We start from the raw sequence: 72,089 nt of genomic DNA, 5'->3' as shown, positions 1-72,089 counted from the left end.
CTTTGAGTCAGTGTTTGTGTGTTTGTTCTTGGCGATTTGTATATGTTTAGCACCGCTATATTTTTGTTGTCTTTTGTTAAAAAAACTAGAAGCAGGCATTCACAACCTTTCTCAAATGAATCTATCTGTTGTACTAACTATAGCTCTTTCTTGTAAAATGTTGCTAGCCCCAGTCCTTTTGATGTTGTGATGTTGTTGAAGAAGGGCAAGTCAGTTACCAATTGTGTTTGTATGTGTGTCTCTTGCAAACACAAGATGGTCGTAGTGAGAATGCTTGTTGTAATTTTAATATCAAGTTCGTGAAGTCGATATGACCTTGTGTTTAAGCTTTGCAATGTTGCTTCATTCTTATTGTTCTCTCCAAAGTCCATTTGTTTGAATATTGATCTGGATTCTGTTCTTAATATAAAATCATTGTTGTTTGGTTGTCTTGCTATGAATTCTTCATTCAATTTGAGATTGTAGGAGCCCGATTTCATTGTGGAGTCCATTGACAAAGTTTAAAAATGTCCAAATTATGTTATTGAAAAATTGAGTGCTTGCGCCAAATCCATTTCATAAAAACAAGTAATTGGAGAACATGCAAGGCAAAACAGTCAATCATGAAAGGGTACAGGCATGTCAAAAGGAGGTGAGAAATTTATCACATACGATTTGCACATGGATTCCGATACTTGGAAATACTTACAATGGAAATATTTACAATGGATTCTCATAGCTAGAAATATTTACAATGGAAATATTCAAAGTGCAAGTAAGCCTTAGGGCTTGGTATCGATTGCACATCATAACATGAAGATCAAAGATATGCACAAAAGCAAGAAAATAAGTACAACTGGCAGGCTATCGACAAAGTATATAGGTATGAAATCCAAGCTGCGCAGTCTCCATGAACAATGCACAAATCTTGAGCTATTGATGGTGGTAAATTTGCATGTGGGCCCCTCTTCAAGAAGCATGGAACGTGTTGCAACTACACTTTGACTGTGGAACTCTAGAAATAGATAGTGAAGACCAATGACCTCGTCAACATGGGGTCCACGAAGTTGGATAGCAATCTGGGATTTGGGAGCCATCACGTAAATCAACACATCCTTTAAGAGAAGGGACTTGGGAGATGCTCTGGACACCATCACAACTGTAGTAGTATGGGTGTGTTGGATCTCATCTCACTCGAGTGCCTCCACATGACTCACAATGGTACTTAATGAGAGGATTATTTAGGCTAATAAAGTGCAAGACACTGACTATCTGCAAGAAGTCCAAATGCATCTATTATGTATGAAGGAGGCAATGACAATGGATCTAGAATGGATACAATGAAGATGTACCTTCTTGCCATAATCCAGTTGAGAGACTTGGTGGGTAAGCGCTCTTGCAAAGTGTTTTGAAGGTTTCCTTTTGGCACTACTCCTACAATGGTGAAATCAAATACCCCTATTGCATGTCTTGCGTGCATATAAGAAACATTTTTGGCAATGTATATGCTCCACCAGGTGAGAGAGAGTGTCTCCTATTAGCAATAATAGATAGTTAGCAAGCAAAAAAATAACAAGTTGGAGGACATGAGCGCAATGCAATCTATAGTGAGAAAACTCTATGTAATACAAACTAATTTGTTTCTTACTATTGCATGGTCCTCTGAGTATGGACCATCGGCAATGATGACTTGGTCGGTTGGTGGGCCATCAAGATCCACTTTGACAATCGATAACGGAGGTGAAAGTCACTCTCATGTTCTCCATTTGGTTGGCCGCCCACATTGCATAGCATCTTATCACATTATCCAGAACAAATGAAATTAACCCATTAAAAGGCTCACTCTTTAGATCTATGGTTGTAGCATCTACGCACAAAGAGAAAGAGGATGTCCCTTCACCAAAAGCTCACTTTCTAATGGTGGGGCCCTCCAATCTGACAAAATCATCAACTTGGAAAACTTCTTTGAGATCTATAACATATGCGCGTGGAACATGCAAGGTGATTGCCTCCAAGCACACAGAACTAATCAAGTCAATTTGCATGTACACAGGGTATGGGACATCCTGTGCTTTGAAAGTACCATACTTCGCCAAGACTTTTCCCTCAAAAGCAAAGCGATAAGAAATAAATTCCAAAATGCACTTATAAATAGTATTGGTAGAGCACTCCGATTTTGAGGGTTTGAGTTTGGCACATTTGGCATGCTAGGCCATGTGCCATCACCTACTCCATGTCCACGTTGTGTTGGATTGAGAAGCCCCATATTGGCATTCGCGAAGCTTTTCACTACTTCGGGGGCAGCATTTGAACTTGCTCGAAAATGGCATGGTGAGAAGTTGTAACATTTCATTTCATTCAATGATTTATTAAAAATTATAAGCCTCTTGGCATTTTACTTTTCTTATCACATATGCCTTTCCATAGTGTACACACCATGAACTATGTTCAAATAGATTTGAGCCAAGGTGATTATAATTTTCTCATTCCAAAGATCCATTCCTTTTCAAATTAGCTACATGAGAGGAAGTTAAGATATGATAGTCATTGCTTCGAATATTTTTTCCCAAGGAGAAGCATTCTATGCTCTCGCATCTTTCCCCAAAAAAAACCAAAGCGCTTACATTCATTTGATGAATGTTCCTTTGAAGAATAGGGTTGACAAAAATTGGATTCTGAAGCGAGACTATTACAATCTCAAATGATATACTTAGAGGATATAGATAGGGTTTAACCTAGTGACATTCAACTTTTTAAAAAAATGGATTAGACTAGTGCACGAGCAAGCGTGGCAATAAGTTTAGCCTCCACAACTTCCAATGTACCATCATTCGCTAGAATTGGGACCTGATATTAATAGTTATTTGGCACTTCAACTTAATATTGCATACTTTGTCGCAGATTGTTTGCCAAACTAAACAAGTGAGGTCAGCAATGAATGTCTGCAAGGCAATTTGAATGGTCAAAAGTACATAGGAAAATAAAATGGGGCTATACCTTGAGTGCGTGCTTGCTTGGCAACATCATAGAATGTGGTTTTCAAAATTTTCTTTGGATTCTTTTGGATACCACCTTCTTTTGATGGGGCCAACACCAAAGAGAAATTCTTGGTTGAAGAAGGGGGGGAACAGAGGTCCTTATCAAACATCCACCCGAAGATGAAATCATGCCATGTTGAGCGAGTGACCATACCACTTCTCTCATTAGTGGTCCGAGGCCTTTTTCTAAAGCAATTAAAAAAAAACAATCACATATAAGGATGGCTACTACAATTGTGCCGAAAAACTGCTAATGTTTTTCAATTCTACATTCCATCGGATTGAAAGGTTCAATTATTAGTCTCACAGTTCCAAGCAAAGTTGTTGAGGCACCGGTGTGCATATTGATATCTCACGTGATACTCAATCAATAAAAAACATAGAGCATTTCTTTAAGGCCAGAAACAAAGTTACACGATAACAATCGAATAAGCAAGGACAAAACTACGTACCACCGGTTCCCTTACAAATTTTTGGAAGTTGGTCCTTTGTCACACATTCTCTTCTGCTAGATGGGAACCTTCATTATGTTCTCAATTCTAGGGCTCTTCAAGTTAGATTCATCGACTACTTCTGCGAAGAACAAAGCATGCAAAGTTGATGATGAGAGAGACTGGTTCAATCTTCTAACAGAGACTATAGAATCAAGACACCCTTTTAGACATAAGCACAGACTAGATTGCATTGCACCCCACTGTTACCCATAATGAATCAAGTATTGCATTTAGAAAACAAGGATGCCACAGCAAAGTACGGACAACATTATTGTACAAGGTAGCCTAAAGATACAAGGTCTACAGAAGATTATGCATTGATCTATGATGCCTCTATCGGCTAGTTCTTTCGTTCTTGGTAGGGTGAAGAAGGATTTTATTGATGTTTTCAATCTAGGACCCTCCCACCAGCCTTAGAAGATGTGAGGGAAATAGAAGCCATAACGTCAGTAGTGCTTCTCTGAGATGAGTGTAAGTACCCCTAGGGGAATTTCAATCCCCATCTCCTCCTTAAAAGAGAGATGTGCTACACCTCTAGATGATCGGAGCCCAATCGATGGATGTACAATTGAAAAACCTTTATGAATCTTAATCGCTAAATCCCGCTCGCTTCATACATGTATGCCAAGTCGATTGGTTTCTAGACGTGTAGGAACTCAATCAAGGAAATCGAACATGACAAACATCTAAGGCCTAGACTTAAACCTTGCGATTCTCCCAATTGACGTGAGGTAGCTTTTCAAGTCTCTTAGTAGAAAACTATGCCAACAAGATATCCCAAGCATGTATACAATGGAAGGGGACAACTTCAACACATCTGATTACAGAAGACATGCAATCATGATCTACGAACCGAGAGCAGATTTGAGAATACATAGTTGAGTGCGAAAATCTTCGTGAACTGAGACAAAAGTTTGGCTTACCTCAAATATGCAATTTTGCGTCATCTATATAGGCCTTCTTGGATTCCTCCATACTCATCATACCTTCATGTGTGAATAACAAATAAAAGTATATAGGTTAAACAAAAACATCGAAAGGAATCACAAAATACTCCACACCTCTCTCAAACTCTCCGCTGCTAGTGTCCATGGAGTCTCCACACGTCTCCAGTTCATCTTCAGAAACAACATTGTGTGATCCAAAAATCTTTAAGAATAGCTCTATACAAAAGAAACTATCGCTAAAAAGAGAGATGCAAGAAATAGCACATGCAAATTTCTAGAGAACCAACATGTAGCTAAAAAACGTTTTATTTAACACACACTAGTCCACTTTCGAATACCGCCTAATGTGCCCATCCCTATGGATTTGTGCACCTCATTTCCCTCCATAACTTGCCTTGTAAAGGATTCTTGGTAAGATTATCCTTCTCTGCCATGACCGTGTCCAACCATGCTTCAATCACCCTCCAAAGTGGGTGCAAGAAAATCACAAGCAGTATGGCTTCCTTGTCTCTTTGCAATAGCCCATGCAAAGAGATAGAGGAGAGTAACTTGATCCATTATGTATGGGATCTGCACGTGAATACAATTGAAGCATCCCACATGGCCCAAACGTGGCATGCCTCATGCACAATTCGGGCAAGCAGGAGTGCAAGCTACACTTGGCTTTGAACCATGCAATGACAATGGGCCAACGAGGGGAGGTCGCATGGAAAAATAGGGCAAACCATTTAGTGGCATCAGGCCAACGAGGGGAGGCTGCATGGAAAATTCGAGCAGGGGAGGAAAAGGGCCTTGGAAAATTATTTTTCTTCTCCAAGTTGGGAGGCCTTCACTTAGGCTTTCCCATGGCACGTGGTAGGCCAAAAAGGTAAATGCTAATTTTACTTCTCAAAAGCCAAAATCTGGCATCGCCAATCAATTGTATCAATCATGCATCTCCATATCCTCAAAATTCAATTTACTTTGAGGTTTTGAGGAAGATGGAGGATGATGATGGTGATGAAGGTGATGTTGATGGGATGTCCCATCTGCATCAAATCCTCATGCATCTAGGATCTAAAATTTGTGAGAAGCTTGTATGAGACCTAGGGCTAAAGAGAAGGTATGCCAAACATGGTAACTAAAAATAGGTTTTTTTACTTTAAAAAAAGTATTTGTGGATCATAAAACACACTCTCCCCTCTCGTCCCCTCTCCTTCCTCTTTTCCCTCTTCTTTCTCTAGAGCTCCTCTCCCTCTCTCTTCCCTTTCGCTCCCCTCTCCCTCTCTCTTCTTCCCCTCTCCCTCTCTTTTCTTCCTCCCCTCTCCCTCTTCTTCCTCTCCCCTCTCCCTCTCTTCTCTTCCCCTCCCCACTCCCTCTCTCTTCTCCCTCCCCTCTCTCTTTTCTTCACTCCTCCCCCTTCGAATACATGCTCTGGGGGCTCACAAATACATGCTCTAGTGGCCACGGCTGCCAAGCCCCTCCGCTTTTTTTTTTTTGTGTGCAGTTGCTTGGCGGTCGCAACCACGGTTGCCAGAGCATGTATTTGTTAGCCCTCTCCCCTCTCCTTCCTTTCCTCACCCCTCTTGCATTAGGCCTTGGTGGCCACAGCTGCCAAAGCATGCATTAGGGAGTCCCCTCCCCACTCCTTCCCCTCCTCACACCTCCCCTCCCCTCCCCTTATCCCTTGCATCCCCTATAAATTGCAAGGGTTGACTCTCGGTTTTGCATTCATTGGTTGGGATTTTGGAGTTGTGGCAGAAGAGAGATATTCGTAGATTTCCTCGTTGCTAAGTCTGATTATGCAATGATGCCCATTTTTTAGGCATCCCAAGCTCTATTTTCACTAGCGATCATTGTCGAGGGGCCATGATCTTTTGGATATACCCTATGCAGATCACTCTGGCTGTAGTCTGAGCTATGTGCACTCATTCATGGTTTGCAGTGGGTCTAGCCATCAATTATATCACTAGTTTGGTGTATTAAATTTTTTATTCTCTATAGTTTTCTATTTTGTACTTTCATTTCATTGTTATCTTTTGCTACATCTGTTTTCTTTCATGCGTGTGCAAATGCATCTTGTACTCCAAAGAATTTTTGGTACACTAAATCTATCTAGTTGACAAATAAATTATACTAGTCTACAAGCTTTAGTGCAAAGGTTCATCTTTTTAGTCAACCACATGGCTAGCTTCCCATCATAACCAAACAGCCTACTTTGTTTGAGCAACTATGCTCACAAAGTTTCATAAAGGTTGGACATATTTATAATGTGGGGCATGTAGATTTTCTCATTTTTTACCATGCATGGTACGTGTAAAGAGATTGCACATCGGTATGTGTATACCATATTTGTATGTGTTTGATGGTCATGAACCTCTATATCTATATACTAACAAAGTTTCATATGTGTCCAACATAGCTTTTCTAGTCATGCATGTATACTTGTGGTAATTTTTAACAATGCATTGTCCAAAAACTTGTGCATTGGTATGCTTATGCCATATATCTATGTGTCCGATGGTCGCAAAATATTGTATAGAGAATTCTTTGAGTAACTTCCATATAGTCACAAAGTTTCATAAAGATTACAAAATGGTGGGACATGCACATTTTCTCATTATAGATTAGGCATGGTACTTGTCCTAAGAAATTGTGCATCATTATGCTTATATAGAATATGTATGCCTAATGGTCATGAAACTTATAGATCATTTTCTCATTATATATCCAGCATGGTACTCTTGTTAAAAAATTGTTCATCAATATTCTTTTATAGTACATGTATGTGTCTGATGGTCATACACACCTTTGGGGATAAGTCCCATGTACTCTAAAAAGTTTCATAAGGATATGAAAATTTGTAAGGTGGTATATGAACATTTTCTCATTTTTCACCATGCATGAAAACATGTCAAGAAATTGTGAATGCTTATATAATATGTGTAGTATGTTTTGAATGGTCATGAAAATTTGCATAGAACTTTGATTGATGAGGTTATATATGCTTGCAAAGTTATATAAGGGTTGGACTTAGTTTGTATGTTGGGTCTTGCACATTTTCTCATTCTTAGCCATGCTTGGTGTACAAGTCTAAAAAATATGCACCCCATCATGCGTATACCATATGTGAATGTGTCTAATGTGTCTAATGTTCATCAAAATATATATGGGATGAATTACCATTTTTACTGAGAGTAGTGGAGCACCTGGAGAACTTCAAGGACCACCTCCACAAGAACCATCTCTTCAATTTTATTTAGAATCTTAGCTTCTTGTTACACCTCTCCATAAACATGTACAAGCTCCTCAAAGTAGTGAAAATCCTTGATCACCAGCTCCAAAGTCTACGGGAAAGTGAAGGAGAATTTTGAGTCAGTTGGTTGTATGGCAGCCACACCTATACCCAAAAGAGTGGCGAAAAAGACCTCACATTCCACGAGCTAACCAAAATGTCACACAATTAAGAGAAGGCAAGGAGTTGGACGATGAAGAGGATCAAGATAAGGATCTAAAGAAGATGAAAATTATAGATTCTCTTATATCCAAGTTTTTTGTAACCATGCTAAACTTACACGCTCCTAAGGATAAGGAGTGCCAATGAGGAGCTAATTAGTTTTTGATGCCAACAATGCACATTGGTTGAGCTCCATTGCTCATTAATTTAAAAAAAGCTAAGTGAGCAATGTGTAAAAAGACTTTACAAGGATGCAAGTAAAATAGGAACACCACTTACAAAAGAAACATCACTTTACATCCTATGTAAGTTTAGATCTCACCCACTACTATCCAATGTCACTTTTAAAAGCATGTAGACTTATTCCAAGCATTTTAAGACTTCAAATAGGTTGACATAGTTCATGAAGCTATACTATATGAGAGTACATATGAGGATGACGTGACAAAGAAGTGCCATATTTCTCAATAAGGGTTCCTATAAAAATGTAGGTTGGAGCCCAATGATGAAAACAATTTTGTGAACAATGTAGAGCTACATCTAAGAATTGCAAAAGGATCAATTTCCATCAAAAGAATACATAACAAGACTTGCAAGTATTATTTCTTTTCTTTGCCTAATTCAAGATGACTCAAAGTACATTCTAGAATCTAAGAGGGTAAATTGTATGAAGAAAATATTGGAAAGATCACTTCCCCATCTATCATGGGGGAGGGAGACCTAGGGCAAGATCTACCCAAAGAAAAGAGAGAGAGGGGGCTGCCACATGGGTGACACCTCAAAGCAAAATAGGGTAGGGTCATCCCAAGAAAGAGGTGATTGGTGAGGTTTGTGGGTAGGCTTATGACCTACAATAGGACCAGTAGATGGTCACTAGGTGTGGCAAGTTTATGGCCTGCAACTTTAGCCCAATAAGTCAATGGCATATGCATTTCATCCATCATGGTCTAGATATGTCTCCAATCACTCTATTTTTCCTTCTACAATAGCATTTTGTTGAGGAGGATATATGCATGCAACCCATCTCTTTATGCCTTGACTATATAAGAACTCATCAAAATTGTAAGACATGCACTCTCCACCATTATCCATGTGAAAGCAATTTTTTTGACACCCAAGCTCCTTCTCAACCATTCTTTTGTATTGGCAAAACACTTTCAAAAAGTATATCCATATCATGTGGCTTAAATCACCTATAAAGGTAAAGTACTAACTCGCTCCTCCTAGGGTTACATTGATCCCAAATATCATAGTGCCACTATTTCAAAAGGATATTTACTTACTCTCCCCCTTTTTAGAAATGGCAACCGAGTTTTGAGTTGACATGCTGGACACACATGGATGAAATATACTATGTCTATCATCCAATGAAATATTTCCAATGTGAGCGATTTTATGCATAGTATCATCACTTGTAGCCACAATCACCATCTAGCATCTTATCGTTATGAGTAAACTACTCACCATCATAGGTCATATCATTGGTGGTACTCGAGTCAACAAACCAATCATTACTTTTTGATGGGGCTAACATGCTGCCCATGACATGCTCCATGCTAAATAAATGAGCTCCTTGCCTATGCTCATAATCATACTTTATTTGGCCTACATAATTATTATATTGTCATCTTCCACCATGGCCTCTATCATTCAAATTTTGTTTGGCATAGCAATCTCTTTCATAGTGACCATATTTTCCACAAAAATGGCAATTCCCAGCTTGTTGCACATGGTTGGCCCTTCCTCTACCACTGTTCAAGGCTATCTCTCTTCCTCTTTGCATGTAACCATGTCCTCTTGGCATATAATCATTTCTGTCCATATTGTGTGAGCATATGAAGATCTCACATGGCCTCTTGATGGTCCATTTCGCCCTCTCAAATCATTTCTACCTCCCCTATGGTAAAATAGATTATCTCTTCCACTACTACTCTTTTAGTCCAAGCTTCACCTGTTTTGTCATGTATAAAGCGACTAGCTCTTCAAAATCAGCATAGTATCTCTCACGGAGATAGATGTGTCCAAAGACTTATATTGAGTTCCCAAGCCATTCAAGGTAATGGACACCAAGTCATCACCCTGCACATTGCAATTAATGGAAGCCAAATCCTCCATGATTTGTCTAATTTCTACAACATAATCTGTAATGCTTCTATTACCTCTCCACATTCCTTGTGTTAGAAATGATGTATGCATGCAATAATCAGAGAAGTTAAAACACGAAAGGTGGCAATACTTTATTCCAATCTTCTTGATACAAAAGCACTCCACTCACTCTAATAGAGGCTCATCCCTATGAGGCTTGTTGCATCTATGTACAATCAATTCTCACAAGAGAAAACTATGAGCTCCTAGCACTATAAGCTCATCCACACATAGCGAGAGACAACTGCTCCAAGGTCGCTATAAATATAGAAGCGTGGAGATCTACATGCAGTCATGAAGAGGTAGACTCGTGCCGGCATTTCCATCTAGTAGCATGAAGAGGTGTGACACCTTGGCCGCCCTTAGAGTCTCGTGAAGGTTGACTCGCGTGAGAGCTAAAGGGCTCACAACCCTTCCATGCTTGCATACGCCTCAGAGAAGATGACCATCACCTTCTTATGGAACCACACAAAAGGTCCTTTCAGATTGTGCCATGTGGCACAATTCCTCCATCCCTTTAACAACCTTAGCAAAGACCACTACCCCTTAGAGGTTTACTAATTCATCATAAAAGGTAACATAACCCCCATAAACTGAGAAGGGGTGAAACATAGAATACTATGAACTATTACACACACAATTGCCACCTATAGCAAAAGAAATGCTCTCAATCAAAAAGTAAAACTATTGTTGTGCTCCAAATCGATCACTGGTGTTGTAGATGTACTTCCTTCATTTCTTCTACCAAACACACTTGTTTGCTCGTCCCTTGCTTTAGATCAAAAGCTTTCTTGCGATAATTTTTCTCAGCGTGTCCTTCTCGTCCACAGTGGTTGCATGTAAAGTCCTTCTTCTTACCTTTGGCCTTGTCTTTCACTGAGAAGGCTTGATCTCCTGTAGCTTGTTGAATCATTTCTACCCACCTTTCCTTGCTCAATAGCAAAGCAACAAATATCATGAAAGGTAAGCGAATCTGAATTGAGCTTGAGAATTGTGACAACCTCTGAATATCTTGATGGAAGACTTATGAGTAAAATAGCCTTAACACCATCATCCTCAATACGTACATTGAGTGCCTACAGTTGCTTCATAATGGCCTGCATTATATTCAGATGAGTAGCCAGAGAATCTTCATCACCCATTTGTAATGCAAACAATTTAGCATTATCTTCAAATTGCGCACTCTAGCTCCGAATAGCGTCTCAAGCATGCTCCAATTTTGAGCAGCAGTCTTGGTAATATCAACACGATGAAAGAAATCCATCCCAAGTGCTCGACCCAGTAGACCTAACGCTTTTTCATTCTTTAGATCCCAGGCTTGCATTTTTTTGAGCCCTTGATTGTTTGCAGGCTTCTTCTCTGACCCAGACACGACCCCCCACAAGCCCTTCTCCATGAATAGTAAGCGAACAAACAATTGCCAAGAGGGAAAATTTATACCCTCAAACTTTACCACTAAAGTATCGGGAAGACCAGACTTGGTGGGCTTTGACCATGCATCCATTATTGTAATAATAGTTGTCCACACAGATCAGCAAGTATGTCAATTGCAGGAACCTTTCTCCTCTGATTGCTTTGAGGTCTCTTGAGATGTCTTGGAACTCTAATAATCTCAAAACGCGGTGACCTTCTGAGAATTGTTTTCTTCACATGTAGATGCTGACTTCTCAAACACATGAGGCCTACTCTTGACTACTTAGAGAATCCTCAACACTCTCCCTACAAGTCGTCCTGCTCTGATACGATATGTTAGAATGATGCATGCATGCAATAATCAAAGAAGGCGAAACATGAAAGGGGGCAATCCTTTATTCCAATCTTCTTGATACAAAAGCACTCCACTCACTATAATAGATGCTCATCCCTAGGTGGCTTGTTGCATCTGTGTACAATCAATTCTCCTATCACAAGAGAAAACTATGAGCTTCTAGCACTACAAGCTCATCCACACAAACCGAGAGACGACTGCTCCAAGGTTGCTATATATATAGAAGCATGGAGATTTGCATGCAGTTGTGAAGAGGCAGAGACTTGCACCCATGTTTCCATCCAGTAGCATGAAGAGGTGCGACACCTTAGCCACCCTTAAAGTCTCGTGAAGATCGACTTCCATGAGAGCTGAAGGGCTCACGACCCTTCCATGCTTGCATATGCTTCAGAGAAGATGACCGTCACTTTCTTATGGAATCACATAGAAGGTCCTTTTAGATTGTGCCACATGGTGCAATTCCTCCATCCCTTTAACAACCTTAGCAAAGACCACTACTCCTTAGAGGTTTACTAATTCATTACAAAAGCTAACACCTTGGAGTATTTGCTTAAGATTATATCCCAAACTTCTTTTGGAGTGTTGGCCTTCTTGATATGGAATGAGAGTTTATGAAATGCATATTGATATCCAATGCAATACGTTCCTTGACTTCTCAACCCAAGTCCTATATGCCAATTTATCCTCATCCTATGGTCCTCCCATGGCAATTTGGGGACTCATCTTCACCCATAATCAAACCCTATAATCCTTTGCCCATGAGAAAATTTTGCATGCGATAGGACCAAACACTGAAGTTGTCTTTGGTGACTTTCTCACCCATAATTTGTGTAACTTGAGAGGTTTAGCCATTCTTGATTCCCAAGCTTTATGCATATAATTGCTTCCAAATGCAATTCAACAATGCCCAAAGTTTGGACAAGTTTTTGAATTTTATGCACACTAATTTCCACTCACTTCATGCAAGGCATATAGCATCCAAATCTGAGATTTGCCCTTTGCCACAAGTGCTTAAACTTGCTCTATTTTTTAGCATTCAAGAGCATCAATTTCGGGCATCCAACAAGCCACTTTTGGGCATCAACTCATGCTTTTAGCATTGCATTCATTGCATATTCCACTTTCTGTAAATGCATATATCATGGCTTCAAAACGGCCCTCAAGCATCCCAAACTTGCACTTGCAATAGTTTGCAAAACAAAAAGTTACCCTTATTTTTGTAGCATCAACCAAAATGGGCATTCACACCTTCATAGGCATCTTCCAAACATGCATTAGCAATATCCAATCATCTATCCGGCATTCACGCTTTTGGTATCATGCACTTTCTTGCCCCAAGGCATTTTTTTTTAACTTTTTAATGTAAATTCTAGCAAACAAGTTCTACTCCCAATGGCAAATTTTTCCATCGTGCTACTCATGGGAGCTATGATAATTTTTGCAAAGCAAGATGACAATAAATGACCAAGAGAGGGAACAATGAATGCTTACTTGACCTTTAATTGAATAGACATCAAGCTTGTCAAATAGTCTCAAATCTGCTTGCAAGCATCATAAACGCTTCTTTATCCTATATTGAAGATGTAGCAACTGTCTTTGAATCCAATTTGAACAACTCAACAACCTTTGTGTGAAAAAGGAAAACACCTTAATGTAAAAAGAAGGGTGGTTACTTGGCCAACACTAGAGTGGCACATTCTCAATCGTTAGATCAACTGCCCTGTTATTAGCTACTTACAATATACTTATTAGCAGCAGCCAAGCATTCTAGTTATTTAGTCAAAGGATTTAAAAATCTAATTACACCCACTTTTTCTTATCCAAGGTCTTTAAGGAACCTTGGAAATATTAGATAAAAAGTTCCATCTTTTGCAAAATGGCTTCTAGAGATACAACGAAGTGGGAGAGCTTTTACATCCCCATGGCTGGAAAATGGTATTTTGCCTGGCAGTGGATCGCTAGTATGGCCTCTGCCACCCCACATTCCTTCACATCTCCGCCTCCACCCATAGCGGGTGCTCGAAGTCGAAGACCCTGTGGATAGTTAAGAGCATTGCACTGCTGGATTGGTGGAAGCTGTTGGCCTAGGGATTTATCTCGGAACTGCCTAAGATGCCTCCACTGCAGCCTCCATTGTTGCAGGCTCTTTGAAGCCGGAAACGACCTCGCCCTCTGGGGCGCCTAGGCGAAGCAATAGAGGCACGAGGCGGGGAGGAGGGTGTGAAGGGGCCCGTCCTTAAAAAGTCCTTGTAAAACATATAATGATGAAAGAGAATGTAATAGTTGCAAGCATCATCAGGATTGAGCAAGCAAGCAAGCAGAGTTGCCTTGTGTGTGCAGCCAGAGCTGCTTTGTGGCCTGCTACACAGTTGCTTCTATCATGGTGCCTCCTCTTTCATCGCCATCATCTTCTTCCCCTTCTCTTGGCCTCGCCTCCTCTCGCACCCTTCTCCTTTCCTCCTCCATTGTCTCCCCTTCATTCCGATTCTCCATCTTTGGCTCCCTTCTGCGTTCCCTCTTCTCCCCCATCCGTTTCCACCCCTTGCTTACCCGCCCCCCCCCCTTTCCTCCCCTCCCCTCCTCCCCTCTCCTCCTCCACTTCTCTGCCTCTCGGAACCTTGGAAAACGATTTCTAGGCTGCTTGTCCTCCACCTTTGCTGTTGCGGAGACGGGCGGCTATGTAAACAGGTTCGATGAGCTCATAATTATGAACATATCTACAATTTGGATGTGCGTTTGGAACACTGGTCTGATTATATGAACTCTTGCGTGTATTCGGTTTCACGAAACTGTGCATTTTGCATTTGAGGAGTTTTTACAAACGACGAAGATGATATTGCCATTTTGTCCTCAATGGGTACATGACACAATATTGGAAGACATCTTGCTCCTCAGTTACCCTGCTCAAAGCTTGCGCTTAGCTTGTGTGCCTCACTATGAAACATTTTATCTCAATCAATGGACATTTCAGCCATCCAATCGTCTTACGCATTTCATGTTTAGCTATCAAGTTATGACCCAACGTGGTATTGGGAAATCAGATTTACACTCTTTTTCTCCTCTTCTTTATCCGCGTTTCAAGAATACGATGCTGGTAGGAGAAGATGAGGAAATCAAAAACCACGATCGAATACTGAAAATTTGATGATAAGGTTGGAGGGACTTATTAAAAGAGGCAGATCACAATCAAGCTTGATTTTAAAGGACTCCTTAGGAGTGATTCCTATTGTAAAATTTTTGAATTCATCTTGAAGCATTCAAGAAAATTCTCCTTCAAACCTATGATTTTACTATGATTTATACAAAGATCGAGTTGGAAGATCTGAAGTTTAGAAAAAAAAAGCTAATGGCTGAAGTATTTAAGCTGAGATTTGACAAAGATAGATGCAAAGTGCTAAAAGTTGAGAAAACATAAATTGATTCTAAAAAGAAAAGATACGCAGAGGTCGTAAGTGTTGAAGACATTTGCTTTTGGATAGATATTCTTTTAGATAATTTTTACATCACAATAAGCGATTCTTTGTTTCAACAAATTATAGGAATCCCCATGGCACTAAGTGCTCTATCTTTTTAGCGAACTTTTATCTCTTCACTTCTGAACTTGAGTTAATGCAACGTCTTTTCTCTATCACTACTTGCTCACTTGCTCTATCATTTTACATATGATTAGCCAAGTTAGGCATTTTATAGATGATTTATTTGTACCAGACGTTCTTGACTTTCAAGACTTTATATACAAAAAATGCTCGTACTTTTGGACAAGGAATTAACTGCACTTCGAGAGGAGATTCTTGTGGTTTCTTAGATCTTAGACTCTCTCAATCTGCCAACCATAGGATTAGAGGTCGATATATATGATAAACGTGAACAACCACTATACATAAAAATGCCTCACATTGACTCAAACATTTCTGATTTGGCAAAATATATAGCCATTTCTTTCCAATTTCATAGATTTTCCCGCCTTCTTTTTACTCAATGTAGTAATATGATTACTTTGCTAATACACAAGAAGTATATCCAAGAAAAAAAATGGAAAAAGTATGCACAATCTTAGATATGAAGTCGTTTATCTACGGTGTATGGCCTTAGGCATGCTTAGAATTATTGAACAGAAGCTGAAAACAAAAAGCGGGAAAGGGAACAGCTCATTTTCTTTTAGTCTCGAAGAAGAATTAAATTGAGAACCTACATTGGTTGGGCACAATGGGATAGTGGACCAGCTCGATCTTTTGGGGCTTGTTGGCAGCTTCCCACAGAGAGAGAGGCTCGTAGTCAGGCTCTTTCTCACCTACGAGGGGCATATAGCAGGATGATAGAGATTGAGGCGACAATCCCGGATTCGTGGTGGGATGGTTTACGGAGTCCTTGGACCCCATTGTTGGTTAGGATAGTTCTTGTGGATAGGAGTACCGCTCAGGATACGCTTCTTTCGTGAGACCCTTAGATCTTATTAGTCCCATTTTTATAGGGTGGGACTAGGAGGCTCTGCAGGCAGAGACTGAGTTAGAGGATGAGCCAGGGGTGGACTTGGAGGATCTAGAGTGGCAGAGGATCATGGTAGTGGGTCGCGTGGGTAGGACTTGGTATATTGATCCCATCATAGTTATATCAATGTCGGAGGGATTAGTGTGGCGTTTGCGGCTTTGGGAGGGCAGACTCTTATGCAACATTCAATGGGATCCAAGAGAGTGGGTCTGCCCAGCCCGCATAGGGCAATCGGACCGGGTGGAGTAGTTCTCCTTCTTTTCTTCCCCCTTAAGGGAACGGCATTGGCTTGAGCATGATGTCCTGAGAGAGGTTATTTCCCCTTTTTGGCCTCGCCTCTGGATGAGCTTGCGCCCGCGCAACTTCACTTGGGGGATGGTGGCCTAGCTCACGGAGGGCGGGCACGCCTTCTCAATTGATCTCGTCTCACCGGCATACATGATACATGGACTACAGGTCTCCCGGATAGTGATCCATGACGCATCTCATCCTGCATGTTCACGCCCACCCCCTCTGTAGGAGGATGTTGTGTGGGAGACAGTATCCAGCATCATTGCCTGGAACATTTGGGTTGCTCGGTGTAGTCGGGTGATGGGAGGCTAGCTGGTTTCTCTGACGGCTATTCTAATAACCATCTGGTAGGATATCATCTTCACTTTGCGCGCCAGTTGGGAGCACGGTTCGAGAGCGACTGCCGAAAGACGGGAGCATTTCTGCCAGGCATGGCCGGCAGGGACCTTCTACGCCCTTTTTGCAAGTGGTATTCGTTGGATGTATAGACCACCACCTTGGTTGCTAGCTCCTATTTCGGAATCTCTCTAGGTGGTGAGCTGTGAGATCTGGAAATAGGGGGCTATAGTTGGCAACGTGTCCCTCTTTGATCTTCAGCTCCTTTTGGAAGCTGTTTGTATGATTTTTCCGAGCATTAATAGAAATTACTTTTTTTTGAAAAAAAAGAAGGAAGATTGAGTATCCATGTGCTTTCTAAGTAAGGAATTTAATATTGCGTCATTGTAGGAAGTACATAAGTGTGAGTGCAGCACACACATGGCATGTAAAGTCAAGGTACGCCCAGTGACGGGCTAGGTAGTGTAGACAAGAAGCCCGTGATAGATCATTGTCTATGTCTGGAGGAGTGGTAGTCTATCGTGCCCTCCTGGCAGCTGCTCTACATTTGACAAGTGCCACAGTAACCCATGTCGGCTGTATCCCAGGTCTGAACATAGATGAGATGTCAGCTAGCGTGATGTGTGCATTTGTCCTCTGTCGAATGTGTCGTGTCTCAGTCTCAAGGTGTTTGCCTCTCCTACTATCTGTGATTAGGGGGGAAGCATGCTCTGGCTGGAAGAACTTTGTGATCACACTCTGAGATGGGTTAGATAAGGCCTCTTGTCCTCGTCTCTTCTGTTTCTTGATTTGTTTGTTTATTTTTGCTTAGTCACCTTCTTCCTTTCTTCTTTATTTCTTGTTATCTTTTGACGTATTTTAGTGAGCACTGAATTTGTCGAAGAGATCCACATGTCTTTAGAAACATAGTATAGCTGCTTATGCTTGGGCACTAATGACAACATAAGCATTGCTTTGCTTGCAAGGTATGTCTACCTTTTGTTTTTCAAAATTTTGTTGTTAGCTCATTTTTCTTCTCTTTCGTTTTTCATTGTACAACAAAAATCCGAATTTTACGATTGGACATATTCTAGTCTTAAAAAGGTACTGATGACAACATAAGCATTGCTTTGCTTGTTAGGTATGTCTACCTTTTGTTTTTCAAAATTTTGTTGTAAGCTTATTTTTCTTCTCTTTCGTTTTCTATTTGATTATCATTCTACAACAAAATTTTGAATTGTACGATTGGACATATTCTAGTCTTACAAAGGTATATCTAGATGTCTTTAAATGGTCAGTTGAAAGTTACGATTGGAAAGCCATTGTCTACAAAAAGACGAGTGTACGAATACGCCCAATGATGGAAAGAGCACAATTGTCTTGTATGCATTTTATAGATATATACTAGTAGTAATGTCTTATCCTAGTGTTTTTGGATGAAGAGGTGTGTGTTGTCAGATTGGACATGACCTTTTGATGGGGTTGCACTCTTTGGGAGGACAACCTTTTTTTTGCTCCCTTTAGGTAAGACTATTCAAAAGTACGACTTCCATAGGTCCATTATTGAAGCACGATGTCCATAACTCCGCAATGGTTGACATTGTCTACTGATGCTAGGTTATTATTCTTTTGAATTTTTAATTTATCATACTCCTGTTTAAACCGCCTTCTTCCGTTGTCTCATTTTCACTCTTCTTGTTCTTAGCTTGTTTGACAAAAAATTGGCTTTGTAAGATTGGATAAATTCTAGTCTTATAAACATTTATAAATATATATATATCTCTCTCTATATATATGTGTGTGTGTGTGTGAGAGAGAGAGAGAGAGAAGAAGAAGAATGTATTACCGTCCTCTGGGGGCCGAAATACCGACCCATGAGAGAGAGAGAGAGAGAGAGAGAGAGAGAGAGAGGTATAAACATACATTTCCACCTTAATATCTTTAAAACAACATTTTGAGAACAATAAGCTTTATGGAGTGTAATGGCTTTGTTAGGTCCAAAGTCGGGGCCATATGAAATACGACAAGTTTTGCCTTGAAAGGATGGTAGGGGATTGAAGGTGTTTGACTTAAGCTGATGCATTGTCTGACTTAAAGTTGATAAATATAATAATTGTCATCCGTGATAACTTGATCGTTGATTTGGCAATCCATTTGAGATGAGGCGGTCCTTACAGTAAATTTGATTTTATCTGTCTTGAAAAGTTTGAAGAATCTGGATGAACTTCTTTCTACATTATCATCACTCTAGTGCTCTTGAATCATGGTGATACGTTCACAGACTTAGCACAAAGGCGAGAACTGAGGGCCCTTATGAAACAAAACCTGCAATAGTTCTACAGAAGGGAGTCCTGGTGGAATTTCAGAAGGACTCCGGCAAGATCATGGTTGGAGTCACTCAAAGTCGTGAAGGCAAGAGGAACTGGAACGTGATCGATCAGGTTTGTGCCTATAATGACCTTACAACCTGGGAATCTCTGCCATGAACGTTCCATTGATGTTTTGTTCTTGTGTCTGTTGATCTTTCTCGAATGTAGGTTCTTACATTTTCTTACGACTCATGACCTGCGTGATATAATTTTTGTAAATTCCAGAACGCAGATACATGCATTGTGCGTCCAAAGCAAATAAAACTGGTTGTGCCGGGGACAGAGGATTTCAATCCTGAGGATGTAGGCCACCTGTTACATGAAACCGAACTCTTACAGGTAATCAATTATTCCAGGTACTTGAAGTCTGTGGGTGGGAATTTAATGAGTTGGACTTGCAATTGACCTTTTTGCTAGTCTGGGTGTTTTATTCCGTACAGGACCCCACCCTTTTGGAGATAGCCTGGGAAGAAATGGTTACAAGGAGCAAAACAGCTGATATAGAGGAGCTGGCATTGGTGAGTGGCAACGACATCTGCCGATTGCCTTTTGGAATGGTTTTAGAAGAGCTTTCTAATGTGCTATATTGTTGCAGATCCTTTATGGTAGCACAACACCTGTGAAATGCTACAGTGCTTACCGCCTGCTGTCATCGAATCCAGTCTATTTCAGATGTAAAGATGATGGGTATTCACCAATTTTTGAAGCACGGCCTTTGGCACAGGTTAGAAATTGAAAGGAGTTCAATTAGTGGATTGATTTTGGACTATGATTCTGAGGAATGCAATGTTGTGAGCTAACATTATGAGATGATCACATTGAGGAAAATCTAGAGTGATATTTTTTGCCAATCTTAGAAAAGGTCTAGAGGTTCTTGGAGGTAATGTGTCAGGCCCTGATCCTCCACACTCAGCAACCCATTTTGTATAGGTTCAGCCAGAAGAGTACTTGCTTGAGAGCTTAGTGAGAGTTTGTGGTCCAGGTTTGAGATATTCTTGGGATTTCATTTCTTGAGATGATTCTTTTGTTGCGGACCTTGCCAAAGGAAGGACGGGTTGAAACAGACCCTCAGAGCATGGTGCTTGGAAGACTGTAGGTTGTTCACTCATTGAAGGCGGGAACGCGACTAAAGGTGGTGGTGCCATCAGGTGCTACCTTGGATGGACCTGTGTACCAGGATGGTTTGCTTGTGAAGACCGGACTTGGAGGAAGAAGAGCCACTGGTTGAAAAGCCAGGAACTAGAATTGACGCCGGATTGTTCCAGAGGGTTCCATCATGGGAGCTGCTGGGGCAACACCAGCGATGTGTTGGCATTGGGCCAAGATGTGTTGGTGAGAGGGGTTGTTGGAAAGGTTACCTCCCCATTTGTAAGCCCCCAAATGAGGAGAGCATGGAGGAGGGAGACCTAGGGCAGGATATGCCCAAAGAAGAGGGAGAGGGGGGCTGTCACATGGGCACAGGAGAAGAAGTATCTGGAGGGACCATTATGGCTGCAACAGATGGAGCCTGTGGAAGAAGCAGATGGTGGGGACATAAGGCCCTGGATCTGGCCAGACTAAAGGCAAATCATGAACAGCAGCATGGGAGGGTTAACCCGGAACAAAGTCGCCTACATGGAGGGGTCTTTGGCAAGGTATATGGGCAGGGCAATGACCTGCAGCAGGACCAGCACATGGTACAAATAGATGGCAGGGAAGCCTGCAGGAGAAGCCAGCCAGTAGGGTGACTGGTAGGGCTGGTCAGAGCCAGCCTACCAGGTCAGCTACAGGGCTGGACTATGGGGGCTGGGCCCCGCAATATATAGAAGGATATCTGCCCTAGTTTTGGGATCCCAGCAAGGGTCAGTTCAGTCGGCCTGTCGGCCAGAGGGGGCTGAGTTGACTGACCAGCAGTCAGCCACTATGGGCCTGCTGGGTTGGTAGGTTTGCCAGCCCTTGGGGCCTATATGAGTAGAGGCTGGAGGCCTCATTATCTCATCTACTTGAAGAAACAGTTGGGGAGCAGACAAGAAGCAGGAAGCCCTCCCTTGGACCTACACACAGGAGGAGGAGGAGGCTGAGATAGGGCTGCAGACTGAGCTCAAGGTGCTGCGCACCTAGGCTGGCTTCTGGACAGCAAGGTGGAAGGGATCTGGATGGAGAGTCTATATACGCTCGACGAGGAGCACGCGGGCTCAGTGTTCTAGAGATATTCAGCAGATAGTAGAAGTACCTTGTGGTAAGATCAAAGGAGCATGCTCTGGTGGGACTTTGTATCTATCTCTTTTGTATTGTGTCCATACCTTTGGATGGAAATATATTGTTTTGGTGGTTTCTATATCTGGCTGGATCATTGTCTTTTTACTACTTTGCACATCTAATTGAAGCACATAAGTTAAGAAGTTTGTGATTCCACCCACAGACACATATTGTGTGAGCTCCTGGGCTATTCTATCGGTCTTCCACTGTGCGTACCCCCTGTTTGTCGATTTCTAACAGATCATGCTTGTGGAGGATGAGTGGATGACTACAATATTACAAAGATAGCTGGGAGGATTCCTACCAATGAGGAGCAATATCGAGCAGCCACAAGGATCTCTCTGACGGGAATCAAGGACCAGGACATGGATGGTGCGGGGTGATGTTCATGTTGAAACAGACCTAGGATCTGTGGTACTTCGTAAGATTTGGTCTGTACCTATCTTTTGAGGTGTGCCAATGGATGAATATCTTGGTCGCTTGGGATTTTGAAGGCTCCGGAGTATTGGTGGCTTGGACTAGTATTTGTACCAGCATTCCACTGTGGCAGTGCCTAGAGATATTGAAGATGCGGGTTTGTGGACCTGATGATGAAGACATCCTCGACTTGTTCATGAAAGTTTCTGCAAGGGAGCTGATGGAGCGGTTCTTTGACAGAGTGGGTATTGGATCATGATGTGCCATTGAGAGGGGGTGTTGAATGAATAGGGTCAGTGCGGGGCTTGATACCTGTAGCAATATGGGAAATCATGGTGCCATATGGGCACATGAAGAGGGAGGGAGCCAGACTGCTACATGGGGAGCAGACAGGCTGCCACGTGGGCAGCAGCAACAGACCATCCTTCTTGGTTTGGCTTTGAGGCAGCCAATGAGGCCACCCTGTTCAGCAGATATGCTGACAGTGAGCCCAAAGTCTGGGCCGCTTATGGGGCTGGTATATAGCCCAGTCAAGTGTCCGTCGATGGGGCTATTGGGCTGGGCCAGGACAGCACAGTAAGTGCCTGGGTTGGGGCTAGTAATAGCCCCTGGTACTGATTGGCAGAGACTGGAGAGGACGAAGGTGATGGTACAGATTTGACAAGATTTTGTACTTGGATCTGATATCTGTACTCTGTGTGTACTGTCTCTTTATCTGAAGTGTTCTGTCTCTACACACACACACACACACACGCACGAAGTGAGTTGGCATTTGAAGTTTCGTTGTGAGATCTCAAGATGTTGTGTGTTCCACTGCGTAGGAGTTGGCTTCAGCAAGTGACTTCTTCTCTCTAATAGAGCCATGCAGTTGTCTTTATTTTGTTTCGTTCATAGTTTGTGTTTAACTTAATCTGGTTGCTGCTCTCCTGTCTGAATTTTTGTTATTAGTGTTGCCGCACTAGCTTGGACACAAGATTCATGTATGACATGTACATAATTAGTGTATGTTAGACAGAACTTACAACCAGCAAACTGTTTTACAATTGACTTGGATATTTTGAGTCCACTGTTTAACGATTACTTTTTTGCAGCTGCTTTCTACTACAATTTGTGTCAAGACTCTTGTCTTCGTCATTTCTCTGTTGTATGTTGCATGTGGAATGTTTCATGTAGTTTCTTCTTCATTTTACTTACTGTTTTAGTGTTTTCTGAAACAGGTGAGAGAGCTGCAGCATCAACAGTTGCGAGAAGAACTTGCTCACAAGAAGCTTACTGATTTTGTGGCCTACATAAAATCTGCAATGGAGTTGCCCTGTGATGAAAGGCCAACCCAGGCTTTGTGGAATTTGAAAGATGAGTTTAGAAGTCAACTGGAATCCTTAAAAGCATTTGCTCTAGAGACCTGCAATTCATCTGAACAAAAAGAGACTGCAATGCAGGTGTCTTTTCTTGGCATATTTTGAAACATATGGCGGCTTTTGAAGAGAAAACAAGCTCTAAAAAAGATCAATTTCCCACTGCTTCTGGACGTTACGTGTTTTAGCGAAAAAAAGCTAGGCATTTGCCATTGACAGCTCTTTGTGTGGAAGGTGCTGGAAATATTGGGAGTCGCTAAGAACCCTCCAACTGCAATAAATGTGATGATTCGAATGGGTTACTTCTCCATGCATGAGAACTTTGATCTTCTCAAGTTAGATTTACCAATTGGATTCTCTACCGAGGCTCGTGTGACAGCAGAGGCCATAAAAGCTCAACATCCGTATGACTTGGACAAGGTATATTAAATGTGCATGTAATGATAGGTCATTGAGCTTCAAAGAAGTGGCTCTGCTTAAGCATGTATTAATTGGATTTGGGTTTCCAGGATAGGCGAGTGGATCTCACTGCTTTGAAGGTATACGCAATTGATTCTGATAATCCAGATGAGGTGAGTTAGAGCCTTCCTCAGACCATTTTTGGTTTCATTTTGCTCTTGTGAAATGGATGAACAACCTACGGCAAGGTGATCTTGCTTTGTGTTGGTCTTGATGACAATAGATAGATGATGGCCTGAGTGCAGTTCAACTACCAGATGGCCGCTTGAAGGTCTGGATACATGTAGCTGACCCAGCACGATGGGTTGATTGGAACAATATCTTACGAAAGTCGGTGCTTTAGACTTCCGGTTCAAGTGATTCTTTCTTGCTATAGTCTTGTAAATGTTGCATGAAATATAAAAGATTCGTGTGCTGGATAGGGAAGCAAGCCACAGATGCACCTCTATTTATTTACCAACTATGACAATCCCGATGTTTCCCATGGAGCTTGCCATAGACTTAATGAGCCTTAAGCAGGGCCGCTGCTGTTCAGCTGTCAGTATTTCTGTGACATTATCACATGATGGGAGGTACTACTGCTTGCCTTTACTTTTTCTCGTTTGGACATTTTGGTGGTTCATATTGTGTTGTTGATTGTGGAACTTTCTTCGCACGTACATGAACTGCAATGAGGTGGGCGTTACTTTTCTGAGCCAAATATAATTTTTGTTTGTATGTGCTTGTCACAGTTCTGTTTGATGGCACAACTTTGTCTGACTTTTACCTCTGTTTGTCATCTTTCTGAATAGCCATAAGATACTGGGAAATCTCTAGGTTGGTACTAATGAACTTAGACAGTGATAAAAGTATGCGAAACTTTTATCTTTGATGTCTATTCGACATGTTTGTTAATTACCATAAAATACACGAGATTCCTCTGGTTGGAACAAACTTGGTGATAAGTTGTTTGCCCTGAATCGTATTACTTCAATGTTTATCTTTTGGAAATCACATATTAGCGGTTTCCAGCTTGAACATTGACCTTGAGCTGTCATGCTGTTTGTTTGCATATATCTGCATCGTACCTCATCGATGGCAATGTTTCTATTGAAACCTCTGCATATATCTGCATTGTACCTCATTGATGGCAGTGTTTCTATTGAAAGTTCTGCTTTATTGGTTGCCCCTTGTCTTTTGACTCTTCTATCTGACCTGGCTTTAGCTCTCCCCTGTTGCTGCACTCCCTTCGTCCCTCTTGGTTTCCCCGTCTGTGCCCGGCCTGCCCTCGCCACCCCTCCTAGCTCAGTCTCTTGTCCGCTTGGCCATCTGCTCTTTGCCCGCCCCCGCCCCCCCCCTCCCCTCCTCCCTTCTTTTCCCTTCTCCTCTTCTAGCTGCTCCACCCTTTGCCTCATCTGCTTCTGCTGCTCTCCCCTCTGCTTCTGCTGCAATCCCCTTCTTGTCTTCCCTCTTCTGTCTACTCCTCACATCCTTGCCTGCTGCTCCTCCCCTGTGCTCCTCCTCCTCTCCTCTCTGTTGCTGCCCTGCCCCTGTAAGGTTGCTTCCCCACTCTGTGTTCCTAGGGTGGCTGCAGGAAACATGCCTCCCGATTCCTCAGCCCTTTGTTGTCCCCTTCAAGTCCCCCCCTCCATGCAAAGATGGTTTATATCTCAGCCAATGAAAACAGTAACATACCTGAACATGCCGATGCTCACATGTGGGAAGCACACAAACCCTCGACTGTGGAGGGACATAATATTTAAGAGTGTCATTAAGCTTTGCAACTAAGAAATGAAGGCTCACACAAATTCTCAACAATATTAAAGCTAAGCAAATCCCGAAACTGTTAGAAATGACCCAACAGAGGGTACACGTAGCGGAAGACTTATAGTAATGCCCAGGAGCTCACACAGTGTGCGGTGTGGGTGTGGAATCACAGACTTCTTTACTTACGTGCATTCAATAGGTGTGCAGACTCATTAATAGACAATGAACCAATCAGATAGAGAAACCACCAAATAATATATTTCCGTCCACAACTATGGACACAATAAAAGAGACAGATCCAGAGTCCCACCAATGGTGTGGTCCTCTGATCTTACCACAAAAGTCCTTCTCCTATCTGCTGGCTATCTCTAGACTAGAGTCCGCGTGCTCCACCTCGAGCGTGAGTAGACTTTCCGTCCAGAATGATCTTCTCCACCTTGCTGTCTGGAAACCAGTCTAGGTGGGCAGCTTCCTGCAAGCTAAGTCTGCAGCACAAGGGACTTCTTTCTCCTCCTGACTGTAGGCCCAAAGATAGCCCTGCTGCTGCTCCTTCTGCTGGTGGAATTGCTGCTCCAGATGATGATGAAATGAGGCCTGAATGGCCTCCTTATATAGGCCCCAAGGCCTGCACCAAAAAAACCGACCAGTCTGTAAAAACTGACTGTCTGTAAAAACCGACTCAGTCTGTAAAAACCGCCCTTAAAGGGCTCACAAGTCAGGCCTTTTATGGCCCAAACTTCCAGGGCTTTTGGCCCTCCATTCAAGGCAAATATGCAGCCTACAAAAGGCCTGCCACCTCCCCACTGCCAGTCACATTCCTTGCTGCAGATCTGAGCCTGTACTCCCTGCCATGTCTGCGCCTCTGCAAACAGTGCGCCTCCATGTCCTAGATCCTCCGCAATCTGTCCCAGACTGTCTTGCTTTTGCTCCGTACTTTCCTGGCCCTGTGTCCTGCCCTTAACAGTCCTAGGTGTGCTGCCCTCATGCCAGCCATGATGCTGTCTATGTCGCAGCCCCTCTCTCATTTCCTGTTGGGTACTGCCCTAGGTCTCCCTCCCCCATGCTCTCCTCATATGGGGGCTTACAGATGGGGAGGTGACCTTTCCAACAGAAACTGTGCTTATACTATAAAGAATGACTAAACTAATGTTGATACTATTATGAGCTGCATGCACAAGGAAAGTAGCAAATCGATATGAGCAGGCAGAATGAGCTTGATACCAGACACACGAAAGGGTCTTGGTTTGTAGATTACTATGCGTGATGGAGTTCATGGTTTTCAACCTTATGAGTGACTATCATGAGATTGAAACTGCACTATGTTGTGTTTTTAGAGGATGAGTTTGTGGATGTTCTGGATTCATCTAGATATATGAGGTTCAGCTCCACAAGGACTCCTTCAACCCTAGAAGGCTTGATTCACTCGGACTCCAAGGAGGTCTTGAAATGATCATAGCAATCCTTTTTGGCGGAGCACTGGAGGCAGTCACCCTAGAGGTGGAGGTGAAAAGGAGAGAGTTGTGGGCTTACATGTCCTCGGTAGTCATGTTAACAATGATGTGAAGCAAGAAGGCTTCATAGATTGCTGCCAAGAACGACAAAGCCTATGCTATCATATTGCTCGGCCTTGGAGATGATTACATTCATCACATCTCCGACATACAGTCTGCTCCTCAAGCATGGATCACTTTGGACACTCTTTTTGGAGCCCGATCTAAAAACTCTAAGATTGCACTTATGATCTCATTCTTTGATCTACATATGCAGGAAGGAGCTACTATAGCCTCTCATGTCAATTATCTTCGCAGTCTTATGGTTCAGCTTGCGTTAGTCAAGTCTCCCATCTCCGAAGATATTGCTATTGCTGTGCTTCTCAAAAGCTTACCTGACTCCTATGCTACTCTTGTCACTACCTTCAAGTATCATAATAATCCTTCTCTTGAGGGTATCATCAATGCTCTCCAAGAGGAAGAAAGAACTCAACAACGCAAGGTAACTGACACTGCATTTTTAGCAAAGAAAGGCAGTTCTAAGGTAAGAAAGCCTTGCACCCATTGTGGCAAGACTAATCATGTGGAGAAGGACTGTTTCAAGGCTCATCCATGCACCATTTGTGGCCGTGATAATCACCGGGAGAGGGACTGCTACTCCAAAACCTCTACATCAGCTCCTGCATCTACCTCAGCCCATGTTGCTGCAACATCTCCATCAGCTGATCCTGCTATTCCTTCCTTACATGATGAAAAGTGGGCTTTCTGATTACTTCTATGTTTTGTCTACCACCTTGACCACCGATGATGTAGGTCAAGGGGTTCTAGTGTCTTGGTCTTTCTATTTGTCTACAGTCAGTCTTCTGTCTATCTAGTCTTGTCTGTCTGTCTATTAAGCAGCAATCAGAAGCACATGAAGGTGATGATTTGCTAGCTAGGCGTAGGGCAGCTTTGTTGCAAGCCTCGAACCCTAGTAACCACAATATTAGGACAGCACACTGTCACGACACGATTTTGTAGTCTAGAATGTATTAGGCTAGCATGATCAAATGTATTAATTAGAAGGTAGGCTAGGTAGGTCTAAATGGCTAAATGCCATATGGATAATGTATTGGATATGTTAATTGATTAATATAAATGGTGCACTCACACATGTAGGTCCTAGGATAGGAATGGGTAGGAATGCATAGGTGCATTAATAAATGGTAGACATAAAAGTGACATAGGCTAAGGGTAGAATAATGGGGTATGCCCAAGGGATGGATCCCAAGAGGCATGAGGATGTGACCTCTCGTATGCATGGAATGTGTGTATGAGGCATTATGCATTCATATGTGGTTTGTGGATTGCATGAGCATTGTAGAGTTGTTGTCAATAGCAAAAGTACACTCACGTGGGCACTCTTTCCACCCCATTTGGAGGGCCAATGCTTCTCAATTCTTGCATCATTCTTTCATACAAGTGCATCCTCCAATTGGTACGTGACACACACAATGCCTGAGTGAGCTGTGGGCTACGTGTACGATTGGAGGAAGCTGGAAAATCAGAACAGAAAAAAATGGCGCTAGTTGGCTTTTAGCAATTTTGGGCTAAGAAAAGGTGATTTTCTGGGAGTGTTTGCCAACTTTTGGAGGATTCTTTGTGAGGAAAGCAAGCCCTGCTTTTTTATAGGCTATAGCAGGCTTTAATCAAGTTTGGATATGGGCCTATGAAGCGGCAAGACAACCATAGCCCTGAAAAGGGCTGATTTTTACTTAAGGCACTTTTCTGGATTCCTCAACTTATTATAAGCAAGGGGGTGGGAGGAGATGATTCTGTTGGAATATGGAAAAAGAACTAGAACTAGAAACTGGAAATGGAAACTAAATGACAAGACTAAAAGACAAGAAATACCTTGAGAAGAGTGTAGACAAGACATAAGCTAGACTGATTGATTAGAATGATGTGACCCATTGAATATATGGGCCAAAGTACAAGACATAATGCAAGAGTGTTTATGGGATAATTGTAGAAGTGCCACATGGCACACACTCAAGACATAAAGACTAGACTTAGACTTAGACTAGGAAATAGTACACTTAGTGTGCACTCATCTCCAACACCCTCCTTAAGTGGACACTAGGAGTAAGACAGAAAGACAAGACTAGAGGACAGACATAAAGACTGATAGACTGAGAGACAAGATAGAAGACATGACAGACAAAAGATCCTGAGACACCCCTCCTCAAGTGATATCCTCATATGGGTCCACAAGGGTAGGGACAAGATGGATCTAAAACATAGTCAGATTGATAGACAAATAGACAAACCATGCAGTTACTTCAAGCAAGAAATCGGCTAGAGAATTGAAGTAAGAGTATTCCCTTGTAGACATGCAGTAAGTACTTTCATATTTTACTGATTTATTCATTGATGTGCCTCATCAGCTGCCTCCTAAGAGATATGTAGACCATACAATAGCTCTCAAACTTGGAAGCAAGGCAATTAATAAAGCTCTATAAGCTCTCTCTAGGATGGAAAGAGAGGAAGTAGCAGAACATGGGAAGGAGCTGCTTAGGAAGAAATTTGTTTGTTACAGTGCATCACATCAAGAACAGGTTTGCCATCCCTAGGTTCCTGCTTTGTTGGATGAACTCAAGGGTGCTTAGGATTTTATAAAGATAGAGCTGAGGTCGGGGTAACAAGATTAAAGTAAGAGAGAGTGATTAGAATCAGACAACCTTTCTTCGAAAAGAGGCTTGTATGAGTTCAAAGCAATGCCCTTTAAAGCAAGTAATGAACCATCTACTTTTGAATCATTGATGAGACCAATATTGCAACCAATTGTTTGTCGATTTTGCTGGAATTTTTTGACAGTATTCTCAAAGTAAGAGCACACCATGCATGTCAAGCAGATGCTAAAGTTATCGAGGATGGAGAATCTTTATGCTAAGGTCAGCAAATGCACTTTTTGTTAGAGGTGGCATCTCTTGATCATAGTCACAAGAAACGTTTCGTCTGTTTCGCCGTTTCGCTGTTTCGACAGGTTTTGTTTCGTTTCGTTTCGTGCTGTCAGACGAAACGGATAGGTTTCGAATTGATACTTAATATATACCCTTATAGGTACAAAAAGATATGTTATATTTAAGTTAGAGTGAACAAAGAGAAATATAAAGTCAAGACACTAAAAGGAAATTCAAAACATAAACACCTTGGATTCTAGAAAAAACGGGGCAAAAACGTTTCTTTTGATTTGGGCGAAACAAAGGTTTCGTTGAGAGTGTTTCGTCCTATTTCGAAACGTTTCGTCTGTTTCGCGTTTCGAAGTTTCGAAGAGGACGAAACGGGTTTTCATGTGACTATGTTCCTGATGTATCATATGTAGCATATGTGTGAGGAATTCTTTGTGGGTGTGCCCACCCTAGGGTAGGAGGGGTGATGGCATGTGTCCCCGCCAGGATTTAGTGTAAGTTCCAGCCTGTTCCAGGTGCTCGTAGGCTGCACCAGTTGTACATGATGCAGGGACTCTTGCGGGTCTGTACGGCACTGTTCAGGGTTCTTTGGACTTGTGTTGCTGCCTCATAGAGTCGCCCTTGGCTGCATCTGATCTGGACTCAGCATGGGGGTCCAACCAAGCCACCCCCTGGACAGTAGACCCGACCTAGCTGGTCGGGTTACCAGATGCCTTCCCATGGTCTAATGAAGCACAATTCAACTTAAAGATGTCAAATTTGTATTGACACATGGCCCAAAGTTGATGCGCCAAGATCTTTCCATACCATTCATGTGAAGGGAAATCGCAGTATCAGAGGAATAGGAGCCCTTTTAGGGCAAGAGAGTGGATGATAAAGAGCAAGAGAGCAATAAATTTTTTAGGAAAGCGTTCACTTATCACATGTAAGACAAAAGATCGTTGGCAATCCTACATGCATTTATATTGGAGCAAACTCAAATTCAAATATGGACCGTCCAACTGGTAGATGAGCATCACAAGGGACCAGGAATACCTAATATCGGGTTACAATTGGTCTTGCTGGTCAGCAGGATATCTTTCAGAGGTATCTGACAAAGGCTGAGGATTGGTCGGACCCTGATTGTGATTCACCTAGGCAGGTCATGGATGGCTGATGCGCTGGATGCAAGGGAGCTATGGAGACGCTTCCAAGAGCAGCATGACACTGTACATCTATCAAATGCTCCCTATGCTTGGAATGATAGGGAGCATGTACAGTCTAGACTAGCATGGCTGCAATGGACGGAACCTGTGGAAGGAGCAGATGGCGGGGACAGCAAGTCCTGCATCTAACCTGGCAGGAGGTCAATCACGAGCAGCAGACATGGCGCAGAATTGCACAGATAAAGGCGCCTATGTGGAGGGCATCTATGCGCAGATGGACAGCTTGCAACAGAGCCTACAGGTGGTGCAACTATGGAAGGGAGAAGCAAGACCTGGGTCGGCCATTGGCTGAGGCTGGTGGGTCTGGTTGGAACCAGCAAATCAGGCCTGGAGATAGGCTGGCCAGGGGGGGCTGAATCCCTGGAACAAAGGCTGCAAAAGGGCCTAGAGAAGACCCTTATATAGGGCCGTGGTTGTTAGCACCTATGTGTTGGGAGTGTAGGGTGACACCTTAGGTGTAGGCCCGGGGCACTTTTTACTCCAACTAGTGGAGGTTTTTTTCCCCCGAGCTTGGCAGGCACACTTCCATGTGACCTGCAGGGTGTGCTTAGCAAGCACAACCTTATCCATGTATATGATGTGACTTTAGTCACATCTTCTGCATCAATCATTCGAGCTTTGTGTGCTTGCTCTCTCCTCATGTGTCTCGTCTCTGCACCAACAAATGGTATCAGAGCATTGCCTTTGACCGACGCTACGTGAAACTTCCAGCTGCCATCCCCCATCACCTTGCTCGTGGTGCTGCTCTCTGCTGGGCGACCTTATGTTGTCCGCACAGAAGTGTGTGCGTGGAGCTGTTGCTTCAGAACCATCGCGTGGAAGAGAGACTTGCTGCCTATCAGCTGCTCGTGGAGCTGTCGCTAATGCCTGAGCACTGCGCCATTGACATGTGCGTGGAGCTGCCTAGCTGTTTTGCTTCAGAACGGGCTGACTACGCTTTTGCCTCAACAAGCAGTCACCCCTGTGGAAGCCGTCGTCTGCTCCTGCTGTCGTAGCCGCTGCTGTGCATTGCTGCCTACGCCTGTGCCTCAAAAGGCCGTCGCCCTGCCTGTGGTAGCCGACACTTGCGTGGAAGCGCCGTTGCCACGTGACTTGTGCCATCTCCACCTGATCTTCCCCGACGACCTGCTCTGCTCTAGCTCGACACCTACGTGTGAAGCCTCTTCTTGTGGAGAGCTCCCGGCACTGTGCCGTTGTGAAGACACGCTGCCTACGCCTGTGCCTCACTTGCTGCATTGCGCCATCGCCTTAGCCTTGTGCCAACGCCTGTGGACACATTGTTGGGAGGCTGCCGCTCTTGTGTGACGTGAAGCTAGGCGACTACTGCCTTTGCACAAGACGGGCTACCTATGCCTGTGCCTTAACTGGCCGTAGCTCTGTCGTGGAAACGCGCAGCCTGTGACCTGCGCTCCTGCTGGCGGCCACCCCTACCATCTTGTCGTGGATGCTATGCGATAGGCGATTCGTGTCCATCCGCTCCTGCTGTTCAAGCGCATTCGCCCGTGAAGCTATCGAAAGCTGGTTGTTGCAGGTCTGAGAGTGGAACTTACCTCTCATTTTTGTGGCTTTTTGGTACGTTCTGGTGGTTTTGGCCCGTGTGCCTCGGGGTATTTCTCTTTATTTTCAGGTACATAGTCATTTAGGGCAGAATCAGAGAAGTCTGAGGAGAAGGTGCATGCCTTATTGGTCTTGAGATATTTGCCTTGGGATTTGTGCATTTTGAAAAATTCTATGCAATTGCAATGGTAGAAAGGGATGTATTTGGACTGCTCTCTGCAGAAGATAAGTTGGATGGCACCAACTATCCTCTCTGGTCGTACATGATGCGACATGTGCTTGTGGCCAAACGCTTTTGGCGCATTGTGGATGGCACTCAGTTGCGTCCACATGCACCAACAAATGCTCCTTCACCTAGTTCAAAGGGTGAGTCATCTCGGATTACAGAGATATCACAATCACCTACTCCAGAGCAGAGTCGATGGGATGGCCGAGATGCCAATGCACATGCCTTGATAGCATTATCTGTTAAAAGAAGCATTATTCCTCACATCCGGTCATGCAAAACAGCAAGGGCAGCTTGGGAAAATTTGGCAAAGTTGTACCAAGTCAGGAATGAAGCCCGTGTGGCATACTTGAAGAGGAAATTGGAGACTCTTCCTATGCTTGATGGTGATTCCATGGATGATTATCTCACGAAGGTAAAGGATTTACGGGAGCAATTAGCATCCGTGGATGAGATTATTCCGGATGCCTCGTTGGTTTCTACAGTGTTGCAGGCCATCCCCGACACGTATCAGAATGTGTCCACTACTATGCGGCTTATGATGAAGGGTAATCCCAATTCAATTACCTTCGATGAGCTTGTTTCTGTACTCTTGCAAGAGGAGTAGTCCATATATAATAGGACCGTGATGTGTGTGGCTGCTTTTATTGCCAGCCAGAAAGGCAAAGGTAAGGCTGCATTTCAGGGGGCCAGCAAGCCCAAGAAAGATGCAGGCCAGCCATCTGGCAAGTATGAAAAAGAGGGTGATAAACCCAAGAAAAAGGGGAAGTGCAACTATTGCAAGAAGCCAGGACTCTACATTAATGAATGTCGCAAGAGGCTTGAGAAGGAAAAGAGCAAAGGGGCCAGCATGGCAATGACGGATAATAACAAAGAGGCTGCAAATTACACTTATACATCCTCCCATGATGAGGAATGGGCTTTTGTAGTGTTATGCAGTTACAATCCGTCTATTCATGATGCATGCCTATCTGTGAGTGATGCCAATGTATGGTATTTTGACAGTGGTGCATGCCTATCTGTGAGTGATGCCAATGTATGGTATTTTGACAGAAGGATTTGTTTACATCTTATGCAGCTGGCTATCATGGAGGCACGGTGACATGTGCCAACAACTCCTCCCATCCTGTGCAAGGAGTGGGAAAGATTGTACTTACCGCAGCAAATGGTGGTGTATTTACACTCTCTGATGTGCTATGGGTGCCTGGCATAAAAAAGAATTTGCTTTCAGTTTCAGCCATTTCCGGTGGTGGCTTAATGGTGAAGTTTTTGGATGACAGATGCACCGTACATGACATTAGTGATGGTGAAAATGAAACATGGCACTTAACTGAATTGCCTCTAGGCAAAAAGGCCATTGGTTCTAAGTGGGTCTACAAGATTAAGCGGAAGGCTGATGGTTCAGTAGACTGCTTCAAAGCAAGACTCCTTGCGAAAGGGTATGCTCAGCAAAAGGGTATTGATTTTGATGAAACCTTTGCCCCTACCTCTCGCATGACCACTATCAGATGCATGATCGCCATGGCAGCCCATCATGGATGGCAAGTACATCAGTTGGACATCAAAACAGCGTTCCTACATGGAGACTTGCATGAGGAGGTTTATGTTACACAGCCTCATGGATTTGTGCAGGATGGACAGGAACACTTAGTGTGTAGGCTTCGCAAAGCTCTGTATGGCCTTAAGCAGGCACCTAGAGCTTGGTATGAAAAGATACACACATATTTGGTTGCCCAGGGATTCAGCAACAGTCCAACTTAGAGTACCCTCTATGTTAAAAGGACTCGGGATGTTTTTTTGGTCATTGTTTTATATGTTGATGACGTGCTGCTCACAGGCCCCAATGAGCAAAATATTGCAGCCTTCAAGGCTGAATTACATTCCTCATTTGAGATGAGTGATCTGGGCCCTTAACATTTTTATTTGGGCATTCAGTTTATACAGCCGGATGATGGTATTGTTCTGATACAAACTAAGTACATCAAGAAGTTGCTTCAGCGGTTCTCTTTCCAAGATTGCAAGCCAGTTGCAACTCCTGTGGAGACTGGGATGAAATTCAGCATTGAAGATTCTGGGGATGCTTTTGACCAGACATTGTACCAGCAGGCTGTGGGCTGTTTGATTTATTTATGCAATACACGGCCAGATATTCAGTTTGGGGTCTCCTTATTGAGTAGATTCATGCATTGCCCAGGAACCAAGCATTGGCAGGCTGTTAAGCGGGTGTTCCGCTATTTGCACGGTACTATGCACCTTGGTTTATTCTTTCCCAAGGGGGCTGATCCACAGCTGCATGCTTTCTGTGACTCCGATTGGGCAGGATGCTTTGACACAAGAGTGTCCACTTCAGGTTTTTGCTTCTACTTTGGGTAGTCATGCATCTCTTGGTTGAGTAAGAAGCAACCCTCCGTGGCCACTTCCAGTTGTGAAGCTGAGTACAAGGCAGCTTTCACAACCACCATTGAGTGTGTTTGGCTCAGGCGATTATTTGCTGATTTGGGTATGAGACAGGAGTCTGCTACCTCTATTTTTACAGACAGTCAGAGTGCTTTGGCAGTTGCGAAGAATCCCGTCTTCCATGCTCGCACAAAGCATATTGAGGTTCATTATCATTATGTCAGAGAGAGATTGTCTGCCTCAGAAATCAGCATGATCTGTGTGCCTACACATGACAATGTGGCAGATGTATTCACCAAAGCATTGTCTCATGAGAAGTTCGAAGGCTTTCACAAGCTTCTGAACTTACTTCCTTTTGGTGATTGATATCACATTTGCCTTGTACACTGTCACCACTTCACTCCAGGGGGGTTCGTTAGCACCTATGTGTTGGGAGTGTAGGGTGACACCTTAGGTGTAGGTGCGGGGCACTTTTTACTCCAACTAGTGGAGGTTTTTTTCCCCCGAGCTTGGCAGGCACACTTCCATGTGACCTACAGGGTGTGCTTAGCAAGCACAACCTTATCCATGTATATGATGTGACTTTAGTCACATCTTCTACATCAATCATTCGAGCTTTGTGTGCTTGCTCTCTCCTCGTGTGTCTCGTCTCTGCACCAACACTGGTTGGGTTGGTAGGGGCAGCCAACCAGGTCGGTTTTAGGGCAGACAGAAAGTCGGCCAGTTAGGGGTTTGCCAGTCGGTTTTTTGCCAGCCCCTTAGGGCCTATAAAAGCAGAGGCTCTTGGCCTCATTTGATCATCACTTGGAGCAGCACAAGTACCAGCAGAAAGGAGCAGCAGGGAGCTTGCCTTAGGCCTCATCACTGGAGGTAAAGGGAGCACATAGGAGCTGCAGACTTAGCTAAGAGTGCTGCCCACCTAGGCTGGTGCAAAGACTGCAAGTTGGAAGGGATCTAGACCGAAAGTCTACGGAAGCTCAAGGTGGAGCACGCGGGCTCGAGTCTAGAGATAGCCAGCAGATAGGAGAAAGACCTTGTGGTAAGATCAGAGGATCACACCATTGGTGGGACTCTGGATCTCTCTCTTTTGTATTGTGTCCATAGCTTTGGACGGAAATGTATTATTTTGGTGGTTTCTCTATTTGGCTGGTTCATTGTCTATTGATGAGTCAGCACATCTATTTTATGCACATAAGTTAAGAGGTTTGTGATTCCACATCCCACACCACACTGTGTGAGCTCTTGGGCATTACTGTTAGTCTTCCGCTGTGCTTAACAAAGCTATGCATGCAAAGTACTCTTATTGTTCTTCAAAGGCTAGATGGGGGCGGTAAAATGCTAAGAAGATGACAAGACAGTTCTTGTAGACCACTAGGTCTAGACCAATAGAGACATAGCTCTAGCTGTTGGAAAGGTCACCACCCCATCTGTAAGCCCCCATATGAGGAGAGCATGGGGGAGGTAGACCAGGGGATATTGGGGCTGCCACATGGGCAGCACACAGAAAGGGCAGAGATTGCCACATGGGCAGCACACAGTTTGCCATGTGGGCAGCTGTCAAAACAGGAATGTGTGGGCCTGCAAAAGAGGCGCATAGGTGGCAGCATAGGCAGGCTGAAAGCGCGTGCATGGTGGGCTGTCTGGCAGAAGAGATGGCGCAGAAGGGCATGGCAGACCAGCAGATTAGGTCCCCACTCTTATTCTCAGCCAAGGCAATAAAGTGCTTGACGCATGAAGAAACATCAGACTTGGATTTCAATGCAAAAATCCAAGTGTACCTGGTGAAATCATCAATAAAAGTAACAAAATAGTAGAACCCCCCAAGAGCTGCAACCCCTCATGGGTCCATAAACATCACTATGAACGAGATAAAGCTTACGTGAAGCACCAACTCTCCCATCCTTGGGAAACGCAGCATGGTGCATCTTACCAAGTAAGCATGGTTCACAAACATGTTTGGTAGGCATATGCATTTTGGGAAGATCCACAACCATATCTTCCTTATATAACTTCACCAGGGCTCCAAAATTGAGGTGTCCAAACCTCTCATGCCACAAATGAGTATTTGCCATGGTAGAATCGATAGCAAAGGCATGCGCATGGGCAAGTGTGGCATCATCATCTGAACATCTGTCATAAGCATCAAGTCTGTAAAGACCGCTAGACAATGTGCCAGTCAAAACCAGGGTAGAGGCATGTGTAACATCATACACTGTACACCTCACACCATAACAAATAACTTGAAAGCCACATGTAGCAATGGCTGAAATAGAAATGAGGTTCTTACGAATATTTGGAACATAAAGCACATACTCTAGAGTGACAATACCACCAGAGACAGAAGTAAGAGCAACTTGCTCAATACCTTTCACGGTATATGATGCATTATTGGCACATGTGACACTGCCCCCCTTAGATGTAAGCTCCAATGAGCTGAATAACTTCCTGTAGGAAGTGATGTGCTTGCTAGCACCACTATCAAAGAACCGAGCATCACAAACATCTGAAACTGCCATACAAGCATCATGAACATCAGGATTATACTGACATGTAACCAAGAAAGCCCAATGGTGGTCTTGTACAAAATTAGCGGATTCATGTCGATCTTTTGAACTAGAAGAACCAAATACTTCAAGACCAGACTCTTTCTTTTTCTTTTCAGATGCTATGCGCTTCTTGCATTCAGAAATATCATGCCTAGTTTTCCTGCAATAGTTACATCTCTTCTTCCTTTTGTTATCGCCTGAAGAAGAGGCACCATGCAAATGATCAGCATGGGAATGAGAGGGCTTTCCAGCTGAAACCTTGCCTTTACCTTTGTGTTTATGATGGGCAACAAATGCTTGATCACTAGCCATAGTAGCATTGCGATTCACACGACTTTGCTCCTCTTGAAGAAGAAGAGCAACAAGCTGGTCAAATGAGAAATGATTGGCATCACCCCCTGCAACCAACCTCAATGTAGTAGCAAAGCCTTGATATGAATCAGGCAACCCATCAAGGGTATTAGAAACCAGCTGAGAATCAGGCATAATCTCATCAATGTTATTACTAACTGCTCTTTCAAATCCTTTACATTAGTGAGATAGGCATCCATGTTACCACCCTCATCAAGCTTTAAATCTTTCAATTGCCTGTGGAGATAGGCAACCCTCGCCTCATTCCGCACCTGATACAAAGATGCAAGTTGATCCCATGCTTGCTTAGCTGTTTTGCAAGACCGAATATGAGGGATAATAACCCATTTCACTGAAAGAGCAATCAAGGCATGTGCTTTGGCATCACGACCATCCCATTAAATTTGCTCGTGTGAAGGAGGCAAAGCACCTGGAGTAGGAGGTGCAGGAGTCCTGGTTGTAGCAGTAGAACCATCACTTGAAGACCCGTCACCTGAAGAAGCAGAGGCTGCAGGTGTAGCACCAGTAACAAGTGCGTGTAGGCCTGGCCTCAGAATCTGAAACAATATGCCATAGATTCTTGGCAACCAAAACATGTCCCATTATGTATGACCACATGGGGTATTTGGTGCCATCAAGCTTGTCATCGGCCCTAATCAGCCCAAACAAATCATCTTTGCCACCAGACATGGTGCTGAAATATAAGGCAAATGCACCAACTGGCAAAGCAAATGAGAGAAAGGCAACCTCTCAGAATCAAGTGCCAAAAAAACTGCCCAAGCTTCAAAGCTTATGTCTGCAAAAGACTCTGTTGTCCCAAGGTGTACCTGTTGCAAGAAAAATCCCCAAAGGCAACACGAGGCCTTTCCAAAATGCAAATGAAGCAGAAATTGGAAAAAGCCAATGCAACAACGGCTTACCCAATGATGAACAGCAGTGACAGGCTCTGAAAGCGAGCAAATGAGGGTTGGAAATGAGAAGTACAGCAAAAGAAGTGCTCCCACGAGAAGGAGAGCACGTAGAAATGGAGAGAAAGAGATCCAATGGAGAGAAGCTCGCAGCCCGAGGCAAAGGGATGCCAAATGAGGAGGGAAGGGCTCAAAGAGAAGTCTCCGGATCAATTCAGCAGCTCCAAATGGCTCCAAATGCCGGCAAGGAGCTCGAGGCCGCTCCAAAATGTTGGCACGCAGCTCGAGGCAGCTCCGAAATACTGGCATGCAGCTCGAGGCAGCTCCAAAATGTTGGCATGCAGCTCGAGGCAGCTTTGAAATGCTGGCGTGCAGCTCGAGGTAGCTCCGAAATGCTGGAAAATCCGAAATGCTGGAAAATTTGAGAAATGACTGGCACGCACCCCGAGGCAGCCCATACTGCAGTGAATGTACTGAAATTTTGACAAACCGGACAGAAGTACGTAATTTTTTGACAGATGTACGGATTTTCGTACAATTTTTGACAGCTATACGGATTTTCGTACAATTTTTGACGCATGTACGGATTTCTGTACAATTTGATGCATGTACGATTTTTTTTTTTGACAAGTTTGGAATTCCGTACAGATGCTGTAAATGCTCGCGTGTGGTCGTTTTTTGTTGCAGCAGGCTGGAAATGCACTGAAAAACAATTCCCTTCGCGAGAGTTGCTCCAAAGTGCGGTCTTCTCGCGACAAAATGAGGTTTTTCGCACATAAGTGCTTGGAAAGGTCTCAAACACTCGTGGGAGTGTGAAAACCAGCAAGACTAGCAAGAATGAGAGCTCCAGAGGCTGCCAAACAGCTTGGGAAAGCTGTCAATCGCTGAGGGAATGGATGCCCGACCTGCTCTGATACCACTGTTGGGTGTTGGAAACAATGGAAGCACAATGGAGAAAAACGAGATGCTGTAATAGATTGCTGCAAAACTGAAGTGTGGAGGCTCAAGGGAGAGCCAACATAACAAAACCCTAGGGCTAACTGCCCTCACTGGACTAAGTGTCCTAACTGACCTAGATTTTAGATAAACTAACTGTACCAATAGTCCTAATTGACTATAACTAGGCCTACGAGGCTCATACCAAGGTGTAAGTGGCATCTATGGATAGCCCATGAGATAGCCTACACATTGAATGGTAGGTGCATGGGTCATAGGATAAGGGTAGGTGTAAATGGGAAGATGGAACTTGAGTGATCTCAAGGGACATTAATGAAAGGGTATCACCCTTGATTGTGAATCTCACGTAGCATTCTCTCTACCACATGGCATTCATCCACTTTCTCTCTCCCACCTTGCATGTAGGTCGAAATAGAAACAAATACTCTCACGAGCGCCTCTTTCCCATTGGAGGGCCAATTGGCATTCAAATTTTGCAGGCATTGCACACATTTGCATTCTCGAGAAGTCTGGTTCTTCACATTTGGTATCAAAGCGGTGACAGTCCACGATCGGGACGGGAAGTGAGTGAGGGAGCAGAGAGGGGCAGATAGAGGTCATTTCGAATCGAGAAGAAGTGAGTGGCACGCGAAATTGTGACAGACTTGACGACGACGGAAATACTCGTGCATGGTGGAAAGAACGCGCGAAGTGACGGGCCAACGCTCCAAAGCAAGCAGTATTCTGGGAATGCGAAGTAGCAAAATCGAGCTGTGGAATCCTTCTTTGGCATGCATTTGCTACGAACAGTGTCTTCTGCACATACCCTCATTGTCGGAATGCAAACAAACTTCTCCTTCCCTCCAAACCATGAATTCTTGAGGGTTTGAGAGAAGGGCTTTCTTGGAAAATTTTGCTCTTGGACGGGGAACGGAGTGTCCTAACGCGTGACTCCTCGTTGTGTGAATGTACCCTTAAAATCCTTAACCCGTGAGGAAAATAGACCCCCCTGTTCTCCCCACCAGTACCCCATATAACGGTATCTAGAGCTCCAATCCACTCAAAATAAGTAGCCCAAACGGAGTGTACCAGTTTACAGCGGAAATACAAGAAGAGAAAAGCATAAAAGAGAGGGAAGAAGAGGTCATTTGAAGAGGTTTTTGGACACAAGCGAAGCGGGAGTCGGATAAGGACCACCAACTCTACAACACTTGACTTTTGCTGTAAAATAATCCCCTTTTTTTTGAAATTACAGCAAGTCATTTTCTCTCTTGTATTATTAAAAGGAAAGAATGGAAGGGGAAGGGAGATATAACAATGAACTTATTGTAGGCCATCTCTTGGTGGTTCTAGTGATTTCTGTAGGCCATGGTATATGCCTTGTAGGCATAAATATAGGCACTTATAGTATTGGTGCCTTTTAGGCGACATAGGACACTTAGTCCTTGTGACACTGAGGACACTTAGTCCTAGGTCTAGGTACAAGTACTTTGTATGCTTCATTTTCTTCTACACTAGTTGACGTGACGGCTGCTTATCATCGGCTCTTTGTATTCTCTCTTTTGCCTATCGATCCTAAAGTGGTATCACAGTGGACCCTGGCTTCAAATTCTCAGCTCATGATGGGAGCCCACCATGTGATATCACTCTTTATCAGCAGGCTATTGGATGCCTTATTTATTTATGTCACACTAGACCCGACTTACAGTATGCAGTATCTCAGCTCAGCAGATTCATGCACATGCCCAGTTCATAGCATTGGCAGGCAGTGAAGAGAGTCTTTAGATATCTCAGAGGCACTCAAGATTTAGTCCTCTTCTATGGTGATCAGGGTTCACTTACCATGCATGCTTACACGGATAGTGATTGGGCAGGATGTTCCGACACCAGAGTGTCACATAGTGGCAATTGTTTTTTGCTTGGCAATTCATGTATCTCTTGGCTTAGCAAGAAGCAACCAACAGTTGCCACATCTAGCTGTGAGGCTGAGTACAGGGCAGCTTTCACCGCTACAGTAGAGTGTGTTTGGCTTCGACAGTTACTTACAGATCTTGGTATTCGCCATACACCCTCCACTATGGTCTACACTGACAGCCAGAGTGCTTTGGCCATTGCGTGTAACCCAGTGTTTCATGCGTGTACCAAGCATATTGAAGTTCACTATCAATATGTTCGGGAGCGGTTGTCAGCAGGAGACATTGAGTTGTCTTATCTTCCCACAGAGGACAACATAGCAGATAAGTTTACAAAGGCACTTCCTCATCCCAAGTTCGAAGTCTTCCGACAGGCTTTACACTTGGTTCCCTTTGTTACATGATCTGTCATCCCTTGTACATTCATAGGTGGCTATATCCTTTTGGATGAACATGTGCCACCATGATCGGAAAATACCAGGTATTCTGAGACGTTTCCAGAATACTTCAGCCCATTCCATGGAGGGGGGTTTGTAGGCCATCTCTTGGTGGTTCTAGTGATGCCTGTAGGCCATGGTATACGCCTTGTAGGCATAAATATTGGCACTTATAGTGTTAGTGCCATTCAAGCCACATAGGACACTTAGTCCGATGTGACACCTAGGACACTTAGTCCTAGGTCTAGATACGAGTACTTTGTATGCTTCATTTTCTTCTACACTAGTTGATGTGATGGCTGATTATCATCGACTCTTTATATTCTCTCTTTTGCCTATCGATCCTACACTTATTCCTTTTCCTCCAGTACCCGAAGGAGAGAGAAAGAACACCTTCACCCCCTCTTGAAGAGGATGGATTAGGTGAGAGTTACACACATCTTGAGTATGATAACCCACAAATAGATTCACAGCAATCTTTTCTTCAAGAACCTCTTGATAGGGAGTTCTCCTTTTGTAAGGAAAGACGAAATGAGACCAGCCAAGTTTACGCCTTCAACTCGAAACTCAGTACACATGGATTATAATCCAAGGGCATGCTTAAGGACCTCACTAAGCTGGCTGAAATAGTCGAGAGGAAATTGAATCCTTGTAAACCCTTCAATAAGGAGAGTGGGTCAACATCTAAGACCAACAACATACCCACTTTTAGGAAACCAAAATGCTTTAAAAATGATAAAGGGAAGGGTAAAGCTCTTGTAAGGAATGTGAACAACCAATCACGTCCTGGATGGGTGCCATTTCCTTCTATGACGGATGAAGAGAAGAAGAAGTTGATTAAGGAAGGAAAATGTTTCGGGTGCAAGAAACATAAGCCAGGACACATATGGCATAAGTGCCCCGTTCTCTTGGCTAAAATTGCCAAGACGAATTCAGTAAAAGGGAAAGCTAAGGTATCCAAGCAGGAGGGTGAGGCTTCTACCTTGTCACCCTCAAAATTTACCATGACTATTGAGCCAATAGTGAATGCTGTCCATTCAACCAATACCTCTAGGCCTCATGATCTTTTTAAGGTGTATGGATTCATGAATGGACAAAGAATAGTGGTTCTCCTAGATGATGGATGTAATTATGACTTAGTGAGTGAGTGATAGGTAAAATTACTCCATCTTAAACCAGGACCTATAAAAAACATGTCACTCTCAGGAGCTTTTAGGGGACATAATGAACAAGACACATCCATAGTATGGAATATCCCTTTTTGTATACATAAATATGGAGATCAAAGGGATTTTCTAGTAGCTCCTTTACAAGACGTTGACATGATTCTAGGTAAACCATGGCGGTATGATTTTAACCCTGCTATTCATCCTCATACTCATCATTGTTGCATTGTAGATAAGGATGAAAACATAAGGATCATAGGGGATCGAGAAGTGTATACAATTCCATTGATTACTCCTACCCAATCAAAAAGATTGGTAAAAAGAGGGGTAGATTGTAATCTTGTGTATATACAGGATTCACGAGATCTTCATATCTCAAGAGAAGATCGGGAAATGAGTTCCTTAGAGCTTATGAGGACCGATTTTCAAGAGATGACTCATTTGAATTGCTTATGGAGAGAGAAGATGATTATGCCATAGACTTAGAGCCAAGAGCTTCTCCTCCATGTAGAACCCCATACAGGAGAAACGTGATAGAGGTAGAAAAACAAATTGAAGATCTATTGCAAAAAGGCCTGATTCGACGAAGCAGTTCTCCATTCGGGGCACTTGTATTATTGGTCAAGAAGAAGGATGGATCATATTGTATGTGTATAGATTACCGTGCTTTGAATAAACTTACGATTAAGAAACGGCATGCGATTCCAAGAGTGGATGATTTATTGGATATGCTTAAAAGTGCTAAAGTTTTTAGAAAATTGGATTTGAAATCTGGTTATCATTAACTTCAGATGAAAGCTAGAGATGAACATAAGACCGCTTTTCGCACTCTCACTGGACATTATGAGTTTTTGGTCATGCCTTTTGGCCTAACTAATGCTCCAGCTACTTTTAGTAGGCTGATGAGAAGGGTTTTGCGACCCTACTTGGGAAAATTTGTCATAGTCTGACATTTTAGTTTTCAGCCATATTGAGGAAGAGCATAAGTATCACCTTGCTAAACTGATGGAGTTCATAAGGAAGGATCGACTGTTCCTAAATACCACGAAGAGTGAGTTCTTCAAGACGGAAATAGAGTATTTGGGACACATTGTGTCTGCTGAGGGAATTCGGGTTGATCCTAAAAAGTTCAAGGCCATAATTGAATGGCCAATACCCAAAAATATACATTAGCTGAGATCCTTCCTAGGGATGTGTAGTTATTATCGCAGATTCATTAAGAATTTTGCACGTATTGCCTTTTTACTAATGGATTTGTCGAAGAAGCATTCCTTGTATGAGTGGGGAGAGGTTCACAAAGTAGCTTTTGAGGAGCTTAAGAGAAAATTGGTCAGTGCACCAGTGTTAAAACTTCCGGTTATGGACAAAGAGTTCTTTGTTGTATGTACGGATGTGAGTGGTATCTCGATTGGGGCAATGTTGATGCAAGGAGGGCATCCCATTGCTTATGATAGTAGAAAGCTTCAAGGGGCTGAATTGAAATATATCACGTATGAGGAGTTACTGGCAGTCATTCATGCTTTGAAAATATGGAAGCATCATCTATATGGTTCTGCTTTCAAGATTAAGACTGACCATCAAAGTATCAAGCACTTGTGTTTCTTTAAGGGAAATCAAATGGGCTGAATATATTCAATCCTTTGGGCAACCAAATATTGAATATCAGCCAGGAAAGGAGAATTTAGTAGCTGATGCTTTGAGTAGACGGCTTTAAGTTAATCACATTTTTGTGATTAAGGAGAAATCATTAGGAGCGATGGTTGAAGCTTATCCTTTAGATGAGGACTTCGCTGAAATTTACGGGAAGATTAAGCGTAACGAGGTTAGGGGTTTAGAGGCCTATTCCATTGTGGATGGATACTTATTGTTGGAATGTGCCATGTGTGTACCCAAAACATTTCAGTATCTAGTCATGAGTGAGTTACATGCAAGTCCATATTCTGGACATAGAGGCATTAGAGGGACCATTGATAATATTGAGAGGTACTTCCATTGGCCTAAACTTCGCAAAGAAGTTTCAGCCTTCATTCAACAATGTGATGTATGTCAGCGCATTAAATCTGACACAAGTAAGACTGTTGGTCTTTTGCAGCCTTTGCCTATTCCTTCCGAAAGGCGGGAACACATTACAATAGGTTTCCCCAAGGTTGGTCAGTTTGATTGATTTTCACTGTTATAGACAGGCTGAGTAAACATGCTCATTTTATTCCTTGTAAAAAGGAGTTGTTTGCTCCCGAAACAGCAAGGTTTTTCATTAGGGAAATCTTTAGGTTACATGGGTTGACAAAATCTATTGTATTCGATAATGATGGCCGTTTCATTAGCAACTTTTGGACAGCCCTAGTAGAGAATCTCGGAACCAAACTGAAATTTACCACAGCCTTACATCCTCAAGGAGATGTTGAAATGTGGGGCAGAATAGATGCATTATGGCAAGAGGAGTGAGAACACATAAGATATTGAAATGGGTGTTCTATTGATTTAAGAGGGAAGTCCCTCTTTTATAGAAATGGAGAGAGGGTGTCCTAAATCAGTGGCACCTCTCCTACAGCAATGGCAATCAACCCTATATCATAGGCACCTCCCCATGTGGGGGCCTTTGTACTACATCACCACCTATGTCATGGTCTTGACACATCATAGCACTAAGTGTGCTACACTACGTACACACACTCAAACATGTGACTGCTAGTGGATGCACACATGCACCTAGCAAGCCCTTGATCACAAATGTCCCAATAGGAGATGGACAAAGTGAGTGCCAATAAAATCGTAACTACTTTACTTCGAGCTTATGTTCATGACCAACCTAGAAGGTGGCCAGAATTCTTACCCATGTTAGAGTTTGCTCGTTATAAGACTATACATACTTCCACCAAGAAAGCCCCATTTGAAATTATGTATGGGCAATGTTTACCCACTCCAATAACACACTTGGGGGAGCGAATTTTTGCTGGTGACCAGTTTGCTGAGGATATGTTATAGGTTATTGCGTAGGTAAAAGAACATATTAAGAAGACCCAGGTTCAACAATCCAAGGCAGCCAATAAGAAAAGAAAAGAAAAGTTTATTACAAGGAGGATGATTGGGTTTTATTGAAGATTGATAAAAGAAGAATCAAGTCAGTGAGAGAAAGTACAAAACATGTCAAGTTAGCACCGAAGTTTTATGGTCCATTTCAGATTTCAGCAGCTTTATATCTAGAAGAAGGATCTAGATCGTATGAGCTGAAATTACCAGCCCACTGCCGTATGAGGAATATCTTTCATGTGAGCAATTTGAAGAGATAACATGGCGATACTTCTGCGTTTTTGCATACTCAGCATCAAGAAGAACCTGAACTTGAAGATGGGACTGAAGTTCTTACTCCGGAACAGATTGTGTACCATAAAGAGAAGAGTACTCGTGGAAAGGAGATATATGTATTTATTGAAGTTTAAAACCCAGCAGCTCGTGATGCACAATGGATGGAAGAAGAGTTCTTTACAGATTTTCCACAGATACTCGCAGATTATAAAGAAGCGATACAATTGTAGAGGTAACAAGAGAAAGTGCACGTAAGAGGAAGAGACAAGCAAATTTTAGAAGAGGACTTCTACTCGTTCAAGCAGGAGGGAGTGTCATGACAAGAGAAATGGTTATTTAGTTAATTAATAGTCGTTAGAACTGTATTATTGTTAGGCGCCAATTTGATGGTACAGTTATATGTTTGTATTTATGATCGATCAAGCGGTGTAAAAAGTACCGCCAAACTATGTAACATTGGCCAATGATTAGTAATAAAGATGTGCACACACGTGTCTAGGTCCCAGGGGCAATAGGAAAGGGAAGGGTGCATTAGAGTGCATTGAATGGTAGGTGTATGGGTCATGGGATAAGGGTAGGTGTAAATGGGAAGATGGAACTTGAGTGATCTCAAGGGACATTAATGAAAGGGTATCACCCTTCATTGTGAATCTCACGTAGCATTCTCTCTACCACATTGCATTCATCCGCCTTCTCTCTCCCACCTTGCATGTAGGTCGAATACTCTCACGAGGGCACTCTTCCCCATTGGAGGGCCAATTGGCATTCAAATTCTGCATGCATTGCACACATTTGCATTCTTTAGAAGTCAGGTTCTTCACAGTAGTTACAATAGCATTCAATAGAGAAGTTGACATCACGTAACCATTATTGTATCCTTCACTCCATGAAGCCAATTATGCAGGAGTAGCTGTGACTAGTGTCCACACTGTCATTTCCCTTGGTGATGACAGCAGTTTGGTCGATTCATCAAATGTGGGGCTCATCAATCGTGTTCCTTCCTCAGTTCCTCAGGAAGTAAGCCCCAATCCCAATGTTCCTTCAAGAATAAGCTATGCCACCGGTTTCACCCTTCTCTCGGTTCCTTAGGGAGGCATCCTCAGTTCTGGTCACCTCACGATTCCTTCAAACAGCATTCTCTTAAATCGATTCATTAGAGGACTGCTTATTTATTCCCGCCATCTCTCTGTCCCGTTGGGACACCACCACAGTTTCAACAATTTCTGACATTCCCCAATTTCTTCGAGAGGCATTCACCTTCACATTTCCAGATCCCAGGAGGGTGGTATATCACTTCAATAGAGGAGGCCATTTTATTCCTGCTTTCTTCCCAATAGTCATTCGTCCAGTAGCACATGAGTTTTCAGGGATTCAGTTTTGGTTGCTTAGTTCTAGTGGCTTTGTCATTGTCCTAGTAGGTCAGGGAGTATCATTAGTAGTTCTATCAGGTGGTTCTTCCATGGTGGGGAGGGTACATGGTAGTAGTTGGTAGCTAGTATCATGCCATTAGCCCTTTAGAGCTCAGTGCCTCCGCATTAGCAGTTCAGTCAGTCCTTGGCAGTTCACATTTCCAAGAGCCTATCAAAGTGCCAAACCACCCGCACGAGCTTTCATTAGCATGGTGGGATGATTGGACACAGGATACAACAACTTGGCTTCTAGTCTTCATGACAGTGTTGGTTCTCAAGAGTTTTCATTGAGCCGCAGTTTTATTACACAGCAAGACATTGTTTTTGCATGTATCTACAGCTGTTGCAGTGCCAGACTGTTATTCCCCATTTGTTTGGGAGGATAGTTAAGTTTCAAGCTGCAGTTAGTGGTCATATGGGTCATATGGGGTTAGTGGATTGGTTCAGTTCCTCAATTTCTACCGCTAACCAGAATAAGGAGGGTGGAATGTAACATGCATCCCCGTGTCAGGTGCACGGTGACACACTAGCTAGCTAGTGGCTAACCTTGGCTTTCATCACTAGTTAAGACCACCACAAAGGACATCAGAAAAGGTGAATGGAAGAGCAGACACAGGCAACCAACTTTTTTTTGGAAGAAGGCAAAACAGCAGCCTCAAACTAGATAAGTCGGCTCAGTTGGGTTGACCAGGTGGGTTGGTCAGCTGGTCAATTGACCAGGTGGGCTGACCTGATCGGCTGGTTGGTTGACAAGGTCAACCAGGTATAGATCCAAGCGGCTGACTAGGCAAAAGGGCCTCAGCCCCCCCATTTTGGGTGTTCATTCTTCATCCATTTCTGGCTGCAGCAGCATCAGTTAGCAAGGTGCATAACAATCAAGATCCAGCATATCCCGAAGCCATGGACGTAGTAAAGCAGGCCATCATCATCCTCCCTCATTCGCCTAGTTCAGCATACTGTTTTTTCGCATTAGACAGGGGAGTTGCCAGCTCAGTTTCGTAGTAGTATAGCAGCGGCATGATATATTGATTTGTATCCATTTTGTATCGAGTTTCACAGTCAAGTACAGTCAATCATGTAGGCCATTTTGCCAGCACTAGTAAATCGTAAGTAAATCATAAATAAAGCATGTGTACAATAAAGATCTCACGTGTCCCTTGTGCTTGAGTTCTCTATTTGCACGCATCTATGTACACACATTCAGTACATTTCCACACATTGCAGTAGATAGTCTCGCGTGCCCCATTGGATTTGTGAACATGGCATGGCAGTAAGTCCACACATGTTACATTCAGTATCGCCAGGTATGAGACACTCCCATGCGAGTCTCTCTCTCTCTCTCTCCACACTAGATCATACATGCAGAGTTCAGCATCACACCGCTCCAGGTTGATGCCATCTTCCAGACTGCCACTTATCTTCACAGGGTTTGGGCATTACCTAGAGGAAGATTACCGAGATTGGCACTAGAGTTGCCTAGCTGAGAGGGGTATTATCATGGCTTGGTACGCGCTCATATTCAAATGGTTTTGCAGCCAGGGCATCCGAATGGATCGTCTTGCTCCCTTTCAGCACAATTTAGATGCTGATTCCACGGGTTGAGATCAACCGTATCATACGGTTGGACCTACTTCAGCTCCACACATTGTGGGATTAGGAATTCCGCACCAAGATCCGATTCTACTGTGATCATTTCCTCTGAGTATCTGTGGATGGAGTGATTATCAAACCCCAGTACTTGGAGGAGAGACGAATCTCACATGCCTTGAGGATCGCCATTGGGTAGATGCAGGTCTCGGACAGGGAGTGCCGCAGGTACACCTAGAGAGCAATGGATTTGCAGGTTATGCACCTTGGAGGAGGTGGAGATAGAGGAGCACTTTTGGTGTACTTGCCTTGTATACTACGAGATCCGAGGATGATACTATTGCTTATTTGAGGAGGAGCACGAGTTTGGGCCTCTCTTTGGGTTGATTTATTTCCAGGATCAGGTCTACGTTGGTCTCTATTTGTGGAGATGCGATGACATAGAGAAACCCTACTATGCTGCATCAGAAAGCAGGAGTAGACAACGGCTTCTATGATCAAGCCAAATTGAGCCCAGCGACATGTTGCAGATATTTACACTTTTGAGTTCGCCCCGGGACATCACGAAGTTGAGGAGGATGAGATAGATGGTATGAGGACTGAGTGGGTCTGTAGGATGAGTTGCGACGTGGAGAGACGTAGAGACGGACAAGGGCACGCATGATGGAGGTCCAACTGATCATAGCCATCTTCAGAGGGGATCGCTTGACCAGAGGGGTCACAATTGACATGGCCTGCCGGATAAAAAGATCATGGAGACCACGCCCACCACCGTTGAGAGAGACAACCGCTAGACAGAGATGCAAGATATTTTTGCTGCTCATTGGAGAGCCACCTTGGCACCAAGCTATGTGTTTTGATCCTGAGTCTGTGTACTAGGTTTTTGTTACAGTTGTTTTAGCTTTTAGCTTAGTGCATAGTACTCTACAAAGGGTTTTAGCGAGCCATTTGCTTCATCCCACAATGGCTTTTCTGGGTTACTTTTGTGATTGTACTTGGTTTCATAAGCCCCGCGAGGCCTTCAGAAGACGTAAATACATCTTTCTTTCTTTCTCCATGAAGCAGAATGCATCTGATTTGGCAAAGAATATTGCCTCTATGTCAAGCAAAAAAGTCGATCCCAATCCATAATGACTCCATCGTTGTAAGTATTGTTTGATTTGTTTACTGCAAAGGCTTGTGTAGCGGACATTTTGCTGAGTACAGGATACCAATTATATTGTTCAGGATACCAATTATATTGTTATCCTCTTTTACAAATTTGTTTTCGTAGAATAAGCTTATCCAATGCCCTTGTGCTTCTTTTTTCATAGACAATGAAAGTGCAATGTGTTTTTTCTTCAGAGGAGGGCTGTTGTTCCTCTTATCTCTATGGCAACATAGAAGAAAAGTACTTCTGTTTGTAAATGCGACAGACTGAGGAGGGCTTTGCAACATAAAGAAGAGTACATTTTTTTGTAAACCCAACAGACTGACTGCAACATAACCCCCCCCCCCCCCCCCCCCCCCCCCCCCCCGGCCCTTGCGCACTTTCCCATTTTCTGGAACCTTTCTTTTCAGTTTCCTTTACAGCCTGTGAGTGTTAAGCAAGGTTTTCTTTAATGAAATTCTTTGTACACAACGTCTGAATTTTTGAATTCAATTTGGTGGAAGTTGGTTTAAGATTACAGCTGAAATATTAAAGTTCTACATTGCATTTGAAGAGATTCTAGGCCTTATTGTTTATCTGTGCTGTTTTCAACCCATGTTCAAGTGTTGCAGAAAGTACCGTGGAAAACTCAATAATCTGTCCAACTTACATGCTGTCATACGAAGCCGCATCTGAGCTATTATCTTTGGGCACAGAAGAGGAAACAGAATTGTCGCTTTTGTATCAGGCTGCCGTACTTAGAAGCAATTGGCGTCTCTCTAACGTACGTGTCATTGGTGTCACCTTCAAAAAGTTTATGAGATTGTTTTGGTTGCATGATTCTATGAGTGTGTATTTTATCATGGTCTGGGAGCAATGAGAAAGTTCAATTCTGGTTGAACGTGTTTAGGGTGCCTTGAATCTGGCTACACCAAAAGTTAAAGTTCGTGTGGAAGGGGAAGATTCATTAGACCCAGGGATTACTGTTGCAGTTGATGATCAGACAAGTCCTTCAGCTGTATTGGTATCAGAGATGATGATCCTGTGTGGGGAGGTCATTGCAACATTTGGGGGTGAAAGGGGACTTAGCCTACCATACAGGGGCCAGGCCCAAAACGAAGAAATAAAAATGGAACTGCACTCTATTCCAGAGGGACCTGCACGGTCAGTTGCATTGCTCCGCTGCTTGTCCCGAGCAGAAATGAGCTTTATGAGGCCCTTGCAACATGCATGCCTTGGTCTTACTGGATATGTGCAGTTCACTTCGCCAATTCGTCGGTATGGTGACCTTTTAGCGCATTATCAGGTATGCTCACTTGTGCTATTCATAGTTTTTACATCTTTTTTTCCTGCAAGGTAGATACTCTATGCTGAGTGGTGATGACATTAAAGGAGCTAGCTTCTCAAGATGCCATTTGTCCTGTTTGTCTTAGTATTGTAGGCTGGATGTCCTTGAAGGGACTTGCTTTTCAGAGTTATTAGTTAGTCATTACTTGAGACTTACAGTGTGTGTGTGTGGCTGCTTTCAGAGTTCTTAGTTAGTGCTTGACACTTACGTTGTGTATGGCTGCTTTGGAAGCACCCACCTGGTCTGGAGGACAGAGAGTTGATCATCCACCTGCAGTTGAGATATGTAATTGTAAAGAGCCAGAAAATGTAGCGAGTGGGTTTTATAGAAGGAATTTCATCATGCCATAGGGTAGCATCTGGTCCAACCATTAGATACATTACACTGTCTACTTGTCTTGCGATGAAATTTTCTGATCTTGTGTTTGCTGATCTCCACTTCTTCCATGTTCTACTATTTCGGAATGTCACTCAGGCAATCCTTTTCTGATTGCTTGTCTGTTCCAAGAAAATGATTACTTTTCAAGAATTGGAACCCCTCCACAGGTGCTTGTAACATAAGGACAGCCCATGCAAGAGACAAGGGACTAGTGGATTGTGTACACTAGTCTCTTGACACACTTTTTTTTTTTTTTGTGGGAAGAAATCTTTTATTGCTGTAGAATAATTACATTCATAGAAAAAACGAAGTAGCTACTACTCAACTGAAGATCTCAGTATAAGCTGTATACACATCCTGATCAATCAAACGAGTCTGAAAACAATCATAGAATGATTGTTGCAGAGATCGTTTGAAAAAAAGAAAAGATGAAAATAGTGGATCACCAAAGACTCTATGATTTCTATCCATCCATAAAGTCTACAGGGTCCAATAGCGCACCCATACAAAAAATAAATCAAAACCCTGTCTTTGTGGATGAAAGCCAAACAACCAGAAAAATCTGCCAAAAGTAACAGTAGGAAATCGTTGTCGAAGCCTCTGTCTGATGAGAGCAATGAGATCAGAAATATTTGGACAGGACCAAAAGATATGAAACACTGATTCAGTAGAGTGCTGGCATTTGTGACAAACAGCTGAAGCAATATGTCTGTGTGCGAGTAACTATCCGGATGGAAAAATGCCAAGGAGAACTCGCCATAGGAAAAGCTGTTGTCGAAGAGGGACTTTGTAATGCCAAAGGAGACGCAGCCTTTTTCTCCACCACTTCATTGGGCGATCCATATGCCAAACAGTATTTGCTTTGTGGGAAATCCAAGGTTGAGGTAATAACACTTTATACAGTGATGACACCGTGATATTTGAGAGCTTCAGAGGACGGGCGTATAAGGAAGGAGAGCGTAAAATCCAATCCTCAAGCCGATTCTGAAGTTCCAAATGAGGTATTGGCAAGTACGGTTGGAGCATTGCTGAAATTCTATGCCATAAAGGACGATAATGAGCTCCCAAGCCATATTTGCGAGCAGCCATAGAAAAAGATAAAATTGTGCCATCATCCTGAAGTACATCCGCCACAGATGAAATTCTTATTTTCTCTTCACACACACACACACACACTTTTTTTTTTTGGTAAAATCCATTGTATTTATATGCTCATAAATTTACAATATGGGAGGTCTCCCACACACTAGCAAAGAACTCCGAAAGAGAGCCCAATAGAAGAACTCAAAAACAAGTAGAGAACACTTCAAGGCAAGTAGCATCCAAATCCCTTGCAGCAATACTGTCATGTAAAGACTGCTTAAGGGACATTCTGAAGAAAATATATGCCTGAGGAAACTGTGACATCCCAACACACACACACACACACACACACACACACACACACCCCCCCACACCTATCAGTGCAGTTCTGAGGAGCTTAAAAGACTAGCCCTCTCATTGGATTAATAATTATACAGTAGTTCTACACTAGGCCTTATTACACTTAGCCCTTAGCCATGGGAAGGATTGCAAAAGGACTAGCGGATTGTGTACGCTAGTCTCTTGACATATATACAGATCTGGCGATGCACTTCTGGGGAACTTAAAAGACAATAAGTTATACACTAGGTCTTGTTGCACGTAGCTCCAAGCCATGAGTGGGATTGCAAAAGAATTTCCTTCATCACACAACATGCACCATACACCACCAAGACTAATTCATACACATGAAGAGAACAAAGATGAACAAGGAAGATCTCATATAGACGCTGGGCTGAAGAAGCTCCAACTACTCTACAAGTGGCCATGCTCTCTTTGGTAATGTCAATAGCCTCTAGCCTCCAAGGCTTCTTCCAATTGATAAAGATTGGATCAGAAGTGATTGGAGAGAAGAGTGCACCCTTTCGCGCGTCCCCCCCCCCCCCCCCTCCAAAAAAAAAAAAACAGCCCCCAGCAACTCTGGTGGTATCACAATTCAGCTTTTTTTTTTTGGTTTATTATAGCCATCCCTTCCCAAAGAAAACTTCCCTCAAAATGGCAGCTTTTGCCTGCCAGGATTTCTGATCTCCTGGTAGGTTGTTTCATTGGGTAATGTACAAACCTTATTCCAAAGGGCCTGATTATTGAAACCCATGATCCACTATAGATTGCATTAGACGTGTCCCTCATTTCTAGGTGGTGACGCAGAGAAAAGCTGCACATCTCATACACGTGGTTTTAGTAATGACACCGGAAACATACTATGGATCATAGAGTCTTGATGGTGGCAGCTGCAACTGAAATAGTACTTTCCCAACCATTCTGATAATCCTGTAGGGACCATAATGTGAAGAGATCACCATGCATGTATGAACAAAAACAAATGCAAAATGTCAAGACTAATTCACACCCATGAAGAAAACGAAGATGTACAAGGAAGATCTCATATAGACACTTGGCTGAAGAAGCTCCAACAACTCTAGAAGTGGCCATGCTCTCTTTGGCAATGCCAATAGCCTCTAGCCTCCAAGGCTCCTTCCAATGGATGGAGATTGGATCAGAAGTGATTGGAGAGAAGAGTGCACCCTTTTGCCCGCACCCCCACCCCCACATCCCCCCATCCAATGAGAGCGGAGGAAATTGAGTGTAAAAGCCTAATCAACGTCAGGTAAAAAAGTTGGTGTAAAGTCATAGTCCTCCTGTGTGCTGCTCCTGTTTAGGCCCCTTCTAGCCAAAACAGCCCCCAGCAACTCTTGTGGTATCACAACTTAGCTTATTTTCTCTGTTTATTATAGCCATCCCTTCCCAAAGAAAACATCCCTCAAAGAGGCATAGCATTTGCCTGCCAGGATTTCTGATCTCCTGGTAGGCCGTTTCATTGGGCAATGTACAAACCTTATTCCAAAGGGCCTTGTCCCTCATTTCTAGGTGGTGACACAGAGAAAAGCTGCACATCTCATACACACCTGGTTTCAGTAATGACACAGAAACATACTATGGATCATGGAGTCTTGATGGTGGCAGCTGCAACCGAAATAGTACTTCCCCAACCATTCTGATAATCCTGTAGGGACCATAATGTGAGAGATTCACCATGCACGTATGCACAAAAACAAAAGCAATATTTCAAGACTAAGTCACACACATGAAGAGAACGAAGATGAACAAGGAAGTTCTCATATAGACACTGGGCTGAAGAAGCTCTAGCAACTCTACAAGTGGCAATGCTCTCTTTGGTAATGTCAATAGCCTCTAGCCTCCAAGACTCCTTCCAATGGATGGAGATTGGATCAGAAATGATTGGAGAGAAGAGTGCACCCTTTTGCCTGCGGCGGCCCCCCCCCCCCCCCTTCCAAACACACACACACACACACACAACACATCTTTACAACCCAAAACGAAAAAAACTCCCCATGCGGTAATGGACCGACTGCTGTAGAGGTTCCCTGATCTGCAACTGGCTGACTGCCTGTTGGGTCTTATTGCAGGTCAGCTGGCTGCCATGTGGCAGCCCATTGGGTCACGTCATCACTCGGCCAACTGCTGCCATATCAGCACGCATTTCATGGCTACATCAGCAAGTACCAGGACAAGGCAAAGTGCTGAGGCAACACTGGCATTCCAAGACTAAACAAGGGCGTTTTGACATGCAAGGCTTTGAAAGGAGTACCACCTTCTAGTAAGACGCAAGGAACAACAATCCTTTGTGCGAGACGAACAAGAAATCCTAAGTATGCTATGTAGTAAGAGTTTGAAAGAGTTTTTTGAATAGTGTAAAGTAACACTCTCTATGAGGTTGCAAAGCAGCCCATATCCAACTTGGAGAGCATTCCTTGTCCCACTAGCTTCACAATCAGCACTGCATCTGGCTTGAAAGAAATCATCAACAAATTGTAGGATGGACAGTGACAACTCCAAGGGTACTTTTCCAATCCTCGCCAAGTTCTTCAATGAGTCTTCTGCTAGGCCTAATATTGTACCCCGATCATGAACACCTTGGATGGATAGGGATTGGCATGTGATGAGTGATCTTAGACACAACATAGGGTATTACAAATGTATATGACAGCTTTGCATGGTTCTTTGGGAGTTGGGAGATGAAGGTTGACCTTGGTAAAAACAAAAGAGTGTGTTGTGCAGTTATAAGAATATATAAGAATATAAGATTTATTGAATGAGAAGTCTTTTGTATCAGCCAACCTACCATATTTTGCTCCAAGTGGTGCCTTTTTTATTTGACTCGATAGTGCTGGGGGCCACCTGTCATACTGCCAATCTGAGGTCGTACTACTGTTGTGATGAGAGGCCATGCCTTGCCCTAGGAGAGAGATGCATATAGATTAGACAGTGTAATTCAAAATCTGGATTGATTTTTCTTTGAAAAAACAAGTTCTGGATTGATTTGTTGACTCAATTGCCCAATTCCTGTGCCATATGGAGAGAAAGAGGTTTTGAGTGTGGTAAATTGAAGCTAGTTCATTTATGCTCTGTTTGTATTTGTGGGAAAAACAGACCCCCTTGATTGTTTGATATAAAGAAATCTTCCGGAGAGTCTCGAACATTTTAAAAAGTTGTCAACCTATTTTATACTTTTCACGAGTTTTAGTTGTAGATGCAAAATAATTATTTGATCTCATGGAACAGAAGTGTTTTATGGCCATACATCAATTGCTCTGCAGGTGAAGGCTGTTTTACGAGGTGAGGATCCCCCCCTTTCTTGTGGCTTTCTGGAAGCCTCCATGGCCACTGTGAACGCCATTTGCAAAACTGCAAAGAAGTTACAATCTGACAGCGACCGCTATTGGATATTGGAATATTTACGGAGACAACCATTTGACAGAAAGTATCGTGCATGTATTTTGCGTTTTGTGAAAAACACCAGTGCAATAGTAGTCCTAATTGAGGTATGCAATTCCTCAATTTTGAGTTCTTTTATTTCTTTACTCACGCATTTGCATTGAATCTCTCTCTCTCTCTCTCTCTCTCTCTCTCTCTCTCTCTCTCTCGCATCCATGCAGCAAAATTGAAAGCTAAATTAAAAAAGAACTCAGCAGCCCACTACAAACATTGATGGTTGAGAAAGGGATGACACAACCCTACTCGTATGAAAGGCTTCTTAATGAAGGAGAATTCATCAACTGCGCCCAGAGAGGATCTTTGTTTTGAAAATCTATAAGGGAACTGGGGTTAGATTGAATGGAAAGGTAGCTATGCCAAATAGGTGGACATGAGCAAATAATAACTGACCGCGATGCTTTTGTTGGAAGCCTTGCCTGTGTTTAAATTTGCAAAGATCTGACCTTATTCTGCTGCTTTGCAAACGAAGTGTTGCAGAATTTCTGTTAAGGAAACGGTAGAGTCATGGCATCTAGCTTTGCTAGGAAAGCTCAAGTTAAGACAATATGTCAATGAATAGAGTAGCATGTCAAGAAAAAATTACTCATACAATAGAAGGAGAGCAGGATGCTTTAGCACATATTGCATACACTTACGGTAGAAGACCACATTATCTTCCACTTCCCATGTTATATGTGTTTCTCTCATGGCAAGGCAAATAAAGATGGCAAACTTACAAACAATTTGCTACTAAAAGAAACACATACTCATTTGATGTTAAAGCATATTTTCAAATGGACATGGCAAACTCATAGACACTTTGCTAGGAAAAGAAGCACATACTCATTTGACAGTTAAGGAAACATCAACAAGGTTGAAAAGTTTAATCCAAATATACGACTGCAAAATGATAGAGAGTCAACAAAGGAAGGAGGGTTGTGTAAAGAGGGGTCTAAATGGTTGGATGCCAGGACCTTGAGTGGGCCTCTGCCTAGTTTGGCCTAATAGTAGGAGAAAGAAAGAAAGAAAGAAAGAAAGTTTATTAAAGTCTTCGGAAGACCGATGGGTCTATGAGACTGTGAAAATCCTGATACAACGAGTTGTGGTAGTGGAGCTAGTAAACGAGCGTCCATACCAATGCAAAATGCAAAATGCAAAAAATGCAAAAATGCAGAATGGTAGTACTAAGTCCTAAGTACAACATAGTCATGTCGATGGTCAACTATATATCAATCTCAGCATCATCATCAATATCATCATCATCCCCAGCAACAACAAGATATCAGGATGGATGAGGCAGTGGAGGCATGAAGTCGGCAATAGAGTGTTGTCCGCCACTCAGAGGTGCGGTCCTGGCACGTCTCCTGGTTGTAGCTCTGCGTCTAACCAGGGCTGCTGTGACCCCCGTCGGTCAGGCATGTCGAGGCCTCGTCTCATTGGGGTCCATGTGATCTAGCTGAAAGAACTATGTGATAGAGCTCTGAGAGGGATCAACCGAGGAAGAAGTCTGCTCTTGTCTTTGTGCTCGGAGTATCCTCTCGCGGTGTCCAAGTGCCTCATGAATGAAACCTGCCAAACACCGTTGGTCTGGGTAGGAGAGAAAATGGGCTAAAATCCCATAACTATCTCTGAAGAGGCAGTGGAAACGTCCTCGGATCTCATAGTACACAGGACACCTGAAGATGAAATGCTCCTCTGTCTCAACCTTCTGTATGTCACATAGTGTGCATATGGGCCGCTCCTTGGGTAGTCGCTCTGCTCTGCCGCTCTCGATGCGAAGTCTGTGTGAAGAGACCCGGAATTGCCCAAGAGAGATCCTCATCGAGTGGGGTAGGTGAATCTGTGTGTATCCTGGTTGGTCAATGAAACCCTCCGCTGTGATATGTAAGAAGTGATCTCTGTAGAAGCTAAGCTTCATTGGGAGTTCACTTGGTTCCAACCAGGTCCGAAAAGTGTGTAGCTGTAGTAGATCCTCATGGATAACCTGGTTGACCTCGTGTGATAAGAGGGGAGAGAACGGAGCATCCATGCTATACTAGTCGCTCAAACCATCTCTCTGTACGTGCATACCAGCACCTCTGATCTCCTCCTGCTGCAAGTGCCATAGAAGAGGATAGAGCTATCCATGGTTGCTACGCCCCGAGGTATAATCCCCATATTCCTTAACTCGGTACAAATATGTGATGACCTGAAATGCAGCATCTAGCTGTAAAGGGGGTGACCCAAACTCAGCCTGAATGATCTGGTGAGGAACGGATGACTTACCACGAATCATCCGTGATAGCATGAGCAACAATAAACCCTCTTCTTTCGTGACCTTGCCTCCTCGATGATACATCTGAGTGTCAGAATGTGGTCCATGGTTCCATGATCACACCGGAATCCGGCCTGTCTTGTTGCTCTGAGTCCTCTACACTCTTGAAGTTTGCTAACCTCGGAGTCAAGTACTGATGTATAAATCTTGGACATGACATGTCTAATCATAATGGTCCTGTAGTTCTCTGGGCTCATGGGATCCCCTGCCTTGTGGATGGGTGAGATAGTGTTAATGGTCCAAGTGTGTGGAAATCCCAAACAAACCGCTTCATTAAACAGCTTCGCTAAGATCGGAGCTAGGAGGTTAATCCCATATGTAATGAACTCAGTACATAGTCCCTCATGATCCTTCGCTCGGCCATTATGAAGTTTCATTATAGCATCCTTTACCCCTCCTCTAGTGAAGAGGGTGCAGGATGTGGGACGAGGCATGTGTGAGAGGCTAGGGACTGGCTGATTTGGGATGTCATAAAGTGTGCGTGCATAATCAAACCAGATCCGGGTGTCAGTGAGTGGCGGAGGGGACCGTCCTTCTAGAAATCTCCGCCTGAAGTCCTTAGAGTTGTTACTAAACAAAATGTTCAGTAGCTCCTCCTCGTTTCGACGAACGGAGTCTAGTTTCTTCCTCCGTACCAGTCTACGGTATTCACGTAGCGTATTTGGTGCGCTCAGAAGACTGTTTTTGGTTTCGAATCTGAGATGATGGCGTAAGGCCTTACACTCATCATCGTACCAACTATTACAGGGTACGGTTCCAGGGGGTGGTGGGCGGGTGGAGCGGGTGGTGTGGGAAAAAGCGTGAATGGAAGACTTGTGTAGTGAGCGGGTGACAAGGGCAGCACGATCCTCTAAAAGGGGTATGAAGTCAATATAAGCGAGAAGTATGTACAGACGGCCAGAGTAAGAAGGTGAGTGATCCCGATCAAAGCGTATATCGTGGTAGGTGGAGTAAGCACTGAGTGGGGTGGAAGGTGCTGTGCGAAGGGAGGTGGAGATGCGAAAGAAAAGGTATGTATGATCAGCCCCTGGGGGGAGAGGTGCTACAGTGAAGTCAGTAATGCGAGATGTGAAGACAGGGGATCCCATGATGTAATCAACAACACTGGAGCCCCCCCCCCCCCCCCCCCCCCCCCCCATGTGGAAAGCATGTGAAACCACCTAAAGCGAGCCATATGTCAAGACCATTATAGATAATGAGATCATGTATCCTGCCTAGGTCTAATAGGGCCTGCCCATAGGATGAGAATGGACCTCGCCTGTCAGCCGAAACCCGTAGCATACCTGCCTCCTCAAGGTCAACATCTGCCAGTAGAGTGGAATCATCTCTGAAATCAAGAAGTGATACTTGACGGGCCCTTGCCCTCGTGTTGAAGTCCCCCACTAGAAGAACTTCTCCGCGGCTAGAAAAGTCAACGATGGACTAATAAAGGGCAGCAAATGGGGATGTCTCATCATCACGTTGAATCTCTCTGGCAAAGTGGGAGGTCTCCGAGGGGAAGTAGCAAACTGCGACAAACAGATCCTGGCTGTCCATGTGTCATATCCGGATCCAAAGAAATCTGGAATGTGTATCTCTCTGCTCTACTGAAATGATCCCCCGAAGTGTGGATCTGAAAAGGATTGCAACTCCACCTGAGCTTGGACCTCCTCCTGTATCCCTTGTCTCGTCTCTGTAGGCAGACTCCCATGTATATCCGCTGACTATTGGAAGAGGGTGCTCTGGACTGAAATGTGTCTCTGTATAGAAGACTATGTGGTGGCCTGTATAGGATTCCGAGAAGTTCCATGGTTTTGACCATAAGGTACCATTATAGTTCCAAATGGTGCAGGACAGGGTCTCGGATATCTGAGTCTCATAGACCGCGCTTCCCTATGTAGGGGAGGGGGCAGGTGTCCTACGGGGGCTTGTAAGAAGTCGTCCCTCTCGTACCGTTGCTCACTTCCCCTCCTTCCGGGCTTGATTCCGCCGCTGCAGCAAAGAGCGCCTGTCCTCAACCTGTAGAGGTGTGAGGTCCTCCCTCATCCATAGAGATCGCTGGCTGATCTCGAAGGACTGACCTACGTCGTAGAGCTGAAAGTCGTGCCTGAGTGTCATGAAATCGTGTGATCAGGGGTTGCTCTCGGTTGGGATCTCTCCCCACCCGCCATGCCCTCTCTATCCTGTGCTCAGCCACACCCAGGATAGCGGTCACGAACGCAGTCGCATCCACCATCGGTGTAGCCTTAGTGCGTGGGATCCCGCGTCCTTTGATGTTGAGAGCCTTATTGGCTCTCTGCTGCTGCTCCATGAGGGTAGCCGAAACGGTGACCCTTGCGGGTTCGCGTTTGGCCACGTCAACCCATTTGGAAGTCTCCTCAATAGCAGATTGCATGCTCGATCTGTGCCTCGACCACCGGGGTACTCCTTAGGGCAGTGTGTATGGCTGTGACCTCCTGTCGGAGCTGCATGATATCCTGTTTGAGTCCCTGAATAAGACCCGCCTGCTCCCGAATGGCCCTAGCCTGCTCCTGTATGATGCGGCTCTGCTCCTGGTTGAAGCGGACCTGCTCCCGTGCGAAGCGAGCCAGCTCCATCTCACGCTCACGGAAACTATGTACCTCCGTGAGTAGGGTCTCACGGGCCTCTGGTGTCGACCCATCTGGAAGTCTCCTCAATAGGAGATTGCATGCTCGATCTGTGCCTCGACCACGAGGGTACTCCCTCGAGCAGTGTGTATGGCTGTGACCTCCTGTCGGAGCTGCATGATATCCTGCCTGAGTCCCTGAATAAGACCCACCTGCTCCCGAATGGCCCTAGCCTGCTCCTGTATGATGCGGCTTTGCTCCTGGTTGAAGCGGACCTGCTCCCGTGCGAAGCGAGCCAGCTCCATCTCACGCTCACGGAAACTATGTATCTCCGTGAGTCCCTGGGGTCTCACGGGCCTCTGGTGTATCAGGCCGTCCATGTCCATGCTGAAACTGTGGTGACTGTAGCATGAAAGAGTGGGACTGAGTCCGGAAACTGGACGGTGGCTGAGTGAGGAACGGAGATGATAGTGGAATGGATGAGGCAGTCCCAACGGGGTGTGGGAGGATGGGCTGACTGAGAGGGAGAGGGGAGAGTGAAGCGTAATGCGGCACAGTGTATGATACCTCCGAAGTAGGGGTCATAAGCTGTGCGAGAGCTGTAACAGGAGAAGAGGGAAAGGGAACAATAACCGGTGCCATGGGCATGAGTTTGTCACTGATCGTAGATGTAGATGGAGCTAAGACTGGAACTAGAGCTGGGCCTGAAGCAGGGACTGAAGTCGAAGTAGAGACAGAGATAGAGGGAGCTGAGGTTGGAGCTGAAAACGAAACTGACACTGTAGCAGGAGTTGAGGTTGAGGTTGAGGTAGAGATAGAGGCTGAAGAAGCTGAGGCGGGTCCTACCTTTGCCTTGCTGTCTACCCCGAGTGCACTTCAGTTGTAACGTGTGTTCACATCCTCCAAATTCAGTTGTGTCGTTTGCTTTTTTTTGTTGTTGTTGTTATTTTCGTCTTTCTTGGCTTTGTCCCCCATTTCTCTTGGGGTGCGGGTGCAGATCTTAGTGTTAGTGTTCAGCCGGGAGCGGGAGCACCGGTTCCCCCCCCATAATGGGAGGCACGTCCAGTGCGAGGTGTGGAGAGGTAGGGTGGAAGCCTAAAGTGGAGAGGCAGCCAAGAGGTGGAGAAGGAGGAGGGTTGTGGCTATGTATGTGGCATAGTACTTGGCCATGGATGTGACATAGTGCGTGGCTAACCTCAGCCTTGAAGGGTGATCCTTTATACTGGATCTACAGAGGGGTGGAGAGCTCGCCAACTCCCCCAATCTAGTCTTCTTAATCTATGTTTGTTTTGCAAGACTTGCAAGCTAGACTACGCCCATGCCTAGGCCTAGCTAACCTTGCTTTGATTGCCCATTTTAGAGAGAGGGGAGTATCTTTTTATGTCACATCTCATTGTCAATACTTTGTGAGGGAAAATGAGAGTGAGAGAGAGAGAGATGTATTACTGTCTTCGGGAGGCCTCGCGAGCGTATGAGACAAAGTACAATCACCAAGATAACCCATACAGGGCTGTAGTAGAGGGCTCGCTAAGGCCGTTTGCAGAGTACTATGCTAACACCAACTCAAAATACATGAAATCAAAACTAGCATTCATACTCAGAGTGAAGATACATAGCTTGGTGCCAGGGTGGCTCTTCTATGAGCTGCGAAAATGTCTCGTATCTGCGTCTGCCGACATCTCGCTCGGTGGCGGGAGGTATGGTCTCCGTGATCTTTGTATTCGGTTGGCCATGTCGATAGTGGCACCTCTGATCGGGCGATTCCCCCAAATACAACTGTGATGGACTGAACCTCTATCGCACCTGCCCTAGCCTGTCTTTGCACCGTTGTGTGGCACCTGCATCTGTGGTTGTGTCTCTCCTTGTCATCGCCTCATCCCGCTAATCCACTCAGCCCTCATATCATATATCTCCTCCTCTACTTCGCTATGTCCAGGGGTAGACTCAAATGTGTAGAAATCTATGACATGTTGCTGGGCTTCTAGGTCGGCCTCATGTGTCACTGTCTCCTCCTGCTCTCTAATACGGTGCAACAAGGTCTGTCTATGCCGTCGCATCTCCATTAGATAGAGACCAATGCAAACCTGGTCTTGGAAGTGAATCAGCCGCGGGGGGGGGGGGAGGGAGAGAGAGAGAGAGAGAGAGAGAAGATCCTAACTGCTTATTAAGATGATACACTAGCAAGGGAAGAAAGAAGATAGCAACATATATTAACCTCTGCCATAAACTAGAGACCGACTTAACCTCAGATGTTAGTGAGGTTATTCTGCCATGCCTTCTATTTGTTTCCAAGAAAGCCTGTCAGGTTGCTAAAGATATGATTTTGGATGTCAAAGCGTGACTAATCTTGCCATCTCCTTGATGAACTGGAGTGACTACTCAAGGTGCTCACATGTTTTGGGAGAACGTGTAATGTTATATCCATTTATATTGATCATATAGGTGAAAAATATTTTGAGAGTCTTGGTTTGTATGAATGAAGTTAGGGGTGTATATGAATTCTGGTTGATTACACATGGGAACTTAACATTGTTATATTGAGTCCATACGATCTTGACTTATGTGTGGTTGTATGCAGATGGGACTTCAAGGGTCAATGGATCTACATGCCAAAAGACAAGTTGGGGAAGAGATTTTGGTTTATGTCAAAGAAGCCCAACCACGTAAAAACTTTCTTATTCTAAGGGAAGCGTAGGTATCCGATGTTTTTCCATCTTATGCAAGCTTATGCTGTTGGGCTTCGTACTCGCAGCAATTTTCCTGCAAAACAGGATTGGTTATGCTGAAGAGCTGGAAAGGCAGGCTTCTTGGTATGGGATCATTGATGAGAGATTGTGGCTTCTGTTGCACATTTCCTAACACAGCCCTTGTTTCGTCTATATTCTCAAAATGGTGCAGTGCTGGTCTTAAAAGCAAACTTTAACCACTGTACATCAGGCAAGAAAGTACTTACCTTTCGACAGGCAAAGTCAAAAGAGCATCAGAATACCACCTTCCATGTAAGAAGGAAATGGCTTTGGTTACCAATCAAAGACCCCAATGAAAGTTGAGTGGTGCACTGTAGTCCAAACTGTGTGAAGGCGGAGTACAATTCTATCTCTTCAGCCATTTCTTAATGGTCAACTGCAAAGCATGGCTCATGTGCATCAGGCAAAGAAGATCCCAGTTTTTGTAGGATGTCTGGTGATTACGATTGGCATTCTGCAGGTTAATGGTGATGAGCACCAGCTGTTCGCATTTGTTACTAGCCAGTCTGGCACTAACAATCATTCCTTCAGGCTCTCATTTGGGCTATTCATTTTCATTGTAAAGATTGAGTGAGGATAGACCAGAGTCTCTCTCTCTCTCTCTGTCTCTCTCCCCCCCCCCCCCCCCCCCCCACCCCCAAAAGCAGGGCAGAGTGGAGGTGAGGCTCTACACCGTAGGCATTTCAGTTCTTCCAGATAGCCCATCTTGGGAGACCTGTCATGTCTTCACAGTAACCTGTTTTCCCATGATGTTGAAATATCATAACTTTCTGCATCATGTATATTCCTATATAAAGTGTTGTAACTCTTGCTAATGAATTTTCTTTTACTTTAGAAGTAACATTGATATTTTCCCCTCTAGATGTGGGTGTTTTGCTCTGTTGGTTCATTAGACATGTGGAGGTGACTTTCTCTCTCTCTCTCTCTCTCTCTCTTCGTGAGGGCCCTGCCTTCTAGCATGACATAAAAAAATTCTTCTTTTTCTTTTCTCCTCTGTCCTTGTGCAACTTTGATACAAGCAATTGTGCCATCCTAAGTTGATATATTCACCTCATTCTGTGTGCGTGTTTCAGAAGTGATCACAAAAGTAGTTCACAGCCCTCAGCCAACTTGTTGGTTATAGATGTAAATGTACAAAGCATAGTCTTCCATCACCATGCTTCGTGCTTTGCATCAATTTTGGACACGCATATGAACAAAATAGAACCTTAAAGAAAACCGCAGAACCGTTGTGCAAATTTATAGGCACATTGCAACAGAAGTAGAGTTGATCATCACTTGCCATTGACAAGGGAATTGTTGGGCCAACCATGAAAACCTGCACACATATTACACACACACACACACACGTGCACATGCATATTTACATGTGTAGTTTATTTGTGTACAGTAGCTTGTATACATGTGGATAGATAGATAGATAGAAAGATGGATGGATGGATGGGTACAAATACAAAACTTGTGCCTGGGTTGTTCAGAAAAAAGAGAGCATGTTCAACGAAGAATCATAAAAAATCCATCGGTTTAGAGTCCATTCAGCATTGTGAGTTAGGCTCCCATGGCAACTTTTATTGATGCTTGGAATCTTCAATGGTGTAGGCACTTATGACTTTCATACCAAGCTTGAGACATGGAGTTTTTAATAAAGAGTAACAACAAGCTATGTACTCAATGCTAAGTTGACAATGGTGAAGGAAATATACTTCATATTCACTATGATTATCTATGATATGGTCCAAATAATTTATGCAAACAAATGCTTCTCCTTTAGTTTCTTAATGCATAAAGAGGTCTAGGAGTAAAAAGCTAGATTTGAAGGATCATGCAAGAGGTTGTTGGACTCAAGCCGGACTCAAGTCTAGCCATTGATCTCTTAATGACTCTTTGGAACTTGCTGGGATGCCCAAGCCTAGGTGCCTAAACTCTTGTGGGAGACATAAAAAGTAATGGAAAAAAAAGTTGCACTCATCATTAGGGGAGAAATGGGCTCTCAAAAGGGCCTCGAATCACCTAATTTCAAGGGATTAGGGAGGGATTTGAGGTGTATCAATGAGTGATCCAAGGTGTGGGGCAATGGTATGTCGAGGTGGAGGATGGGCAAGCTTGTAAATAGCCCCTATTGGTTGTTCCACTTAAACCATCCCTCCCCACCCCCTTTAACCCATGCTTGACCCTCCTCCCATATGCACCTTTCCGAAATCAGTCCCAAATGGCATTCAAAATGAGGTGGGTCCTTTTGGGCGAGTTTTGATTCCCTGTTCTCTCTAGGTGGGCCTCTCTTTCTCTTGTCCACTGTTTAGGTCTAGCTTGTTCCTCCCTGAATATGGGGTTGCCCTCTCTTCTTGCAACTATCCTCTACCTCCTCTTGCTCTGGCCCCTCCTCTTCTCATTTTAGCTAGAGTAGGTCCTCTCTCTCTGTCTCTTCCATTTTGGCTGCAGTAGCACAACTGCTCTTTTCTACCTCTCTCTCTCTCTCTCTCTCTCTCTCTCTCTCTCTCTCTCCTTCTCCTCTGCCTGTGTTGGAGCTATTATCTGCCTCCAAGCTACACCGCCTTGTGTAGAAGTCACATTTTTGTTGTTGTGACCTCTCTAAGCATGGTGAGGGACAAGGCTACAAGATCATGCAATGTTGTGACCTCTTGTGTTTTTCACAACACCAAAAATGCATTGGTGGATGAGAGGACCCCTTACACCTACAGCTTGAATGATTGGATAGTCATGAATGGATCAACCAAAGGTCCACATAAGCTTCCCAATACCAAGAGAGGTGATATCTTGCATGAGTGCAAGGGCCACATCTTGAAGTTCAAGTTTGGGAAGAAAGGTGTCTTGCAAAGGTAGAACACGTCTACATGGGAAATGACATGTGGCTGCCTCCATCATTCAATCTATCTGGGATACCATCACACTGTGAGTCTTTCTATCTATGTAGCTTTCTCACCTGTAAGTGTAATGAGTCCATTTGGAAATTTTGAGTTTGTTTTATAATAACTCTTATTCATGGTAGATGTTTCCCTTTGGACTTTGAGGAGTGGGGACCAGTCGAGTCATTCATATAGGCAAGTTCACTACGGATTCATGAGGATTTAGGTAAGCAAATGCATGCTGGGGAGAAGTCGGCCTCCTAGAATGTGTATTGGTATAATGCAACATATAATACTCCAAGGACATCATCAAGCTATGGCCATCCGTAAAGAATTGCACAACCACAACTTCAAGACATCAATTGTAGCATGGTGGGCTCAAGGACATTACAATCCTACACGGACAAGATTGTAAAGGATGTGGGCATGGCCATGAAGCTCACATTTGGATCCAAATATCAAGTTGATGTGTCTTCAAAAAGATGGCTTCCAATAGATTACATCAAGTATCTATACCTAGGTGAACCCAACTTTGTAAAGCACTTGGTCCATTTTTGTGATAATCTTACAGAGGATTTGTTTAGGGAGCCAAAATGACCTCCTTGAAGTGGGGATCATGGGAAGTACAGGCACTAGGTTCCTTTCATGGGAGATGACATTCATCTTTCTTCTCCAGGAAGGAAATTCAGAGGAAGAAGCCTCATCATCAAACACCCCCTCTATCAAAGATGCTGATATCCTCATCCGTAGACCAAACTTTGACTTGTACGTGAAAGAGACTCTTGATCAGGCAAGGGAGGAGATCAAAGTAGCTAAAGCAGTGGACCGACGAGTCCAAGAGCCTTTGCATGCATAGGGGCAAGCATCTACATCGGAGACCGCTAACCCAACATCATGTTAGATATCAATGCTCCACTCTCGTGTAACTACGCGAGAACCAGCTAACTCTACTTGTAAGCCCCCCATATGAGAAGAAGACATTTGAGTAGCTCGGTTATCCGGTAGGTCCTGGTTTGGACACCAGATGGGGGCCATGTGTGGCCTGATGGCTAGACGGCTTTAGATAGAGTTGGCACACCGCCAACTAGGCTACATGCAAGTGCGGGAAGGCATCCCTTGACTGACCGCACTAAGGGTAGACGGAGCATTTCTTGGGGCAGCCCACTCTCGGGTTGCGGGACCCGTTTGGAGCCTCGGATGATCCCGGATGGCTTTGGGCTGAACGGTAACCGCGTAGATTAGTTGCTCTGTTTTGCGCACCGGTTCTATCGTATGGTCGGTGGCCTATTTCGGGACCGACCCCCAGTCGAACGTTTTGGGTAGACTGGGTCGGTCACCCAATTGAGCCTAACCGACTACGACTGGTGGCTATATAAGAGCAAGCCCGTGAAGCCCATTTCATCACTGGCTACAGCAACCTTGATTCCTTAGCATCCAGCCTCTGTTTTCTACTGTTTGCAGCACGCCATCGAAGCTTCTTTCACAGGAGCGCACGGTTGGGACGTAGCACCATCTATTGTATCAGTTCTACAGTAATCAAAATTTTGATTCTCCATACTATCTTGTTTTCTCTCTTGCATACGAGGTCCTGTTATTTGTTGAGCACAGATTATTTTCTTACACATCAGACATATGGTCATTGCTCCCCCTCCTCGTTGATGGAGAAGAGTATGTGTTCATGACATCGAGGCGCTTTTTAGATTGCGAGAGGACGAGGCACTTGGAGTTCTATTTGGGTTCGATGTTGACACAAGTGTCCAAGATCCTATATTTTTGGGTTTAGTTAACCAAACAATGGAAGACTTTCTGCGACAATGATGGTTGCATTGAGAGATAGACATGTCAATATATGATATGTAGCCTCCGATGCAAAAGCTTCCACTTCCAAGAAAGAACAAGAGAAAGGTTCCACCTCTTAGGTGGAACATGATACATCACAAAGATCCATCAACATTACAAGAGAGAAGGGAATAGAAGCCAAAAACGCTATAGTGGTAAGTTGGGGGTGTGATTTTTTGGTGAGCTTTTTATCATGAGCTTTTTTTCAATTTTCATGAATATTGCGAGCTTTTCATTCACCTGAGAGAGAGAGAGAGAGGGGGGGGGGTCATGGAGTAGGGTGGGTTGAAAGTTTGGGTTGTGGTTGTAGTTAAGAGGAGAGAGGGGGGGGAGGGGAGATAAAGGAAAGGGGGAGGGACGGGTGCATGGGTAAGGTGGCATGGAGAAGGGAGGGGAGGGGAGTTGGAACATATATTCATTATCATAGTGGAGAACGTAGAGGGGGAACTTATAAGGTATGCAAAGAGGAGTGCAAGGAGGAGAGAGAGGATGAGGAATGTGAAAGTTATGTTCATCTACTAAATGTAAAGGGAAAGGAGAGCATGTGGGAAATTTGTTTATTTTCAAAGTGTATAATTTGACATATTTGACCTCATATTTGGATTCCTTGTCGAATTCCGGTCATTTTGAGTACCAACATGACCATATTCTGATAAAAATTGGAAAAATGGTGTTTTTGTCATTTTGGCCTGTTTGGGGCCTATTTTGAGTCTGCGCTTTTGTCATTTTTATCATTTTGGCTTGTTTGGGGCCTATCAAATATGAGGTCAAAAGTTTCAAATTATACACTTTTAAAATGTACATATCTCCCATAGTTCCTCCCTTCTACTTTGAATATGGACATATCTTCCATAATTTTTTGCCTCCTACTGCCACTCATATCCCCCCCTCCCCTTGTCCATAGTATATACTCTTCCACCCCTCCCACATGCTATGAAAATGAACATATCCTATATTCTCTCCCCCTCTTTCTAACCTCCCCATCTTTCTTATAACAAAAACATGTATGGATTTCTAAAAAAAGCTCGCAAAAACAAAGGAAATGATAAAAAAGCTCACATTAAAAAGCTCGCCAAAAGATTTCCCCCGTAAGTTGGAAGAATGTTATGATGGTCTTCTGGCATAACTTGTTTTGTTGGTCAAATGTTTAATTGTTGCAAGAGTCATTTGAGGACAACGAGTTATCTCGATGGGGCCATGTTCGCAGCACATTTGGGCAAGATCATTATTTAGCCCATTACCTCAAAGAAGTGGCACAAGACATCATGGTCTTCCATAGCAAATTCTCTCCTTGAGGGCCTACAAAGCTGTTGAAGTGCACGGCATTATCATGTGTTGTCAAGTATTCCAACATTACTCGGAATGCCGACAAGGTCATCTTGGTCCACCGCTTGGGTGCCATCATGCAACCAATTCCTTTGGATCTAATATTCACGATAGAGCATTGACGGAAACAATTGTGTCATTCGCAATAGGAGAGGGTGATCTTAATGCTGTCACAACTATGTTTAAATCTAGGAGTGCACTCGGGGATTCAAAGACCCCTATTCTCAATGTATTAGAAGTACCTAAGAAGAAAGATAAGCTGCGAGGCCTCTCGTAATAAAAATTTGAAACACAAACATCTACTTTTTATAATCTTCTCCTCTCATCGATTTAATGGACACATGTCTTTTGTATGTTGATCCATTGTTATTTGTTCATCATTGTTCTTGATTTTCCTCCATGGTTTAACATATTCCATCCTATTAATTGTGTAAACATTGCATCCATAGTTTTAAAGCATTTGCATGTAAAATTCAAGTCAATATTATGCTCTTGGATAATTTTGGGCACCGTGGTCCACTCTACCGCCGCTGAAGGCAAAGTTGTTCGAGACATTGCAAGGAGTCCAGAAACCCCAAAACACACCATGGCACAAATTTGGGCATTTGACTGGCCTCCAAATGCCCAAATTCATTTCATGGTGGTTTTTAGGGTTTTTGGGCTCTTGTAATGTCCCAAACAACTTTGCGTTCTGCGGCATGGTGAAATCCCTCTTGGATTTGACAAAAATGAAAGTGCCATCATGAAATTACATTAGCTTTCAAAACGTATAGACATTGAAAAGGAAAAGCTAAATGCATCATATCAACACTTTTAAAACATGGAAAGGAACTCAACAATGCGATACTGA

The 72,089-nt window shown here is 43.7% G+C and overlaps 1 protein-coding gene and 1 pseudogene across 1 annotated transcript; both read left to right on the top strand.

Annotated features, from left to right (window-relative positions):
• The first annotated feature begins 14,117 nt into the window (after positions 1–14,117).
• On the top strand, positions 14,118–66,011 carry EMB2730 (Ribonuclease II/R family protein). The gene is made up of 14 exons (XM_087401895.1): positions 14,118–14,495; positions 19,183–19,342; positions 19,496–19,609; positions 19,711–19,788; positions 19,866–19,994; positions 23,143–23,364; positions 23,515–23,700; positions 23,790–23,852; positions 23,963–24,069; positions 24,162–24,311; positions 51,624–51,783; positions 51,910–52,305; positions 57,426–57,650; positions 65,042–66,011. Exons 1-14 carry the CDS (start codon positions 14,188–14,190, stop codon positions 65,156–65,158), a joined length of 2,415 nt encoding a protein of 804 aa, XP_087258021.1. The 5' UTR covers positions 14,118–14,187; the 3' UTR covers positions 65,159–66,011.
• On the top strand, positions 34,958–35,677 carry LOC147881946 (secreted RxLR effector protein 161 pseudogene; annotated as a pseudogene).
• Positions 66,012–72,089: the final 6,078 nt, after the last annotated feature.

The sequence above is a fragment of the Dipteris shenzhenensis genome, chromosome 30, assembly GCF_047967505.1.
Source record: "Dipteris shenzhenensis isolate YYH24624 ecotype China chromosome 30, Dip_SZ_1.0, whole genome shotgun sequence".
NCBI lineage: Eukaryota > Viridiplantae > Streptophyta > Polypodiopsida > Gleicheniales > Dipteridaceae > Dipteris > Dipteris shenzhenensis.
Note: the sequence above shows the minus strand (reverse complement) of the source record. Positions and strands in the feature narration are given on the sequence as shown.

Coding starts and splice junctions, on each gene's coding strand:
- EMB2730 (XM_087401895.1), top strand. CDS start 14,188: ATGGTGCCTCCTCTTTCATCGCCATCATCTTCTTCCCCTTCTCTTGGC. Junction 14,496..19,182: donor ACGGGCGGCTATGTAAACAG/GTTCGATGAGCT, acceptor ATACGTTCACAG/ACTTAGCACAAAGGCGAGAA. Junction 52,306..57,425: donor ACCTTTTAGCGCATTATCAG/GTATGCTCACTT, acceptor ATTGCTCTGCAG/GTGAAGGCTGTTTTACGAGG.